The sequence below is a fragment of the Strongylocentrotus purpuratus genome, unplaced genomic scaffold (genome assembly GCF_000002235.5).
Source record: "Strongylocentrotus purpuratus isolate Spur 01 unplaced genomic scaffold, Spur_5.0 spur5_scaffold_1, whole genome shotgun sequence".
Taxonomy (NCBI): Eukaryota; Metazoa; Echinodermata; class Echinoidea; order Camarodonta; family Strongylocentrotidae; genus Strongylocentrotus; species Strongylocentrotus purpuratus.
The window spans coordinates 7293112-7365200 of record NW_022145594.1 but is presented as its reverse complement, the minus strand read 5'-3'; the positions used below and the strand labels follow the sequence as shown (position 1 = coordinate 7365200).

General features: G+C 36.3%; 1 protein-coding gene and 1 long non-coding RNA gene across 2 annotated transcripts; both read left to right on the top strand.

The window, feature by feature from the left end:
* The first annotated feature begins 5466 nt into the window (after positions 1 to 5466).
* On the top strand, positions 5467 to 6905 carry LOC105444014. The gene is made up of 2 exons (XR_004062874.1): positions 5467 to 5702; positions 6791 to 6905. It is a non-coding gene; the product is annotated as an uncharacterized LOC105444014 (long non-coding RNA).
* A 20326-nt stretch (positions 6906 to 27231) lies between these two features.
* On the top strand, positions 27232 to 62133 carry LOC752189 (astrocytic phosphoprotein PEA-15). The gene is made up of 4 exons (XM_011677759.2): positions 27232 to 27421; positions 55211 to 55437; positions 56239 to 56379; positions 61629 to 62133. The coding sequence occupies exons 2-4, from the start codon at positions 55257 to 55259 to the stop codon at positions 61742 to 61744; spliced, it is 438 nt and encodes a 145-aa protein (XP_011676061.1). The 5' UTR covers positions 27232 to 27421; positions 55211 to 55256; the 3' UTR covers positions 61745 to 62133.
* Positions 62134 to 72089: the final 9956 nt, after the last annotated feature.

Genomic DNA, 72089 nt, shown 5'->3' with positions numbered 1-72089 from the left:
GCGGGTAATAATGTAGTATATCTGTTTTCCAGTAGTGTTCAAGAAAAATAAAATGATGAAATTGTCAAATACTGTTGAATTATACAATATACACATGTCAATTCGTAGAAACAACCCCCCCCCCCCCCACACGCATATATATATATATATATATATATATATATTCCAAACAATTCAAATATATATATATATATATATATATGTGTGTGTGTGTGTGTGTGTGTGTGTGTGCTATTAGATACATTATATTGAAAGGGTTCAGGAAATAAAAGCGGGCATGAGTGACAATGACCAGCCCCTCCCAGCCCCACATCCCCGCAAAACCCATTCTGGTATACATGAGATCAAAAGGACTTCTATGTAAGTCTGTGGGATATACATTGGGGTATTGATATCAACATAGAGTTGACTTATCGAAAGTCTTTGTGATTATGTAGTTTTTTTTCTCCTCACTATCATAGATTCCAGCGGACAACAAGGTGAAGGAGGACCTAGTCACCACTCATCATCCCCTGATGGTAAGGTTTTCATATTTAAGGGGTTCATTTTTAGGAAAGAAGCAAAACACATTATTATAATATGAAAATGGGGCAAATTACATTGATATTTATCTTACTTCTATCAGTGCTTCCTCTAACATGATACAAAAACCATCTTTATTTTCAAGGCAAAACTAGAGAAGCTTGGCGGTATACATGTATGAAATTGACTATCCCAGTGTTTATAAACCCTATACATAGCAAGCTTCACTATGAACGTGCATTATCAATCACTAGGTGGTACAATCCTTTAGTTCGGTTGATAACATATAACATTTTTTCCTTTCATGTGAGGGGGGAGGGGGTGGCGTCTTTTCAGATACTAATACCAATGCACCGCAGTGAAAAATTACACACTACAGAATAAAAACATTTGATATCGTAGTTAGAAATAACAGTGCTGTCAAGATTAGTTTGAAATGAATTCAATTACCGCTTCGTTTTGTTTTATTGGAAGATAACAATTTTTGCTATTATAATCCGAGATCAATTTAAAGGTAAAATGCCCTTTAAGTATTTTTCTTGGGGAGGCGGAGGGGGGGGGGGTCTATCGATACCTTCCTGATAGCGAATGCCCTAAATCATCCAACATATTGTTTCTCTGATGAACGTCTATACATCTTCTTTCTGACAAAGTAAGTCCTGGTTCTACGATTATTTTGGCTTTTAGCGCAAAAAACATCCAATATTGCTGTTATTATCATCTATATTGGTAATGCATGCAGTATAATTATTATGATGATGGTATTGATGATGATTATTATCATAATTATTTTTGATGTTCTTATAAGTATTATTATAATTACCATTTTTTGTTATCATCGTCATCATCATCATGACAATCATTTCATCATCAGTATTACGATTTATATTACTGTCATTACACCATTTCCCCCTAGATAAATGGCAGGACCATACTGTGAGGCCAGCTAAGACGGGCCCTAACATATCGGATCGTAAGATGGTATGATTTTATAATATAAAGTATCAAATATCTTAGTAAAACCGCTTGTACGTGTGTTTGCGCGTGTGCGAGAAATCTCGTGGACTGACTGCATTGCTATCATACCACCCTTCCACTCACACAAACACCTCGAAAACACAAACAAACAAACGGCCAAACCGAAAAATATAATCCGATCGAGGTAACAAAATATCCGTCATACCACCAAATAAATCAAAATATAGACTCTAAACCGACAGAGTTTTGGCTCTTATACCCTAGTAACACCTGACTGACAGCAGACCGAAATGTGGGTTGCAGTTCGTTAGGCGGTGACTGGAGTCCATGTGGAGTCGGTTTGGTGATGTGACTTAGTTGGTCTCATGTCTTCCTCGTCGAGCCGGCTGGGGTATGACCCTGCTGGATTCAAATATTAGAAACCAAGCCAGGCCATCAAGTGAAGAAGCAGATAATATTATGTTAAAAGATAAAGACTGGGCCCCTTACAGTATACACTTTCCATGATAAATCACCTTGGCCGTTTTTCAAAATTAGAAATCGAAAACATCACAGCGTTCTTGTGTGTGGTTGTTGCCATTGTAGTTACAGTTGTTTTTGTTATTGTTGTTGTTTTAATGAATGTCTGCTTTAATCAGAATACAGCCCTAAATTTCTCATGAAATCTTGAAAAATCTTCCCAGAGCATAGGCCAAAATAACAAATAACTTCGAGGAAATGAAACGTTTACTCTTATTTATTGGCCAGATTTTTCTCAAGTTTTAACCATAAAATCGCAAATGCCACATTCTCTTCTCATTTTCAATGCCAATTAAGACATAATTCTATCTTTTCTAGGTTAAATTATAATTTATAACGACCTTTCCATTAGGGTTCCCTTGACATCGAGTATTTACATTTGATTATTGTATGTGGAAGTTAAATCGAAATTACAACACCTTCAATGTACTTTCATGGCTTCGGCTACAATTATCGGTGCAAATTGCATGTCAAGGAACACGTCCTGCCATGTACCCTTTTACCATACCTGGGTGGAGAGTGGCAAATGTAGGGCAATGTCTTACCAAAGGGCATTGGCTACATGCCGTAGCTCGAACCCACCATGGTAGTACCCCATCCTTGCCAAGTGGTGTAACCCAGACTCAACGGCTAAGGTACATGTATATTGCAGCAACAATAAATGTATATAATTATTTTCCTAATCAACCGATAAAGTGCATTGAAGTGCACGATCATCCAAAAGAGATAATGACTTTCCGTTGTACATGATGTTTATAGGAGTGTCATAGTGGAATGATTTAAACACTTGGCTGGAAATTGGAAGATCGTGGGTTCGATCCCCGGCACGACGATAATGTCTTTAAGCAAGCCATTGTATCTACATTGCTTATCTCTACCCAGATGTAAAATGGGAACATGGTAAAACAATTACCTCCCGTAAAACTCCCACCGGAAAATACCCCCCTCCCGTGGACGATTACCCCGAGGAAAATTATCCCCCTTTAAAATTACCCCCTAGGACAAATACGCCCAACCTAGGACAACCATCCCCGAGAACATTTACACCCCTAGAAATCCCCCCCCCCCCAACACACACACCTGCTCATTAAAGGGTTAGTCCATCCTGATAATAATATACATTTAAAGAAAGCATTTTTTTTAGGGGGGAATTGTCCTCGGAGGGGGGAGGGGGGAATTGTACTAGGGATACTTTTCCAGGGGGTTATTGTCCTTGAGGGAGTGGTTGTCGTCGAGAGAAAATTCTCCGGGGGGGGGGGGGGCATTGTCCTTTTGGGGTAATTTTCCCCTGGTAATTGGCCGGGAGTTGATTGGCCAGGGGGGTAATAGTCCTAGAACCCCAGTAGAATGCGACCATTCATGGGGTTGTACAGTGTGAGTCAAAACAAGTTTACACCTATAAAACTGCTAATTATCTTAAAAATCATCTATGAACAGTAAATTATGATACATCTCATGAAAGAGCGTTTTATCCCAAATCAATTGGTATCATTTTTGTGTGGTATGTGTACACGCTTGGATGAACAGGAGGTATTGTTGGCAAGAGTGCAAAAATCGACTTGCGCCAAAGTGGCTTATGTGATGCTTGAATAAAACAATTGGGATTTGGGTATTAATTCGGTCTTTGCAGATCCAAATAACATCCCTAACACAATTAATTATGCCACACATATCAAATATTGAATATCAACTATCAACAAACTTTTGCGCGCAAGTCGATTTTGCACTCTCGCAAACAATGCCTCCTGTTTATCCAAGCGTGAACACATACCACACAAAAATGATACCAAATGATTTGGGATAAAATACTCTTTCATAAGATGTATACTAATTTACTGTTCATATATGATTTTTAAATTAATTAGCAATTTTCTAGGTGTAAACTTTTTTTTGACTCACACGGTATTGGCACCTGTATGCTTGAAAATGGCACCTGGCTGGACTACTCCTCGAGAACGGAGCTTGTACACTATCGTGTGCGGATAAGTAATCGAATCCAGTGACCGGAGTATTAATAGTAACATTGTAAAATACTAAGAAAAGTAGTATTAACCGCTATACTTATGTGACTGATGTGTATTAGCAGAAAGAGAATGCGTTTGTGGTACCTCACACCCATTTATTGTTCTATCATTTCATTTTAAGTCTGTTCTATCAAGAGTATACAAGTTTATATTTCGAAATTTCGGTAAATACATTCACTTGAACTTTCACATTGGAAATCTGATCACTCATTTTCTATTTGTGTATGTTTTATACTGACATTAACATAACCGGGCTTTCTTGCGCATTTTATTTTCCTTTCAGCAATACGTTATGTGGGAATCTCCTGTGAAAGGAAACGCGCTCGTCATAGGCAACGCAGTCTTTGAACCACCAGGAAAGCAAAGGCTTTGGGCATATGATGATATCAGTAATATGGAAGGGCTCTTGAGGAAACTCGGATACGGATTTCGAAAAGATCACGATATCCGTAGAAACCTCTCCGAATCGGTATGTCAAAAGTTGTGACTACTCATCAAACAATAAATGAACGGAGTGTAACTATTAAAGTTACACATGCTTCTACCTTATATGGCTAGTTCTTGTATATTTATTTGTACAATATCGTACTACCTTGAACAAGTTTCGTTCCTGATGCACTAGATAAAAAACTATGATAAAATGAAACAACCTTTTAAATCTATTCAAATCTAAAAGTGGGAGATTCAAATACGTACACTTACGCGTACGTGTTTGTACAATTGTGAAGCTTGCGATAAAAGGCAACATTAGTTAAGCATACCCATAACGATGCGGCCAAACATAATATCATTTATTTCAAGATCATGTGCAAATTCGACGTACGACAGCAATTTGCGAGACATTAAATCAAAATTACTTGTATAAAAGCCTATCGCGTTTTAAATATAATACTTCATCCCATTCATCTACATTATGATGATTACTATCGCACATGTGCGCATGTCAAACTTTGCTCGAACCGTTTGGAAACGTACAGCTACAAATATATTAATAAATGTTAACACCTTTATGATTTATTCTGTGAAAAGAACGATTTAGTGAAGGTATAAGTAAATGGGGGAATATCAAAGCATCTATGTTAGGTAAAAAGCAGTGCTCTGAAAATGCCTTCATATTTCAAATTTAACTATAAAAGTTGTAAAGCTGTTGGTTAAATTTCGAAGGTACATGTAGACCTAACTGCAGTTTCATGTAACCCTATCTGTGTGCGGTGCTTTTAATTAGTAATTTTCTGCAGGGATGAGTCGGTCTGATAAAAAAAATACCCATCATTGCAGGATATTATAATATCATTACCCAATCACTCAAACTAACCTCTCGGAGTTTGTTTCACAATGTAATCGCTTAACCATACAGTTCTATACGCAACTCAGCCCTAAATACTTTGTCTAAAATTGGATTTATAAGTTCATCCATGCTTAATCAAATATGGCCTTTATCGCATAAACAGGAAATGAAAGACACTGTTAAAGAGTTCACCGAACAGCTAAAGAAGGACAATCCCCAATCAGCAGTGGTGTATATATCTAGCCATGGCAATGAAAAGGGCGTTCAAGGAAAGGACGGAGGGATACTCCAAATTCGAGATTTGCTGGAAATGTTTTCAGGAGTACTGCTTGGCAAACCAAAGGTTCTCATCATAGATGCATGCTGGGGAGGTATGGTAGAAATCGGTTGTAAGGAGCTATCTCTCGCGATAATTGCTCCTTGTCAATATCATACGCTAACCAAATTTCTAACTTTAATCTATTCTAACCCGACCTAAAACCCAATTCCAACATTAACCGTATTACTATACCTTTGACGAAACACAGCCAGGAGTAACTGTCGCAGAAGTAAATGTTGGATCACCTAAGAAATTATTTCAAGTACATTTAGCTTTGCCAGCTATTAAATATCGGAAGGAGAGACACCTTGCCTTGGCAGGAGGTGGGGGTGTTTCATCAACTTAAATTGATTTAGTTGATGAAACACGATCCAAGACTGCATTTCGACCAAAGCGAGCGTATTAGATGTTTTTTAAACTATTACACAAACCGGGATATAACAATACTTAACAAATGTATACTGACCATGTTTCATCAACTACAATCGATTTTAGTTGATAAAACACCCCATATCACACATTCATTATATATACTTACATTAGCCCTATACGGATGATGGTGATGATGTTTATAATGATCAGGATTATGATTGAAGTATTCATGATTATAATAACATAAATGATACAAATTTTAACAATATTTTGTCGCAGAAATGTAATATATATGGTGATTCTGTAAGACTAAACAAAGACACTAAAGAAGGTCATCCAAATGGACAAGCATGTTATTGAGCATTGATCCAAGACTGCATTTCTCGAACGACCAAAGCAAACGTATTAGATGGTTTTAAAACTTTTATACAAAACCGGGATAGAAAAGTACTGCCCATGTCTCTATAATGAGTTTTTATGAGGACCTAATACACTAGAACAAATGTTGGGTAAACTTATTTCAACATCGGGGTATTTATTTGTTCAACAATCCTTTGGGCAATGACGGGCCTGCCCTAACATTGGCGAGTTTAGCTCAATTTTCAGTGGTTTAATTGTTTACCCAGTCATTTCCACAGTATACCTTGCATTTTTAGCTTATCTCAATTACTTCACAGATATTCTTGACAAATACTTCACTGTACCTCCACCACTCCTCCGAATATAATCGAAATTAATTAAAAATACGGTTTCTTTCTTTTATACAAGATGATGAAACGAATCGCTTACCAATCTCTGCGTCCAGTTCTTCTTCAGCAGCATCAACCACAACTTTCTTACCGGAGAACGCTGATATCTTTATGATACACTCCACTTCATACGGTATTTACTACTGTTTTGGATGGGCCATTTTAGTAATGTAGTCAAATTAATAGTCAACGTCTTTGTTCACGAGCCTTGTTTGTACATAATAAAAGCTAATTTAAAGCACGAATCTTTGTTCAGTGCCCCGATACAAACTAATTCATCCACCTGTTACGAATAATTGTATTTCAATATAGTCAGAATGCGAATTTCGTACGTTACATGTTTGCTACGTCTACTTCTACTTCTACGACGATATTCAGCAGGATCCATAAGTCAGGATGTAGGGCTGAGGAATAAACTATCTAGTTCTTGGTCTAGATGCTTGGTTGAAGCGCTCCCTTGAAGCCCTCCAGTGAAATAGCGTCAAGGGTGACCTTTGAAAGTGCATTCTACGCAGTTACTGTCCGAGGGGGAAATGAGTTCTGATAGAGCTGGGTGCGGGACAAGCCGTAATATTTTTCGTACCGGGCAACAGCAATAGCAAAGTATTTAATTTTCTCTCAGTTAATCGCCTTAAAATAATATATTATGCTATTGAATGGATTAAACATTGTTAGGCTTTTTGTATTTTGTTTTCACACAGGAAAAAAAACATGGAGTTATTTAACTGAAGGATCCTGGTTGGTAGATGAGCTATGCAAAGTGGTCTACAACAACGACCGTGACCTTGAAGATTTGGATACCATCATGCTAAGGGTTAGTTTTCTTCCTAGACACCTGTTACTCCAAAATAACCTACCCGAGACAGGTTCCCTAAAACGCTGGCTCAAAAATAGTACAGATTCTAGACCTTTGGTTACACAGACTTGTCATAGGCTACCCAAGGCAGATTTTTTTATTCTTCTGCTTTCTGCATGCAGTATGTTTGGGCTGTCAACATGAGATAATCAATTGTCATGTGCACGCTAGTATACAGGCATAATATCAGAGACTCCTGTTTGACAATTAAAACAATTATATGAATGATTGAGTCTTGCCTAACTGGTCAATCTCTAACTTTGTCAAATGGCAGGAACAGCTTGTGACAAGAGCGTACTTTTATATACGGGTTGTATTCCATACAGTGAATGGTCTGTGGAAACTACGTGCATCATTCAAACCTGTCTCGGGTAGGTTTGCATAGGTTACACTTTACCCTTTGCTTTGGTATCAACATTTTTAGAGAGAATGGTTTATAACAAACTTTATGATTACTTAAATACCAAAGCATTGTTGAGCATTTACCAATCAGGATTTCGACCCAATGACTGGTTAACTTGGATAGATGACGGGAAAATTGTCCGTGTCGTAATGCTAGTTCTGAAAAAGGGGCTTTTGATACCGTTGATTATGAGTTACTATTGAGAAAATTGTATAATAATGGGTTGGATGAACCATCACAGTTATTGTTTTCAAATTATTTACAAGGTCGAGTGCAGTCTACATCTGTTAACGGTAAAATGTAAGATGTATTGCCAGTTCAATGTGGAATCCCCCAAGGATCCAATTTAAGAACCCTGTTTTTATATTACATTTAAAAGATTTGTCACTTGGCCTCAGTCACTGTTAAGTAAGCATGTATGCTGATGATACGGTAATTTATTGTTCGGCATATGATACCATAGAGTATTAAATGAAGATCTATAATATGTCAAAAACTAGTTGGAACAAAACGAACTAAATTTGAATATAAAGAAAACCGAATTACTCTTATTCGGTACCAAACAATGTTTGGATAAAGTTAAAGATACTGATTTAAACATTACCATAGATAATTTTTTGTTAACTCGATTTAGTAATTGTGTACACCTTTGGGTAATTTAAGATGGAAGATTATCATGGCAGGGACATGTTACTCCTTTTCATAAAATAGCAAATAACGGATTACATATGTTCAAAACTAGAAAAAATACAGTAAATGAATATAAAAAGAAATTGGTTTATAATTCACTAGTATTGTCTCACCTAAATTATTGTGATGTAGTATGGGGCAGATGTAGATTTACAACGAAAAAGAAATTACAACAAAAATCAGAATAGAGCAGCACGAATAATAAAAAGGTCCCCTTGGTATTCCTCATCTGATGTAAAACAGTTTCACAATGTTTATACATCATTTTTAATTATGAGTAAAATATAACATTAATTGATCTGATACCACTGAAGTTTTGGGTTTTATCAAAAATGAGCAATTTTAAAATAAGAGCCATTTTACTGTTTTAATTTACTGGATCGTACCATTAAAGTCGCAGTGTAGAAAGATGCATTTTCCAACCGCGCCTAATTAAATTTACGTACCGACATTCTGCTAAATGAGTTCGTGTTGTTTTACAAGAATCTACTGCTTTTTGATCCACTAACCGTCCATATGCGGAGTCGTTTATCAACTAAATGTATTCAAATTTATGTATACTTCCTTCCAATCCCATGTGTTTGTGGTGTTAAAGCATTCCATTCAGCTGTTATTATTCTTTGTACTCAAATTGCCAGAACGCAAATTGCATTTTGGTTTTATAGTTTGATTCAATAAGTAAGTCAATAAAATACTATGTTCTGCATAACAAAAACAATGTGTGTCCCTATTATACATGTAGGCTAGTGTGCCTCTCTCCAAATTGTACGTGTCATTCTTAATTGACCTATTCACATAATGGAACTACCTGCCCGTTGAAGCCAGTGGCCCGTGACCCCTGACCACTGAACACTGTGTGGTAGTCAGTTTGTGATCAATTTCTTGTATGAGACAAATCCAAGCAAAAGTTTCCATATATGAAAATTGAAGTTTGTTCATTCGATTTATGCTTTATGTTTACTTTGTGACCATGTGAAGGAAAACAAATTATTTGGAAAATAAAACAAAAATGTAATCTAATCTAATCTAATCACAGTATTTATTTTCCTCTTCAGAGGTATTTATGCGGTTATAGAATACATTTAACAACAAAATAATTGAAACAGAAATATACATTCACTTTACTCCTCATCTCTTTAAATCTTTACAATCAGATTAAAATCAGGACTATAATCTAATCACAGTATGTATCAAAAAGACCACGAAACCTTTATCCTTCTTCTTCTTATCATTGTTATATTAATTATTGATATTATTGTTATTTTTACTTTGACTTGTATTTCGGTGTATTTCACATTCCAGGTGACTACGGGAGTGCACGAAATTGATTCCAAGGACGAGGATAGAAAAAAAATTGGTACTCCGAGTACCACTGTTTTCAAACAAGGAGTGGGTCGGAAACTCTTCTTCTATCCTGGTTACCCACCTAACAATGTTTAACACCAAGACGTAATTACTAAGTTTGACATGTCTTTCTTTCAATTCGGTTCATTAAAAAATGCTTTATTAGACAACATGTTTTGCAGCAATAGGCTTAGTTCTACATGTACAAACAAGACTTTTTTAATATTAAAAATTCAAAATCCGTAGGAATAAAATTTCTATATGATGTCATATACTGTATTGTAGAAAATGTATCGATTGTGAATGTATCAATTGTAAATGTCACGTTAATGATCATTGATAATAGAATAACTTGCTTACTTTTATACTCATTATTGTATTACTACTTTTACTACTACTAGTACTATTATTATGTTCGACAAAAAAATGATATACAGACAAAAAAAAGGTAACAGTTGCAAAACATGTTATCAAACTCTTAAAATTTAAATATGAATATTATCAATACATATAAATATCTATCGCGATTGATCAATACATGATTAATGTGATTCAGAGGAAGAACCTTGATATTAATGCAATCGGATATGTAAAAATGAAAAGGAAAAGGCAAATTGCCATGTGGGATGTAAATGAAAATTAAAAAGGAAAAAAAACAAATGGATAGGAACAATTTTTTTTTTTGCAAATTGAAACAACAACAACCATACATAAAGTGATTGTTCAATGAAAAGCAAATATGCTACTACTTAAAGAAATATCAGAAAATGAAAAGTACATGTAAAAAGGAGTTGTTGTAATGTATTTAGATAATATCATTAGAGCCAAATCAGATCAACGTACAAAATCATTGAATTGTTTCATCGAATTGAATTTGATTTGATTTATTTGATATGCTTGAAGGTTTAGACACAAATATAACAAAAGGAAGGATATTACATCTTGAAACAATATTATAAGCATTGCAAGATTGTAGTTACATTATTGACAATTAAACACATTTGACAGTTTGAACATAATTGAAGGTAAGACTATTTTTATGTGGCATGTGAAAATGAGAGGCCTATTGAAAAGCATTGCTTAAAATGGTAAAACTGAAGTAAGTCTTAACATGAGTTAGTTGAGTTCTGATATATATAATCATCAATACATTATGCAGCTGTGAGTGTTTTTTAATGTGTAAGTTAGACAGAGATAAACCAGGATTTGAGAGTCACGATATCACGGAGTAAATCCTCTAGATTGTAGGGGTTAAAGCAATTGGAGTTAAGTTTAGATAAAACGGTGGTTCATGTATACGAAGTTTTTAATTCATTTAATAGAGACAACTTTCGGTGTTTTAATGTGTGAGCTTCGTTACCAAGTTTAATATTATTCCAATAATTTGGTCCAGGTTAGGTAATAGTTTCTGAGCAAAGGCTGTTCTCGTCAAGGGAAGATGATATCGATTGTGCAGTGCTTGTCCTGTAGGATAAGGGTGTATGTCATTATAACTCTTCATAGTACATTGACATGGGCCGTGTTTGTCATCAAGGAGTGTTTGTATTGAATTACTGAACGACATATCATTTGTCTTTTTTATGTTTAGAGACCATTTGTTTGCCCGTATGCAGCTATGAAAAGAATTAAGTTCTTAGTTCTCTTTTGTTAAGTAGGTTTATCGGATCATGATGGGAGCAAAAGATGTAAGATTCATCAGCGAATAGAATGAAAGATAACATGTTAAAAGCTACTTTAAAATTCGTTTGTATATAGTATGAAAAGTAGGGGACCAAGGAGTGATCATTGTTTTACACAACATGTTATTTCTTTCATGCAAGATTCTCAGCCATTAGTAAAAACATATTGTGTCCTATTTGCTAAATGTATTATGTACCTTTCCCAGGCCCCTTTCTCTAATACATAACGAGAAAGTTTGTATAAAAGAATATCATGATGTATAGTGTCAAAGGCCTGGGAGAAGTTCTGGAAAATTCCAATAATGTGGAAGAGTTATCGATGGCTTTTGCGACTTTGTGTATAAGTACAAGCGTAGCATGAGCTGTTGCGTGTCTCTCCTGATAACCGTATCGTGAGTTGCTGAATATGTTGCAGTCGTGTAAGCATTTAATGGTCCGGGTATAAACAATTCTTTCTAATATCTTTTGAAAATAATGTTAGTAGAGGTATGGGTCTATAGTTACTTCGCTCACAGGTATCATTTTTTTTAGTAAGGGTATAACTTTAGCTTTTTTATGTGGGAGGGCACTATGCCACATGTTATCGACAAATTAGATATGTGCGTAATTGGAGTAACAATTTCTGGGATGACGTGTTTTAAATTTGTTCGTGATTCCATTAAAAAAACAGGGCTTTTCTGAGATTTTAGGTTATCTATTATGTCCATTACCTCTGTTACTATAGTACAGGTACGAAATATATCGATTTTGGATTTGGATGTCCGAGAAAAGTGGATAAGTGGTTATTTAAGGGTAGGATACTTTGGGCAAGGTTCGGGCCGATTATTACAAAGTAATCATTCAAGCTTCGAGCAATTTCAGCTGGTTCCGTCAACGTAGGCCTACTGTCTTGTATATGAATTTTCTGTATGTGTGATTTCGTAGGATTTGTATTGAGATCCTTGGTGATGGTTTTAGAAGTACATTTAAGATCATGTTTGTGAGTTCAAAATTGGTTGGAGAGATATTGCTTTCTTGGTATATCGTAAAATGCTGGTTAGGCTGTTTGTAGGCCGATAGCTGTATATTTACGTTAATTGATTTTAGATGGATGTGTTTTTGATCTGTAGAATAATTTTCTTCTTTTTATGCAGCGTAAGAATAATTTTGTTACCCAAGGTTGACGTGGTGTCTTTACGTATTGTATAGTGCGAGGGTTGTGCTGAGTAGGTATGTCGCCGTTGTACAATATCATGAACACTTCGAAGAATAATTTAAATGCTTCATCCGCACCCGTGCATCTCAGTCAAATATAAATACTCTTAGCCTGGGGGTAAGAGGATATATTTTGTTTGGGGGGTCCCGAAATTTGAAAATTTGGCCGATCGACATTTCGTTCCTTTGGGGGGGGGGGGGGTGGGGTCACCATTATTAGGTGACCCATAAATAGCAATTTGTTTTATTAAAAAAAAAAAAAAAAAAAAACAAAGAAAACAAAATGAGAGGGGGAGGTTCCTATAAAACACCCCCAAAAGTAGGGGTTCGACCCTCCCCCCCCCCCCTTGCGTACGCGCCTGCTTGCGGCGCTCTGTCATCTTTAGTTATAGTGTGGACGACGGCTGTGAGAGGTAGCTTATCTAGCGAGAGGTAGCTTATCTATCGCAAGTCGGTAACATGGCATGGTATGCATATCGCATCGCCCATAGAGTCTTTTTATATATCTCTATGCATGCGCTTTAGCTAGCTTTGATTAAAATTTTCTTAATATCTTCAGTAGATCAAGATGGATGTCCACGATGCTGACCCAGACGAACCAAGTCCCACACCTGTAGCTGGTTTCTTATATTTTGTTTTGCATAGTAGAATAGTAACCGTTCATTGTTCATTGTGTACTTCTAGTAAACACTAGATGTACCTTATATAAAATAGTTCTAATTTGAAATGTAATTATTTTTTTCAAAGAAAGGACTTATGATGGTTGTACATTAAACCTATTTGGAAGTGTACAGGTTGATGTTATTGCTTCTCTATTGAAATAAATATTTACATTGTGAATTTTACTTCAGAAGCCCAATTTGATTAATTTTACATTGTCAACAATTTAAAGAGAAGATGGAGTTCTGGAAGAGGTGAAAATAATTTGTGAGCACAATCGTTGTATCAAGCAAGAGTGGCAGAACATCACATAAAAAATGTTACCTGAAAAGCATGGCTCTTCAATTGCTTTAATATTTTAAATATGGCATGTAACATCATAAAAATCGGGAAGGAATTTTATGCCACATGTTCGTGTAATCCCATATGTTGTTGCTGTGGTTATTTTACTGACTGCTAAATGCTTGTAAGTAAGCAACCAGACGGCCGACGGCTTTAGGTCCTGGTAATGAGGATTAATGCCTTACCAAAGTACACTAGCGCATCGACTTGGTTCCGAACCGGTCACCGGATTACGAGACCACTGATCTACCAACTGAGCTATCGCGCCTCCTTCACCCTATACATCTTTCTGTGTACAGTGCTTGTAGCTTTACCAAGACTGGGCCAAATTTCTTATCATTTTGATGATTCCAGAACCCTGCAGTACACACCAATACTTATATGCTAGATCACGGGTGGCCAATCTTTTAAAGTTCGCGGGCCACAGCTAACGATTGGCATAACTTGACGGGCCGTAAAGGTAGTCTTCTCCCCCACACACAAACACACTCATACAATACATGTACACACATGTAGCCTACACACCTGCAATTTTCAATTCAATTTCAATTCAATTCATTTATTTTTCTTCTTTCAATCGTTCATATTTACAATGATGGTACATTTTTACATATTCACATATTTATATACATAGAGATCAATTTGCACAATACAGTACATTAACAAAATGAACATGAAATTGAAAGGGAAGGAGGGCCAACTAATAAGCAGAGCTTGTAGGGTGTAAGCCCCCCTGTAAAAGTTATTATCATGAATTATTATTTTATGAGAAAAAAACAAAAACAACCATAATAACAATAACTGATTCAGTAATACCAAAAAAAAAAATCACTTTTAAACGCAAAACATTGATAAATACATACATGTTTATAAAAAGAAACAATCAAAGTTGCATAAAGTCACACTCTAAATTATATTTGATTGGGGAATGCAATAGCCTAGTAACTATTCAGAAGAAAGCTTTTAAGTCTTCTTTTGAAAATTTGTATCGAATTACACTGTATAATATCATTTGAAAGAGGATTCCACAGTTTTGGACGTGTAAAAACAAATGTCTTTCGTGCAAAAGATGTTCTATTTAATGGTAGATGAAAAGAGCTCGCCTGGCGAGTGAGGTAACTATGAATCGAATCATTTCTTACGAACATATCATTAAAAGGCAAAGGTAATTGTTTAGTGTTGAGCTTGTACATTAACTGTCCAAGCTAAAAAATATACAAGTCTTTAATTTTCAAAATGTTATTATTCAGAAAAAGATTATTTGTGTGTGCCCGGAAATCTGCATTATTAATAATACGAATCGCTCTTTTTTGTAATATAAAGAGTTTATTAATTTGGGAAGTTGCTGCACTGCCCCAGGCAATAAGTCCGTAATTCAAGTAAGGAAGAATAAGCGTAGAATACAAGGATAACATAATATAATGGGGTAAGAAGTGTCTTAATTTGCTAAAGATACCAGTGTTGCGAGCAATGATTTTGCAAATACTGTCAGTGTGCGCTTTCCACGATAGTTTTTCATCAATAACTAGCCCCCAAAATTTTGCAAAAACAAACAAGCAAACAAGAAAATCAGTGGAAAAAAATCAGGCTTACTGGTGACAAATGAGGCAAAGTGGTTTACCTTTCTCTACTATGAAGAAATAATTCAGAGACCAATCTGATTTAAAATTTTCCTTTTCCTTTTCTTCGCAAGCCTCGGAGTCGATGCCATGTTGGTTGTTGTTTTAAATAAAATCAAGGACACAGCAGAAAGAATATTCTAACTTCATTAGTTACACACTGTACATCTCATTGACCGCGGTGAAGGGAAGGGGACTATCCAGTTTACGATTGAAGGTAATACAAAAAAAAAAAAAAAAAAAAAAAAAAAAAAATAGCCCCTAAAACACTTCTGCTTTCGGGCAAAATTGAATATAAACATTTACCGGTGCTCCTGGTAATTTTTGATGAATTTAAAATAGCGCCTTTGGCCGTACGTACAATGGTAGCTATGACCATGAAAATCTCAGAATATGTAGTTGTGAGATATAATTTCCAAACGGGAAAAGCTAATCGGTAGATTTTAGTCAAGAAACATTATTTCATAGCTAATTACTATCTTGACCTTGAGTGGGAGCTATACAACTTAAAGAGTTTATTACTTACAATTTCATAAATTTTGACTAGATTTCAACCGCGACAATGATCACTGAATTTTATAGGATCGCATATTATGCTTCCAATATGTTCGTTTGAACCAAATTCATGACCTCATACCAAAACTTTGTAATCGCTTTAAGATTTATGAGAAAATTCAACGGCGTGAGAAAAGGATTGTCAGTTTCAAGACAAGTATAGCATTTCAACCATGTTTCTCGATTCACAACATTTGTATATTTACAAATGTTAACACTACGTGGGGAAATTACAAACTGAAATTGAAACGGCTAGTGATGTAAATGTCGTTAATTAATGTAATGTAATGAGAGGAAATTTGAGGAATTTTATATCAACCAAGTAGGCTAACGAGTTAATATGTTGTGAATGATGAAAACAAATAATGGAAATAGAGATAGCTGTGTGTAAATGTTTTACCCTATTTCATCGCTGCTATGTGGGCAGCATTCTATTAATGAGCTATTTTTTATAATTACTTTTTCAATGCCCCGCGGGCCGCACCAGTAGAACTCGCGGACCGCGGGTTGGCCACCCGTGTGCTAAATGATCAACCTTCTCTGATCGATTCCACAACGTTTCTTTCACATGCAATCGCATGACCAGAACTCAACTTTATCTTTAAATGGTAATCCCTATCGCACTTCAAAGTGCACAAACGTACATTTTTTAGAAAGACCCGTTTAGGGTGTGAATTTTGGGGGAAAACACGCGAAATCCTCATATAACGGTATTTTGGCTTCAGAAGAAATCCTCGTTTTGGGGGTTTCTGAAAACCTGTAGTCGCGCACATTAAAAAATTAACCAAAAATTGAATAAAAAATAAAACCTTAAATCAATCACATGAAAATTATATTCCATTTTAAAAAAAGGAGAGTAATAAAACAGGAATTAAATTTTCGTCATGCCCCTATATTTATTAAAAGAGGATTTTATAATAACGAAACGCGCATATCGTGGAAATATTGTGAGAGGATTGGAAAGCGAGTGTGCTTTCTATTATAGAGGTGAAAAGACATGAGCCCCTGAATACTGGCGTACTGATGGGGTTAGCGGGGCTCGGGGGTGGGGGGGTGTGGGGGAACCGCGCGAAATCCTCATTTAGGGTGTATTTTGGCTTCAGAAGAAATCCTCGTTTAGGGGGTATCTAAAAAAAACTGTAGTCACGCACATAGGTGCCGGAAGTGGGGGGGGGGGGGGGGAGGACATGAGGCGGTCGCAGTCGGCCCCCACAAAAGTAAATGTGTGGGGAGAGACGCATTTTCACCCCTACCCCCCCCCCCAAAAAAAAATATATATATATATATATATGTATATATATATATATATATATATATATAACAAAAATCAGCAGTTAAGGACTCTAATCAAAAATAAAATAAAAAGTACAAAACCTTAAAAAAATAACATATAACTTATTTTCCATTAAAAAAAAGAAGAGTAAACATGAATTAAATTTCCTAAACATTCTGCATGCCCCTATATATTATTAATGGGTGATTTTATGATAGCGATACGCGCATATCGTGAAAATATTGTGAGAGGATGGGAAACCGTGTGTGTTTTTTTATTATAAGGGTGAGAAGACATGAGCCCCCGAACACTGGCGTACTCATGGCGTGGGAGGCAGTTTCCCCCAAAATAAAATTCAAACGTGGATTATTTCTTATTTGATATCAGCTAGTGATTTCAAAGGTTGCTGAAATGACATGATTTTCTGGGATTTTTTCTCAGTTATCTTTGTAACTTATACTTTTGTATGCGTTAGTTGAAAATTGAATATTCAGTATACAGTCAGGTCAATCAGAATGCTTTAATAGTTAGAAGCCTTCAAGTCACGGCCTGCAAAACGGCGGGAATCGGGTCTCAAGCCCCCCTCCCTTTATTGAAAAAATATCTTAAAGAGAAAAAGAAAGAAAGAGAGAAAGAAAGAAGGAGTGACCTGCCATTGTCACATGTGAGGTATTGAAATATACTAATCTGACCGTATTTAAATACCTAAAACACCTGATCTTACGAGGGCTCCGCCCCCTGGACCCCACGCCATTTAGTAACCTGCCAGTGTCACAAATAAGGTAGGGTAGGTGTAGGAAATTGGAGACCGTAGGGAATTGGAGACCACCAAGCTTGAACCCATCACTGTCTGTCCGTGTTGGCTCCAATATTGATATGGCACCATTATGTGGCCTTTAACAGCACTACTTCATATATCCAATTCATTTCGAAGACTACAATGCGTTCTCTCTCCGAGAAAATTGGCAAATTTGTCTAAAAAAAGCAATTTTGATATAAAAACACCATTTTCATTGAATGTTGTGGTGTATGCAGATATTTAGGGGTGGCTCTTAAAAAGAAGTTTTAAAAGGAAGTTTACGAAATGTGCCAACCATCACAGAAAACTTATGGCCATTGTGTGTTGTGAATGGGGGATACCAGGTCCAAGATGGGGGCCTACTTTCCCCAGTTGTTCATTTCATGTTGAAAGGCACTATCATGAAACACATGTGGTTGTTCGTGTCACCATTCTAATTTGAGTGCATTTCACTTTTATAAGTTGTTTCTATAGCTGTGAGTTTGATCAATGTAAAAGTCACATTGCCAGAAAATTATTCTGAAAGTATTTAAACATAATTTAAACTAGCACCTTTATTGCTGTGAACGAAAAAACTACAAAAATATTTTGGGCCACATTGTTTTAAAATCGTTCCAAAATTACAGTACGTTCATAGGCTGTATGTATCTCTTTCAAAAAGTGTTTGAACTAACTATAACAATCCCATTTTCATTCAAATTGTATTCAAAATGTCTTGATTTATAACTATACCTTATTACCTAAACATGTAGGTAATAAGAGACCTTTGGTGATGACGTCATTAATCATTGTTATCTTATTAATCAGTTACATCATTGCCACAATTTTGTTACCAAATAAAGAGAAGAAGTTACTGAAGAGAATATAAAACTTTCTGTATGTGTAACATTTTTCATGTTTATGTAAATTATGCAAATGTGCTTAAGGGTCTCCAATTCCTCACACCTACACAGTTAAAATTTTAGTGAACATGTTGTTTAAAAGTTTAAACAACTTTGGATTAACGGGTGACCTGATCTAAGAGTTGTTTAAAATGTTAAGCAACTCGAGTTGTTTAAAGACACTTAGTTGATCAACATTTTGAACAACTTGTTTAAAATCACAATTTAAACAACCGGTGTTGTTTAAAGATGGTTATTTAAAACGGAGCTGTTGTTCAGTGGGGGTTGTTTACACCAACTGGGTTGTTGAAAGAAAGTTGTTTAAAACGGAGCTGTTGTTCAGTGGGGCTTGTTTACACCAACTGGGTTGTTTAAAGAAAGTTGTTTAAAAAGGAGCTGTTGTTAAATAATAATAATAATACTATTGGATTCTTATATAGCGCACGTACCGACCTTGCAAGGTCCTCAAGGCGCTCCAACATTACCCGGCTATATAATAATAATAATAATAGTACATTTATAAAGCGCAGAAACTATCCAACATTAGGTATATATTCTACTGCGCTACAAGAGCTCCTGATATGCTTAGATTTACGGTACAGTTAATTAAAAAGAAGTGTTTTCAGTTTTGACTTAAAGACTATGCTAGGCTGCCAAAGGACATTAGTGCCGCGGCGGGACGCGAACCGTGGACCTTGTGATCGACAGTCCGGCGACGTTTCCACTCATCCACGACACCTCTACAGCTTGGTCGGCCATGATGTGAAACAAAGGTTTTAGCCAACGCGCACTTTACTGGCACGTGACACATGACGTCATATGTAAACAACACTGTCTAAAAGCTCTCGTGTAGTAAATATAGCAGTCATTAAATTTTAAACAGCGAATGTTTAACAAAATTAATTTCGTTTCGAGCAACATTGTTTACAATTTGTTCAACTGTTGTTTAAGATAGTGTACAACTGTAAGTGAACATCACTTTTTTAAGCAGCGTTTTTACTGTGTACCCTATTTACATATGCTTACCTGACCGTCATTTAATGACTAAAACCCCTGAGATTCCAGGGGCTCCGCCCCTTGACCCCACGCTAATTTAGCCACACGCTAAGCCTTACCTGATCTTTGATACTTTGAACAACTTTGGAATACATTTCACGGAGTCTGCATTTAACAAAAAGTGATCCCCTGGAATTTTTGCCCCCCCCCCCCATACATGTCTGAGACCCCCAGGCATCCGCATTTTGAGTACCTAATACATTCGACCAATCTACAAGTTTTAAACTATCTGTTCATCTGTTCATATTTATTTCTGCTAAATGTCAAGATCCTGGCGCGTGAGGATGGGAGTTTTTTAATAAGAATGTGTAAAAACACTGGGCAGTTATTACTGATGTGGGACAAAAGTATTCCCGGTGTGCCTTGAGATTCGTAGTTCTAAAGAAAATAATATTGATGAGTGTAGCGGAGCTGTTTGTTATATTTGTGTGGGTTTTTTTGATGAGAGGAATGAAAGAGTGTGAGTACATAGAGTCCATACAATCTTGAGAATTTGTATCTGCGTTGAGCAGGTTATTATTGAAGTCCCCCATTATAAAGCAAGGTTTGCTTCCCAAATTATTTGGGGATAACAACTTGTTTGTAGCGATGTAATAAAATATGAATAGGGTAAGCTCATTGGACAGTACACGGTTCCGATAATAATATTATTTCTTGCTGATACTGTGATCTCTACAAAAAGGCTTTCAATCGAATGCGACATAACAATAAGTTCAGGTATTGGCAAAGCATTATAAAGCTCCTTGAAATTTGCATTGCTACGTACGCCACCACCGGTCTTTTCTTTTCTATTGTTATTTACGAGTTTGTATCCCCTCAGATTTAGAATTTGATGTGGTTCTCTGCGCAGCCGAATTTCACTGACTCCTAGTACAGAAAGATTTAATTTAGCGTTTTCTACCGTGTTTTGGAGTTGATATAAATCTTTGTTTAAGCTTCTAATATTAATATGAAGAATGGAAAGTGTTTTATTTTGGTTATTTGGGCAATTTCCAAAAATTTATTTATAGTACAATATTTGGATGTTGGTGGTATAATGAGAGTGTCATTTGGATCAATGTGATAATGGTATTCGGGTGTAGGTTTTTAAAGCTATTAGATGTATCTGTTTCGTATTGGTCAGCATTTGCCAGGTGTTTATCGTGGCCGACATCAGACCTGGGCTGCAATAAAGAGGATTGATTAGTCATAAAATCGTCATATGCTGTAAAAAAAAATTAAATGTATGTGTTCATCATAGGAACATTTCACGTTGAGAACAGGGTTGCTTGCTTATGATACGAGACTCTCGAGGAGAGAAATCATCGCACTGTTGAAATGAAAGACAAATAGAAAATGACGGACTCACCCAAAAAGATATTCATAACAAGACATAAGTACAAGGGAAAAGGGTGTAATACTATGCCAGTGTGGATTAATGCATTGAAAACATCCTTAGAAAGTATATTATGTCTACTTTATGTAAAGCTAGAAATTATTCTTATACAAGATCATAGTTTTATCACAATTACTATTTATTTTGGGGTTTCGTTTTTTTTTCTGGGACTCACTTTTTCCTCTGTCACTGTTCAGATCTCGCATGCACCTGAGAAAGGAATTTTCAATCTCTACGATATACGATTTAATTTTACAAAGTATAGGGTTCCCTCTACGACTCCATTTCTTTTGCTGGTATTTTCTGAAGTCTTTCACTGCATGGATTCTTTGAGTTTGACTTTATTGTACATGCAGATTCTAAACAGATAACAAAATATACACAAAAGACATATTGTTTCATAATTTTACAAACTGATTATAGTTATTGACAAATTAATCAGACCACAAAATCATGGGGCACCAAAGATGTTTGAAGACTAACATCATGATAGAGAAAATCCAGACAAAAAAAGTACAAAACTGTAAAATGTGCAGAAACCTTTTGAAAAGCATAGCTTGTAAAAGATAGGTTCCTTGGAGTCGTGTAAAAAAATGACCAGGACAGAATATGTTTACTTTAGAGAGACACACAAAATCAAACTTAATAGGGCAGTGATTTGACACATAATTGTATACGAGTTCAATATAATTTGAGACTAATAAAGATATACACTAAAAGGAATAGGGGTAACGAGCCAATAAATAACAGATTATCCACTTATTTCAACCACATGGGCCCACCACTTGAACGTTTATAAAACCGTACACGAGAAATCATGAATTATTAAATTCCTTCCCTGATAAAGTTCACTTGTGTTACAGAAGCACACCTACAATTGAAATGAAATGTTGATGGTACACGTTATAAGGAAAAAGAACATTATATACCAAATGTCTAATCAACATGATTATTGTATGCATTCAAAAACAGTTAACTCGACTTTATTTTAGATTGATGAGTTTGTTATTTATTAGTCACTCAAAAAAAGAGACTTGAGAATAATTCATTCACATACAAAAATCTTCTTTTTCAATTATTACCTTTAAATGTGTTTAATATATTTCTCTGTAATCCTGGTGTTTTCACGTATCAACATAAGATAAATGAATTGCCTGATTTAATTGCTTTCCTTTTCACAAAAAACTTGGATATTCATACATACCCTAAGACGAAAAAGAATGACTTTCATACCCCCGTGTATGAACTACAGTTGTTCAAAAAGTGTATACTGGTCCATCTTTCTGGAACAATCTTCATCCTGATTTACTTCATCCATCTTCTGTTCATCAATTATTCTCAGGGTTCTTTTTTGAGTGACTAATAAACTATAAGTTGAGTCTTGGAGCAGTTGCCCCAAGCTTGTATACCGTAACTTAAATATAGATTTACCAGGACATCACTAGGGAAAGAAGTGTTTAAGTCTAAGACACCTATATTTCGTGATAAAAGTTTACATAAATTGCTAACATGTATTTTCCAACTAAGTTTACAGTCTGTATAAAGACAACGAAATTGTGTGTGTTCAACGAATAAAATGTTTGTGTCATTAATGTAAATATTCCAAATGGAGACAATATTTACAAACGACTACCGCCTGTTTAAACCCAATTAGAGTGCTCTTACAAGAGTCAGCAGGCATTTGGTGCACATCCATTTGGGTTTTCTGTGGATGCATCTGAACGGTAAATATATTGGACCGAGCCTTCCCAGATTGTTATTATTATTTTTTATTTTTTTATTTGGCATTTCAAACATACAATAGAAGGTACAATAGTATGGCAGCATAGGATACAAAGTATGGAAGAATAAAATTGGCTTCCCCTGCTGCACCTCCCGAAGTTGCCTGGAAGAAAAAAAGGGGAATGTGAAATTCTTATAACCCGTTAGTCTTTTCTTCCGACTCGAGGAAATGCAGCAAATGAGGATAAGACAAGCCAATCTTGACGATAAGATACTTCTTAAATACTTTTCGAATACTTCTTGATACCTCTTGATCTCAGAACTTGAAATGTTGTTATCTTTCATGACATTATTCAATCTTGTTTACAGACATGTATGAGAATAGCGCCATCTCATGTCTCATGTCATTTTTTTTTTAATCGACTTTCCTTTTTAGTCGACTCAGTATTACTGAAATCTTGCGCCATTCAAATACTAAGGAGGAATTTCCCTCACTTGAGCTCATCAGCATATAAGGTTTAACCTTTTCATAACTCTTCAATAAAAGTTAAACAGACGGCTCAGTGTTAGAGCAGTTGACTCGTAACAGGGAGGCCCTGGGTTCGAAACCAAATGAATTCCCTATAAGAGCTTTTTGGTAAGGCATTAATCCTCATTATCAATTCTCTAGTAGCTATGATATAATATATGGGTAAAACGAGAATGCCCGTGTCTCTAATTTTGAAAGATACTTTAATTAGATTTGAAGAGCCGATGTGATATTTTCCCCCCGTCATTATTTTGTTAATAGCTTCAACCTAGGGAGAAAAAAAAGAAGGAAAAATTGTGCCGTTGCGAATTGTAGGTATATTGCTACTTTTTACAAGGAATAAGAACAAAGTATGTGAAAGAAATTAAAAAAAAATAATAATAATAAAATCAAAAAAAATAATGGCCCCTTTTGAGGGGCAAAACTTAACTTATATTGTACACGGAATCGAAAGGGTATGTCATTTAACACACACTAATCTGCAAGGATTTTCAAAACAAATGTGTTTGAAGACGAATAGTGATGACAGAATGCCATATTTGTGTTTGCTGTTGTATGCCCCCAAAACTCACTTTTGTATTCTTTCACCAGTATTCGTCTTCAAACACATTTGTTTTGAAAATCCTTGCAGAAATGCGTGTTATATGGCATTCTCTTTCACACTATTATACAATTTAGGTGAAATTTTGCCATCAAGTTTTCAGAGAGGCTTTAATTAAGCTGCACAGACATTTTAGATATTGATAGATTCTCAATCAATCTGCAATAAAATATTCTGGCCTTTAAATATAATAAATGTAACACAATGTATTAATCATAGAGGCATAATTGTGTCTATCATTTTAGTGGTGGCATTGGATTATGTGCAAGATAGGATCCAGGATGTGTGTTTAGAAGTGTGCGTGAGGGTGAACGTGTGTGCATGCGCGCGTGTGCGTGTGTGTGTAAATGTGTAGGGGTGTGTGTTAGTGTGTGTACGTATGAGCACGCACGAGTTCATGTGCTTAGTTCGCTTCGTTATATCGTAGACGTATTATAAATTAATACAAAAAGAAGAAATAGAGAGTACAAATATCTCAATCAGCACGTTAAAAAAACAAATTCAATGTAATCTATCGATCCAAGTCACTTCAAAGTGCCAACATATGCCTTATACATATTGCATGATCTGCTTTTGTTAGCACTTTTTTACCTTTCCTCTTTCTTTAGTCGTTATTAATTGTAAGAAAGAAAAAAAATCCAATTATGTTTGTCAATTTGGCACAATATCATGATTGTGTCCTTAAACATTTTGATTTCGAAATCATGTAAATGGTACGAACTTAGCTTGGGCGTTGCAATGACCTATTATCTTTTGAATTAAAGTTGTCATGCTTTCATTATTTTACGAAATGAAATATAAGAGTGATATGTCACACAATAATAAAATATTTTGTATGCTGGAAGGTCCAACTGTTGAGAGTTTTCACTGTTCATCTCTCCCGTTTCACACCATCTCACATCAGTATCACTACCCAGTATGTGGCTGGTTTAGTTCATCTTTCTTTCAGTCATGAACTAGCTCTGAAATGATTTATTATCAATAAACGATGCATTCCAAATCATATGAATAGAGTCTCCCTTCAACCAATACTTTTTACATAGGGAGATATCTGCCGTATGCGATCATTCGGAGGACTTCCGATTTGTAGCCTGGCTCCCAGGTTTAAGACATTTTGTATATTCTCCTTGGCAATATGAATGGTTGAGTTTAGATGTTATGCTTCTTCCAATAAGATGTTCGTTGACATCAGTAAGGCAGTTAGGTATGTAATTAGTCTATTCACAGAATCAGTTTGACTTGATTTTATTGACGTGATGGAGGAAAATCAATTTTGCCTTGAAGCAGGCTACTCGATTACGTGGATGTTGTGAAAAAGAAGCATGTGGAAGCAACACATAATCACAGTACGCGATATATATGTACCTATAGCCTCCTTTCAAGTTTGTGTATTATGCTTTAAATATATAGGACAAATGAAATGCCATGGTGAGTACAACAAAAGGAGTGTTTTGCAAAACGCTTAGGAATAAAAAATGTATTTAATGTATGCGAATGTGCAATTTTTTTGCTAGTTAAGTGCCTAACGAATATATAATATTAAGTTTGAATATGTACATTCACTTGAATTTAATGATATTGCCGGAAATAGAAGTATGATAGTCTCCTTTACGCCACATTATATCAGTTATTAATGGGGTAGTCCTTTTCGATATGAAGTTGGTTTGAATGGAAGCAGATTAATTAGAGAAACAGGTCAGAAAAACTTTGAGCAAAAAACGATTAAAATAGGACGGTTGTGAATTTGTGAAGATGCTATTGATCATACGCAAATTGGCATCTATGTGACATATATGATGAGGTCTCGTCTTATTTGCACCGTACTAAAAAAAAAATAATAGAATGACATTTTCCCTTAAGAAAATGTAAAGCCGTACATATACCCTAAATATAATTATTGCAAATATGCTCTTTTTTGTATACAACCCCTGTATGTATGAAAGAAATCTATTCCGTCATCAATAACAAAAGTTTGTAAAATTTTCTGTACAGAGAGAATTGGAGAGGAGCTCGCTAGATATGTCACAGTGTTGCCAATTTGTGTTTCACTGATAGTTATGACTGATGACAACTTAAGCTTTCTATTTTCTTCAATCGGATATTGTTTAAACTTTCAACAATTTCTTTTCTCTCATTCTTCTGGTTTTAATTTCACTTCAATGATTTTACCTTAATTGAAGTATGATAGTTTCGAGAAATGAAAAGGATAGTTTCGAGAAACAAAAAAAAATATCCACGCTCATGCGATTAGTTGATTAACCACTCAGTGGCTAGATGGTCGGTCGTAGATGAAATATTCATGGAAAGTGAATAATCACAAGTCTCACATTTTGATCACAACCATTGATGTCATTCTTGGAATTGTACCTGAGGTAATAAAACAAGCACATCAATTGCCCCCCCCCCCCCCTCTCCTTCTCCAGTGGCAGTGAGAAGGTTTATTTAACGAAATTGTGATTTTAAAGGTGAATAATATGCTTTCAGAATTAAGTATCCACAAACATCACTTACAAACTAGATGAAATCAATTAATTACCAAACTGGTGTTAAAAACCTTTGTATATTTTATATATTTTACGGTGGTCTATTTTTTATTCGTTCAAGATGATAATACGATATGTTAAAAGAGAAAATATATCGTTTATATTGTGCAAATAATATTTACTTCATTTTTACTGAACATGAGCCGTCTCGCTGTCTAACATACACACACAAACACCAACGCACACACGCACACGCGTGCGCGCGCGCACACACACACACACACACTCACCATCCATATACCCCAACTCACACTTGAACACTTGATTTACTCCGCCAAATGCGAGAACACAACCTCGTCGTGTTGTCGTTGCAGAAAAAAATAATTATAGTGCCTGTATTGAGACTATGAGGACGGTCGCATAGAATACTGTGTTTTCACTAACGCCCACCCATCCAGTGTATATAGCCTACGTGTTTATGGGGAAACAGACACAGGGCGAGCACTAACGGCTAGGACTGGGACAAATACTCGAGTGGCGTGAATTAATGATCAGCTGTGCTTTGTGATCGTGCTTGTGATTTGAAACGGTAAGCAATATTGTTGCTCTTTTATCTGTCATAGTTATTGAGCTTTCAATAAATGGTGCATATTTTATAGCAATGTGCTGCACTTATACGAACAACATGGATCATATATTTAATTAATGTCCTAACTCCTCTGTCTCTCCTCTCATGATCTTTTTGTTTACCTTACGCCATCCGCGACGCACCCCGTCCCTCTCTCTTTCTCTTCTTTCCCTTCATTTATCTCTTTCTGTATCTTTATATCCCTTTATATCCCTTTATATCCCACATAACTTCCCCCACACACACACACATTGACTTTCCGTTTATTCTCTAAGCTCTACTTTCTCAACCACAATTTCACAATCACACATTTCCCCTCCTCTTATCTCGATCCCTCTCTCTCTCTATTTCTCCCGTTATCTCCAAATTCCCAATCTCACTCCCCTATTCATACTTCTCTCACCTACGATGTTTCTTTATAGGCCCTTCGTTACATAATTAATTCCTCTGAATTAACGAATGTCCAGTAACAGCCTCCCTATCTGCATTTATCAATGTTTTGTTTTTATTTTGAGCGCGATGTGTAAACAAGGCTAACGGGTTAGGAGTACTCTAAATAACTATTGTTACAATAAAAAGTGTATCTGTGTGTGAGATAGATGCAGAACCCCTGGTGGAGACCTGGGAGGTGTTTGGAGCGTTAATTCTATGACAAGTGCGAGCAAACGATTTTTATCTAAATGATTAGACGGATCAAGTTTTATGTAATATGCAATTGATGTGTTTTCAGGGCTATTTTGTCTATACTATTCAATACGCCTTCAGTATTGAATATTATATACATATATTTGTAATATTTCCAAGATTCTATTCAGTATTCTATCATTTTCTATCCGTCGATTCTACCCCAAATCTACACTATTCTCTATTTGCATCAATATTCCATGAAATCTTGTCGATTTGTTTTACATTCCTTTGACATCTTTCACTGTCCCTCAAAAACACGCCCTCGTTTATTATGTCTCTCTCTCTCTCTCTCTCTCTCTTAAATTGCATCTGCCTTTATTTTTTAAATACACTGCATCTCTCTTTCTTTCTTTCTTTCTCTCTTTCTCGTGTTTTAATATTAATCTATCATCGGCTTCGCTCATGGCTCCTAAATATACAAACATGTCCCCGTCTCTCCTTTCTTTCCCTTTTCCTCTCTCTCTCTCTCTCTCTCTTTCTCTCCCCTCTCCTTTCCTGCCCTAAATAATAATCAATACCCTCTATTCCCGCGCAATTAATGACGAATCTCATTTTAATTTTCTCAGCACTCTTTCACTGGTTACATATTAACAACAGTCAATCTCAGTTACCAACCTGGTACCTGGATAGCAAACTATGGGGCACCATGTGACGCATGTGGAATTTCGTCATAAAATCACTCCACACACTTGATGTTGTCACAAAAACAATCAAGCAATGTGATTTTGTTCATAAAATCAAACCCGTTTGATTCCGTAGACAAAATCACTCTGTTAGAATGATTTCGTGACAAAATTATTCTGTGAGAGTGATTTCGTGTTGAAATGAAATTGTGAGATTGCTTTTGTGACAAAATCATTTATTTGAAGTAAACAACTTTGTGATGGAATCAGACGTGTAACACATGGTGCCCCATAGTAAACACTACCATTTCTTGTCTTGCAGTGGAGTAATCAATAGATGTGTCTTTGGTCTTTGATATAGGCCAGTGTTTGGGGTTTCACGCTAACCTTCTACATATTGAAATATCAGCTTTACATTATCCTTTTGTAATGAGATATTGTTAGTTTGGATACCAAAATTGCATTCCAAAAAAATATGGGCAATTTAACTGTCCCATAGAAGTTAATGTTGGGATTACATAATACGTCAAAGTAATGTTCGCAAATTTCAAAATGAGACGCTCAAGCCCATTAAAATCCCTGAGATGATTTGTTGAAATGGTTACAATCATGTAAAAGGGTCAATGTTGGGAGATTAAATTTATTCATGAATGAATAGTACGATTTTTATGTAACGCACCAACAAATATAATAATTTTTGTTTTAAATTATAAATATCTATCATTTTGTGCTCGTAATGATTTTGTTCTTACTTTCTGAATCTATATTCCATATTCTATATTTAAGCGATTACTAAATATTTGAATGGGTAAGAAAAAATGAGTATCACAAGGAGTAAGAAAAAGCTGATTATTAATATGATTAACAAAATGAACTGTTACATATGCAAAGCTTGAAAGTGTGACAGTCCCTCTCAGAACTATTTTTAGAAATGAGAGCGCGAGAAACATGAGAACGAAAGATGAGAAGAGTGAAAGATAGCTTGTTAGCGATATATATATATATATATATATAGAGAGAGAGAGAGAGAGAGAGAGAGAGAGAGAGAGAGAGAGAGAGAGATTGACATAGTTCTCAATTTCTCTTTATTTAATACTATGCAAGTCATTAAATTACATGAAAATTGGTAGTGTGGGAAGGGGAATAGGAGCGTACCTAACAACCTAATAAGGACAGAAGTTAAAAAGAAAAATTAGCTAGATTTGCAATGGCTGAATGTGTTTGGTAATCTTCTCAGTCTATTTCCCAGGGAACCTAAAATGTTGTCGGGACGTAAGTAAGTTACGGGAACGTTAGGTGTTTGCGGGGTTCGAGGTCAGTCTCTTACTTTGCGTTAGGAAAGAACTCATATTTAGCCTTATAATATATAACGAACTTAGTAAGCGAAGCATATTTCACACATAATACCATATCGCTTGCAATATCGTAATCAGGTTAAAAAATAACCTGACCTGACCTATTTATGCTGTTATATTATTTATAAAAAATAGACGCTATGTGCTAGGACAACATTTAAATAATATCATGAAACTATATTTCCATGGTTGTGCCATATAATTCCCATGCACGGAGTATAATGGAATTTACCGTTCTATATGAAATTATATTTCTGTATCAGTAAGGCAAAAAACCCAGGACCAACACGAGAACCAGAAATATTCATGTTGTTTACTTTGATTCGCATGATTATGCACGTTTCCGGAAAAGTCATGTTTAAGTTAGATCTTCAGACTAAAATCTCAACTTAGCGGATGATTAATGTCATATAAGTATGGTATAAACAAACATTTGGAATATTATTTCGGTTTAGGCCTTATAATTATCATAATGGAGAGTCATGATATCAAAAAATAGACATGCGGTATCATAATTATAAAAGGTTGATTATGAACCTACAGGCTTATCTTTCATTTTTATTTTGTCGATAGGGAATATACAGCAATAAATTTCCTCAAATCTTTAATATTAAGGATGCCTTAAGCAAAACAATTGTAAACTTTTGCATTGACATTGCTATGATTATCGTTCATTAAACAAGCAGAACTATTCGTCATGTAATGTAATTGCTACTGTAATTGATGTAGGTTGAATACATATTACATGTATTTCGTCATTTATATATACAGTCAAAACCTTCCTTTGTGGACACCTGTCTATAGCGGTCACACATATTGCATCCCCTAGAAGAGAATGTGTGTTGTGGAAGCTTAAAAATGTCCCCTGTCTACAGTGGCCACTAAGTAGATTTCCCTTTGGTAGCTTATGTAGAAATGTTTGACTGTATTTTGTGTTTTCTTATCGCACACGTTAACAGGAATGGTCATATTTTAGAATGAAATATTGTCAAAAGGAATGATTGCATAGGTTTTATTGCAGATGAGTATTTAACCTCATTAATTAATACTCATTGAGGTTTGATAACGATTGTTGGTGCTGTTATTATAATAATTATTATTTTATTTGGCAATAAAGAAAATCCATAACTATTCAGCATAAACACAATTATACAAGTTACTATAGGTTTATAGGAACACCAGGGACAAAATATAATTACCTTGATAACTGTGGCATAGAGCCTTCTGTACCTATTCCAGTGTATGTAAACATTAAACACTTTAAATTGGATGTCTTCACTTCTTACAAGAATATCTAATATAAACATTGCATTTTCATATCACTGTACCACATTGTTGGCTGGCAATAGCAAACTGAACACAGCGGAATTCAACAGCTGCTATCATTTGAGTACGATTGTATGTCGAAAGAAAGGGCACACAATACACGTTCGTTGCCTCCACCACTGAATAAACAATTTGTGAAATTAAGGATGCAACATAAACAACGAATAAAACTCTTGCAAAAAATCACCAATGGCTTTCATTGTTTTGTCCTTCATGATTCATAATTAGTGTTCATGTCCATGCGGAAATGATGACTCAATAAATATGGATGACGAAATCGAATAATTCCCAGGATATGTAAGGGCGGCGCTCGTAAATTTAATGATTCAAATCAATTAAATTCAGTTCAATTCGGTTTATTACAAAAATACAAAGTAATATTCCAAGGACTACTAGAGTGTTTACAATCACACTTTAAGAAAATGAAAGCACTTTGAGGTTGAAAGCATGGACAAATTAATATTCAAAGTAAAGTAGAAATAAGATCATTCAAAAACTATGTGACATTCTTTAGAATGAAAGACTAATAATTTGCTCATATTTTTTCCTAGATACATGTGTGTGAAAATGAGCGAAATATTGGGTGTAGGTGGAATAAAACATCATATATTTTGTAAAATTATAGCAGAAAACTCTAATGTTAAATTGCGCGATATATATTCTGAATTGAAATCAATTGCATTTGAAGGACCTCAATAAAATTATGAAGAAAACAATGACAAACAAATATAAAAGTGTGTATAAATGTTATGGTACTATATTAAGGCACGAAACCTGTTTAGTTGAATTAATTAATACCGACAAATCAAGCACAAAAGAGGTGCTATAACATATGCCTTGAGGACACAACGATCCGGGCCTTATATTTCTAAAGAGATATATTTAGAGTCAGTGTTGCATTTGGATATTTCGTTAGGTCTGGGTTTGAGTTTAGGTCAAGTATTTGGGTCAGTCTTTAAATCAATAATACCTTTATTGGGAAATATTGGAAACGAAGATATAGAACTGTTTCGTAATAGATTATTGATGCATACATTCGTAAACAAGTATTTCTCTTGACAACTTAAATGTTTGCCAGAGGCTTCCTCGACATAACAACACCTCATGTAAGTGGAGTGGATTCTATCCATGGTGATTCTCCGGGGAAGCGGCCTAAAAGGTCGCTGCGTATAGGGGGAAGATGTCCTGGATTCGTTATCGCTCACTTAATTACTGAGGCAATATTAAAGAGCAGAATATTTCAGAACAGAGGGAAACCAAAATGGTCGAGGAACATACCATACGCCAATTCCCGATCGCACATTAAAATACCAGCAACTTATTCAAAGCTAGACGTGAATGTGTGATGACTCACAGACACGTGAGTCAATATGCCCTTTGTGCATCATACTGTGAATTCCCCAAGGAGAGCTTGAAAATCAATTCTATTCCTACTCTGCTCCTTTGTCATTCTTTGTTATTTTAAAGCCCAAATGAAGTTCTGAAAGCCCACACTCTCAACGTGCCTTGTTATCTAAATGTAGGTCTAAAATAAGTCAGTATTTCATTTTATTTTGAGCATGTTAACCCTTTATCTAAACAATGCGGCTCGTAATTTTACCATAAGGTGGCAGCCGTTTGTATGCAACCCATCATAACCAATGCCAAAACCTTCCACGTCACATATTTCACGTGGCAGCATATTTAATAATGAGTTAAAATTGTTAAAACGGATTGCTCAAGAAAATGCTAAATTATTTGGAGAAGTATCTTATCACATTTAGAGGTTGGTGGAAATTATTGCATGGGACAAGGTGATTAATGAGAATTTAAAAATTAAGACAAATTGTTCCAGACTCGAAGAAAAAGTGATCATATCACAAATTGATACATATACAATTACCCTGCAGTTTGTATTATGTTGAACACTCTTTTTAATTAATACACGTACATATGTCTACATTATTTATCTCTATCGTAAGATCTGCTTTGTATCGTTCATATCGTGTATTAATTTTTATTTGATATAGAAAATCATTAAGAGAATATAATTATCTGCAATCTAAAGTCCACTCGTCTAATGAAAACGGAGTCAATGAGTCAATACGATACAGCACAAATGGATAGATTGTTGCACGGTAAAAGACTGTTCATTTTCGTTTTCATAGACACACACTGTAAATGGATAGGTTACGTATTTGCCTTTCGTCTCGGGACATATTTAATGCAGTTTTTTTCCTTCTCATGTATTCTTCGTCTGCTTGGCAACAGAAACACATTCATCATTACTCTGTCCCGACCTGCAGTGTGCAGTGTTCCTCAGTTTGCAGGAATTCAATTTATGTTTCGCTCGTTAAAGGGAATGGCTGAATGATATCTTTGATCATTTCATCGTTATGCATATTGACTTTATTACTCAATTTATGTGCAAATAACTGTCTTTTAGATGTTAAGCAAACAATAATTGGAGGAATGTGATGACAGATTTGCCCTTCATTCAAAGCACATTATTGAAATGTATTTGGACTAATGTTTCGACTAAAGTTTGAATATAGCAAGTATGTATTACTGTTGTGATTGTGCGGTATGACTTCAGCCGGGACTTCAGGTGCAGCCTTGTTCCGTCATGGACATACTAAGAAGGTCTGGCGGTATTACTGAAGGAGGAGAAAAACTCAGTTAAATAGGAGCTACGCGACCTGATAACTCTTTGATAATATCACGTAATTTACTGTAGAAAATAAGAACTCCGAACACCTAAAATTAATGTAGACAGATATTGTGTAAAAAAAACATTGAAACGTTACAGCTCTGAATTCAAGGACCATTCGGAAGTATCTCTTTTCTTACATCTATATTTATTATCTGCAGATTTTCTCAAAGTTTTCGTTCTTTCTTCCACGATTTGTATCTTCCACCCAATTCCTTCCTTTGGTATGCCCTTCATCTGTCTCACTTATAATCCTATTCTTACAATTCATTTGCTATAAAATCGTCTCTCGTTCTTTCCTAGTTCTTTTAAATTTTCCATTGCCCTATTTTCTGTCGCTCTTTAATGGTGCGAGAGCGCTGACACCCGATTTCTTCCACTTCCAGTTCACACATCAATGCTTCACCTCCGTCCTCCTCTAGCTTCCCATCTTCCACCCCCTCTCTCTGGTATTGCCTGCATATGATCTTCTACTCTCTATATCATTGTAAATGTAATCCCGCTCTCTCTTTCTTCTTTCCTCTCTGTCTTTCTTCTACTGTTTTTTTCATTCACTTTTCCCATTTCTCTCATTCTTTCTTTCACTCTCTCCCTCTCTTTCTTTCTCCACTTTGTCTCCCTCGCTCTCCTTTTCTCCACCCATCTATTTCTTTGCCTTTCTTTCTCCTGCCCCGCCTGGCGCCTGTTTCTCCGATTTCATTTCGCATCAATCGGCGTTGAAATCGATCTCAATCAACGCACCGGAAACATTTTGTTGACATATTCTTTAGTGATCGTCTGGCGAGAGAGCCCAGGTGCTAGACGTGTGTTTCTGTCTGGCACATGCTTGTTCAAAAGGACATTAGACCAGGTTTACACGGCGGAATCTTAACTTTAAGTTTCGGTCGTGGTTTTAAATTTCGCTGTTGTCTTCTTCTCAGAAAACTCCCGCTTACTGAACTTAAAGTTAACTCGACGTTGTAAACCATGAAAGATCTTGGGGTTAGCGAGAAAAACGACTCGCTGGGGTAATGTGCTGTTCGGACTAAAATGGTTACGCCAGCTTGTAGATTAACCACGGCAGAAGAGTTTAACTTAATCTGAATGCCTGCTCGGCTTGGAGTTTAAAACTTTGAATACTCGTTGTTGCGGTCCCGTGTGAACTCTCGCCATCATAAGTGGATCGTTGTTTATAATTTCGAGGTTTCGCAAACATTCAAGTTTAAAACTACGAGTCGCGTATAGACATAGCATCTGTACCATTACCCTGCACTGTGTCACTATATCTACAATCGTTATTAGATTATTGAAGAACGCATTCGTCTGTGGGCCCAGCTAACCATAGTCTTATTTTGTGTTTGCCTATGACTAGACGTGCAATTACGGGATTGAGGAAACAGATGCACAGGAATAGCAATCATTTCTCTTAAATTTGAATCTTAATATAAAAGACTAGTATATGTTTTACATATTTGGACTTTATAAGAAAAATTAACATTATTTGATATTTTAGTATATGAAAACACGATGTCGAACTTGGGTAAAATAGATAAAATTCTTCACACTTAATTTGGAAAGGGGGAGAGGGGAGGGGTCGTTAAGACTTAAGCTCATTATAAAAATAATCATCGGAGCATGCTTTCTTTCGTCAAGATATTATGATAGTAACGTGACACTCGATTTCTCGAGGGCCTGTGCGATCGTGCTAATACAACAGTCTTGTACTGCTGATTATTAAATGAAATAATTTCGTAAGCTTTATTGATTCATTTCATTTTCTGAAGAGGGGCTTACCATTATGAAGACTGCCTTTTTCAAAAAGCTCCTCATATACAGTAATACAATTTAGAATCTTTAAAACATATCACTTCAATTCTCAATTCTGTTCAGGTTTTAATGAATCAATGACACAAGTAGATGTGAATGCAATGATTGTAAGGCTTCTTTATGTTGCCATTGCTTTGTTTGAATGTATAAATGCAGATGTAAATGATTATAAATTAAATTTAGAAGCTTATAAATAATATGTTTGGAAGACGAATCCGTTGTGCCAGGGAGTATCGTACCGGGTATGGTCGTAGAATACATCAACTCTATACTACAGTACTATCACATTAACGTTCCTTATTCAGAGTTAATATGAATTTCATTCTTTTGTGAAACGACTGTAGACGTTGTATTACTTTGAGATACACCTCTCATTATTCGTGTTCAATTAAACTATATTTTTTGTTAATCCTTTTTTATCTTAAGTTCACTGAATTCAATGCATTAAAATGAAATTAAAGATATATGAATTATGTTTGAAATACCAGAATACTATCTATATGTGTGTTTGCTCCATCGCTAAAAGGATTTGCCATTATTCAATTTTTTTTTAAATCTTAAGTTCACTGAATTCAATGCATTAAAATGAAATTAAAGATATATGAATTATGTTTGAAATACTAGAATACTATCTATAATTGTTTGCTCCATCGCTAAAAGGATTTGCCATTATTCAATTTTTTTTGTGGAAGAATTTAGTACCAGTGTTTCAAGGAAAAATTGGTGAATTTAGAAAAAGAAGTATCTTTTTACAGTGGAAGAAATTACGGGATTATTAGTCTGGGTGCCCTTATATACACCTCATGACGCTCAAACTGTGCTCCTCGGTGCAATATTTCATGCCTTATGAGTCAGTCCGGGCAGACATGGTTCGGTGATCTTGTGCAAGAGCAAAGGCGATGTTACTTTAAAGAAAACATAAATTTAATATTCCAATATAATAATCATCACACTTTAAATGGAGCAGAAATTAAAATGTTGTATATACACATGCAGGAGTAAGATTTCGTTTAGTCAGGAATACGTCATTTCGTTTCATACATCAAATTAAATCTCTCTATTTCTCATGATATACTGATGCAATATAATTATAGTTAGTGTGTCTGTCTGTCTAAATACATTTTATTTGGATTTTCTTCCGTGATGACTGAATCTAACGTTAACTCTATGTCAGAGATCTTGGAGTTGTAACATTTAGCGTAGAACTTTATTTATGAGTATGTTTTTGCCACAATATAGGTGTTACAACTTCAGATATCAATTCGAGACGCTCGTTTGTATCAAGAAGGTATAAATGTCTTAATCTGGATAAGCTTAGTTAAAGATACTCAGTTCTTAAATATCGTGCCATCTGCAGCACGAATGAGGCGTTTAGTTCCTAGCTTAATGTGGCCTCTGTGCTTGTCGATCTGACGATTTTCAACCAGTATTCCAGTATAATTATGAAATTATCTAAATTGAATGTTGAAATTGGAAATTATTATCACGTACAGAAGGGTTGTATTTCTTAATGTAAATATCACATTCGTGCGTCAGATGAGGCTCTAGTTACTAGCCTCCGAAAGTGAAGTTTCGCTTGGAATGGTGCTCATTTGCCCGGAGAGAGAGGGGGACAGAGGGAGAGAGTGCGTTTTGGAGGCAGATGAAATAAGATCTATTTATGATGTCTGTCAGCTACTTGTGTTACATAGCGCGGTGGTTATGAATTGAAACATGATCCGTTTATTTCTCTCTCAAAAAAGACGTTATGACAGGCAGGATGATGAGGACATCCTTGTCCCCTCCTGTTGCCAGAACTGGAGCAGAGAGAGCCGTCATTACCCCTCCCCCCCCCCCCCCCCCGCCCCCACTCACCCCCGCCGGGACAGTATCTCTTACACCTCCTGCCACCGATTATCTCCCCTCTTTCTACCCCTCTCCCTCTCTTCATCTCTTTCTCTCTCTGTCTGTGCGTGTGTGTTTGTCTTTTTTTCTCCCTCTCATCCCTTTTCACCAGGTGCTTCTTTTTGTAAATGTTAGTTATTCCCCCCCCCCCCCAAACCCTTCTCCAGCTCTCCCACTTTCTGTTCCTCTTCCCTTCCCCTCTCTCTGCTCATAATCACTTCATGTCTCATCCCTTAAACCTTAATTTTGTTCCTCTGTTCTACCACCTCTCTCTATCTCTCTTGTATCCATTTCCAACCCCAACACACACATACACAAACACACACACATACACACAACCACACACGCACACACACACACACACACACACACACACCAGGGCACTATCTCTTACATTTGTATTTGCAATAGAAAGATTTGTGTTTATTTATTCTTTCTCTCTCTCTTTCTTTGAATTTATCATGTACTTACTGTCCTTCTTTCCCCCTCTCCATTTTACTAGTATAAAAACAATGAATTTAAAAGTGTCACATAATTTCACAATTCTCCCCTCACTAATGTGATTCATAGTATAAAATTTGCTAGGAGTATAACATCACCGTAATCTAATGTCCTGTATAAATTATAAACACGTTGTGGTTAGGTAATAAATTGTATTTTTCCATATTGAAGAAAAGATTATTGAAATACAAAGTCTTCTGAATTAAATGTTGAAACTCAGTCTACCTCCTCTTTAGTCAATGCAAAGACTCAAAAAAGCAAAGGCCTGCGCTTTCGAAAATTTCTCAAATAGTCGAATTTCCCCAAAGTATCCTTTTTGCAAAATATTTTCCTTTTTAAGTTTCTGAACAATAAAGGAAATGATGCGACCTGTCCAGCTCCCTTCCCCATTTGCCGTTTCAGACTCTTCTTTCCTCAATATTCGTAAATAATACTTTCAGTTTCAGTTTCAGTTTCAGTTTATTTTCATATTTCACATCTTGTAAAATACATCATTACATTTGGCATGTTACATTTTTGTAATCATTTTTGGATGCATTTATACAAACAAAAAGAATAATACATTAAGACTAAGTTAAATAAAGGAAGAAATATGATAGAGCCTAAAGAGAAAGAAAGGCTTGTAGGTCATAGGCTTCGGAAGTTATAACAATGATATAGTCTTGTGTTAAATAACGTAATTGAATTAAATTGAAACTTATTATGAAGAAAAAAATAAACAATGTTCATATACTTAGCAATATACTTGACTTTGAATGCGCTATAAAAGTAAACGTAATATGGCATTGCCATATCCGTACATTTTAATAGATGACGCACAAGGCTTTTCTAAATATTTTTAAATTAAATTATAATTCTGGTTATTCGACTGCAGTGTGAGAATAAAATATGCTGAAGCGATTGGAAAAGTTATATCATCTAAAACTTAAGTATTTGTAGATACAGTGAGGTTTCGGAATCGTCAAAAGGAAGAGACACGTACAGTTTACAAAGAACCACAAATAACGGGGAATTCTTACGAGGTACTTGTCAGATTTTGAGTATTGAAAAGGTTATCTTTTCAGGGTATATTTTCTCTTTTGAATATTCTTCTAAACTAACTAGAGAAAAAGAAAAACTCACATATGATTTTTTTTTTACCCTTTCCAAAAGCCAGCATTCTCTTTAAGCTGCATGAGGTTTATAATCATGTCTAAAACACTCGCTTTATTACATCTTTCTACAGATTTCAGCTGATTCTGCCCTCATTATATGAAGCGAAAGCGATTTATTTGAAAATTACAGTTAGGTGAGGCACAAACATAATTATATAACTGTATCTATCTGTAGGACGCATTCGGTCCAATGCAGAATGACCATCACAACGGTTGTTAGATAACCGGGTCGCAGATGCACAATGATCTTTTTTTGCCCATCGTACATGTATTTGTCGTCGCGAGCATTTTTCACATATTGTGTATTGCCTCAGAGAAATTGAATTAATGGCTTTCAAACAATAATGCACCTTAATTAGACCTTGTGGCGGAAAATTGCAAAGAAATTGAGGCAAACTAGAATCGCTGAAACAGACTTTGTACTCAAACCTGATACACAGTAGACTATGTGGATACAGAATAACACGTGAATGTATTTTACTTTATGCCTATCGAAAGGATAAAAGTCAATGGCGAATTTGAAAGGAGAGGGGGGGGGAGCAGTTTTCCCCTGACAGATTTTCAACTCAGAACGAATCACGAGTGATTTTTCTGTTTAGGTGAGGGATTTATTGCAAGGTTGAAAATCATGACATTCATTAAAATTTGCTTGAAAGGAACGTTTGGAATTGGACCCAAATACATGTAACATATAGGATCCCCCCCCCCCCCCCCTCCATGACAAGATCAGATTTACCACTTTGTAATTTTTTTTTTGTTCATCTCTATTAATTACGGGATATTTGTCCTAGTACTTTCATATCTAAGTACGAAAGCGGAAATTGGAGATTGATTGATTGCCATAGGTTCATTGTTTGTGCAAGACATTGGCTATTGGATAAAATGAAAATAAATAAAAAACGAGAAAAGAGAGAAAAGGAAAGGGGATAGGACGAAAACAAAAGATGCCTGAACCATTTAGTAAGATCCCCCATCTTCCCAGTAGCCCCCTCAATGGATGAACCAACGCTACGCCACTGTTACTAACTCTCATCATCTTTACTATAACATTTTGGACCATTTATAAATTGATTGTTAATCGAAATATGACTGGGATTGACAAGAGAAAAGTTGCTTCTAAACAAATTTTCCACAGAGAAATAATAAAAAGATTGGAAAGTATAGTCAAACATAAATATGACCAGAAAGCTTTTACCAAAAGATCTGTTTTTGTTGCATCTTCCTTTTATGATCGTGTTATACTTTAAATAATTCGTCGCTGTTTTCACGAAGTGACGGTAGTGAAAAAAAATTGCATTCACTTTGCGTTACGATTTTCCTCACTACCGTCACTTCGTGAAAACAAGGACGAATTATGTATATTGTGAAATTGTAAAGCGCATTGAAATGTCAACAGACGTGAAATGCGCTATAAAAGAACAAATTATTATTGTCATTATTATTATTATTAGATGTTATTTAAGAAAGAAAAAAAAAGGAAAGGGAAACAAAACTATCAGTATAATTTTTATGTAAATAATGATTCAATTGCTTTGCAAAACAAACTTAATTTCAATTCTTTGTTATGCCAATAATGATGCTTTTGTGATTATGTAAATTTGATTTGTAGTATTGTATCTTTGAATGTAACCATGTATACTTAATAAATCCTCTGATGAGGCAAAGAAAAAAGGAAAATTATCTTAACATCGTAACCAATCAGTCCAATGGTTGGATCCCTGTATTGGGTATGCTGCCCCACTCTGCTTTTTTCCAGTCAATATCACATTTTTTTGCTCTCTTTTTTCATAATGATCACGATCGCAAAGACGTTCGAAAAATAATCACAAGGCAATTTCAGTAACCGTCATTTTCAATCGTATTGACGTATTATTTAATCAGAACGTGGTTTCCATAGGACATTTAGATTGCATTCGACCTGGTTTCTCGACAACCTTTAAGATCCCATTCAACATGCTTCGTCAAGCAACTTTCTGACAAAAGGATCCCCGACCCCTTAATCTATTTTTTGAATAACCGGATACTATACACATACGTTTCATATTTAGTATCATAACAGCATACACTTTACCGTATAATAAATATCGATTCTTCTTTTCCTCTAGTGAACTGATCCAAACATGCTCACGAAAAACCAACATTAACGAACTTTTTTCAAAATTGTTTTCAAAGTAAAACATCAGATTTTCAAAGAATGAGAAGATGTTGTCTATATTTACACGACTATGTAGAAAGCAATAATCTTGATAGGCATGAAGATTACTTTAATTTCCGGTCTCTTTCAATGAAAAATGAAGGTTCATCTGAAAGCGAATTCTCTTTTTTTCCCTTTTCTTTGAAGTCATTTGAAGTCATTTTACAATCTGGTTGATAAACATATTACAGGGGATATGACTCTTGATTGCACGATGAATAATATATACAATAAAAACCCTGAGCGTAATCTGTTTTCCAAAGTACCTTAAGGGAAAAGTTCTGTAGATTAGATAGCAGTCAGAAGACTGATTAACACGACCCTGCTCCGTACGTCTGCTTATTTGTACCAGGTTTATTTGCATAATACTAATGAATTTATTAATACAAGATTTAGTAAAATTAATTAAAACTTCATGTTATTGTCTCGATTTTCTCCCTTTTCTTGACACTTGTCTATTACATTACGTCGTATAAAAATTGTATCAGATTTATTTTTTACATTATGTCCTGAATCTGTTGTTACTTTCAGAAATCGACGATACTCCCACTTTAATACATATACTATAAATGTATGATTAGATTATTTTGCATTACAAACAAAAATCTGAATTTAAAAAGGAGTGAATGAAATGGAAATGTCTTCATCCTCTGACACCATTGAGACAGGCTTGAACTATAATTATAAATATTTATTTGGTTTGGCACAACCCTTTGCGAAAGTATTTGCTGTGTTTTCATTAAAAAACAGGCCAAACAGAGTTACGTATTCATGGCGGTTTGCGAAAGCGTTATAAAGATTTCGTGTTTGGTGGAGTTGACCTATAACTAATCGGTAGCTTTCCAGTCGGATTAAAATCAGATCGCATATATTATTAAAAGGAAAAGAAAAGAAAACCCTTTTTTTTAAAAGAATCTAAGCACCAGGTCCTATCCATCAGCAGATTTGTAAAGGAAGCGTCTTTTAGTCTACACCTTGTTCTCATGCGTCATGTTATAGCATTATAGAAGAGAAAGAAAAAACCTTTTTGTAGTCCCACATATGCATGGTCATGGAGGGTAAAGACCAGTGTTTTATTGCTCCTCCGTCCTATTCGTATGCATGATTAAAGCTCAAAACCCATGCGAATAGACATGATTGATTGCAGGCGTGGATTTAATGAGATTCATTAAACCATCAGTTCAGATGGCTAACTCATTTTCCCTTTTCCGTGCTTTAACATCCTTCCCGAGCGATTCGTATGAACACGTTCAGTGTGTAGTACAGCCAGAGAGCCAAAAGGGTGTTAGCTCTTTGTAAAGGCATATGAGTTAATAATAATAATAATAATAATAATAATAATAATAATAATAAGAATAATAATAATAATAATAATAATCATAATAATAATAATAATAATTTGTAATCTTTAATTTTTATATAGCGCTTAATACAAATGTCTCTAAGCGCTTTGAAAATATACTATTACTCCGGTCATTGGATTCAGTGCTTGCTCGCACACAATGTGTGCACAATCTCCACTCCCTGGGGAGCATTCCAGTTAAGGTTAACTGCCTTTTGAATCTCGACAGACCATATGTGAACCTCTTCTAAACATTGATTACTCTGTATAATTATGATATACATGTTACATGTTGTGTCCTCATGTGATGTAAGGAAGATCAATACATTAGTTACACCTTGCTATTTTACATCAGGGCAAACAGTATTATGTGACTTTATGTTGCTCTGGTAACTCATTTTAACATGAATGGTATAAATCGTGTATATACAACTGCATGTTTTAGACCTGATATTATCTTAACACCATGTAATCTTACCCTTCTCTCTCTCTCTCTCTCTCTCTCTCTCTTACACGCAAATGCACGCACACATGCGCGCGCACAAACACCCACATACCCACCCTCTTCCTTTCTCTCTCTCTCTCATTCTCCCTTCGTTCTCTCACTCTCTCTCTCTCTCATTCTCTCCCCCTCTTTCTTTCTCTCCCATTCTCTTTTTCTCTCCCCTTCTTTCTTAAAGTAATCATGTTCTAACGTCGTAATATATTCTTGTCTAAACTCACTGTAGGTATAGTAATGTTTATAATCCGTAGAGACGAGAATTATGTGACAACGTCTCGCAACCATTCTACAGATTACCGTCACGTTATGGATTTGCATTGGCAGTGTAGGAATTAACCTAGTTAACTGGTTGATCTAAAATAGAGCATTAATATTCGAAGCATAAAGTTATAGCTGTCACCGCCTCATCAGGAGACGTGGTATAGTGGACCAATCACTTGACTCTCAATCCTAGTGTTGAGGGTTCGAATCTCAGCCCCGCACTTACGTCCCTTGGCAAGATATGAGTCCACATTTTCCACTCTAATCCCTTTTATGTCGTCTTTATCTTGACAAAATATAGACTCTCCTTCTGTTCATATTCCTCGTCTACTTCATAAAGCTATTTCAAAAACATTTTTATTTTCAACGTACAATATCTTAGGCCTATAATTCATTTTTTGTCACCATTTCACAAAGGCTAAGTTCACAGCCATGTAATTGATGATTATTGTCTGAAAAGATGCATGATTTTTGAAGGCCCATTCTAATTAGGTAATCACTTGAAAGACAATGAATGAATCTGTAAGAAAATCTTTTAAAAAACATATTGAAAATTCATGAAGAATATATATGATATAATTTCACAAAGAGGTAAAAGATAAATATCGATTTAGATTTTAATTATTTGTACATTCAAATGTGATAATGCATAATTTATTTTTCAAATCTTTTTATTATTAAAATATTTGTTTAATAATATTGTTTTGTCAGATAATCAATTGGTCTACAATGTGTTCATGAAAAAAATCTGCAATAAGTAAATGAGGCTACCGACTCTATGCCCCCGTTTCTAGATCGGTCTTATAAATCACTTCTCTTCTCTCGCTTTTTTCCCGTCTCTCTCTTTCTCGTTCTGTCATCCAATTACTGTTTACATCTTATCCAGTCTTTAGCGGGCTCTCTTTCTCTCTCTCTCTCTCTCTCTCTCCCTCTTCCTTTTCCCTTCCCTCTCACTATCTCCATTTTGTTATGTATCCATTTCTCTGTTCTTCTCTCTCTCTCGCCCTGTATATCTCATTTTCGTTGTTTCTTTTTTCTCTTAAACAAATATATTGAAGGACTATAACAATAGGATTATCATTTGCCCGGTCTTTTCCAAGAAACCGGGAAATGGATATTGTATTTCTTCTAAAACTAGGAAAGGAGTTATCCTAAAACCAAAAACAAATTGTCTAATTATAATAGATTTTTTACTTCCATGAAAACAATAAAAGATGTCAAAGTAAAATATTGGATTTTTTTCTTCCCTTTTCACAATACACACTGTACAAGCAAAATATAGAAAAGGGGGGAATGGAAGGTCAGCATTGAGAAAGAGCATCGACTAATGAACGATTTAATGAGGCTTTTGATGACTTGTCTAGACTACTTGCAATTTTCCTTGAAAATTGTGAAGGCCATATTGGAGATGCATAAACCACATGTATCTTTCTCTATTCGAATAAGGAAAAAACATAGCCATTTGGGAAAGCAGTCATAAAAATGAAGCATTGTATTCGGTATACATTAGGATAGTGGTCCATTATTGCCAAAGCACGTCACAAAATGACTATTTTATTTTAGGAATATGTTCCGATTCTTTATTTCTATTTCTGTTGATAAAGATAAAAACGATGTGAATTGGATGCTTCAAAAACGTTTCATTCGACATTTTCTTTAAGAAAGATATTAGATAAATCTTTATTCTTCGATTTAAATAAGATCTATTGAGAGTCAGAAAAAACACTTCAATATAATTTTTAACATTTTCATAGAGTAAATTCCCTTCTTGTCCTGTATCAAACTATTTTACCCTTTAAGTACTGTTTCCTGTAGATCAAGTGTTTATTTGTATTATTCACAAGTGATATTCGCTTACCAATGTTTACCTTATACACGATAGATCCAGGTGTTTGTTTGTTTGTTTTTATATGCATTTGTTTACAAGATTTTGTAGCTCGAAGCCGAGATGGTTAGGTGATGATCTCTGTCAGATGTGAACGTCGTGTACCCGGAAGTAGTTCAGGATACTGGGTCATATGCTTTTCTTCAGAAAAATAGATGTTATACAAAAGAGGTTTCGAAAAAAGGAAGGAACACGTTTTCAAAATAAATTTGAAATATTAACATGGCATCTGTACCCCCAAGTCTCTTTGGAAATTATGGAGAGAGGAGCAAAATCTGTCTCGGATTCTTTCTTCTTCTCTTTTTCTTTTTATCTTTTTATTTGCACAGCAGCTTCTACAGATAATCTAAGACCGACATAGGCGCCATAAGGCATGATAAATGCTCTGTATTATCATCACCATGTTTAACAGTGTTTCACACTCCCTTTAAGTAGCACCTTGAGCATGTATTTCCCAGGGCCTTCAGCTTTCCTTGTAACGGAAACCGCGCGAATAACATTATCATCGCAATATACCTGGGCGTTTCCTGCAATGGATAATAAATGAAGTACAATGAGCCGTATACAGGCATATTGTAAAATACAACGGAGAACTCTGTTTTTATTCAAACCTTTAAATTATTCATACGGTATCCGACAGGCTCACATAGAGGATTTCCTAGATTTCGCATCCGTCCGACAAACTTGGAAACGATAAAATGATTTCCGCTAGCGAATAAAATATGAACAGTGAGATCGATTTCATGTAAGCAATGTAAAGAGATAGGTACCGAGATATTGTGTTTAATAGAAGCTTTTAATAAGATATGGAAGACAGAACTGTTCACTATATATTCTTGAATCTATCATGATGATGATAATAATGATAATAATAATACAAATAATAGTATTACTAGTTGAATTCAAATGCTCCACGCGAATTTGTTTAGAAAGAAAACAAATGAAAGAAATCACACAAAAGCATCTGCACTATCAACAAAAGAACAGGAATAAGATGGATCATACGAAAATGAAAAAGTAAATCAAATAAGTAATGGTTAATCACTAATCATCATCAATCAATACTGGAGACAGATTTAGTCGAGATTTGTGTTCTAATTATAGGCATATTGAAGTTGCTCTTGACCCTAAAGCTTGCCATAGCCTTGCCCGATATAGCAGCAGATAGTGTATGCAAGTGAACTCCAACCATAGAGATGCCATTATGCAAGGAGGTGAATAATACCAAAGGTTTGGGAAGGAAACGTTCATGAATTTAAATATATTAGTGGACAGGTCTATTCCAATCGGTTTTACCCACCTACTTTACATGTTAACGCCCTTCTGGCTCTCAGCACATGAACCAATGCTTTGTTTATATATTGCATGTAACACCAAATGAAAAAAAAAATGTGTATCATTATTTGTATATAAACGGTTGAACTCGGATCTTGAAGGGAAAGCGAATTCTCATTCCTCTTACGTACCTACACACGTAATGAAATGTGTGGATATTACATCATATCGCAAAGCATATAAAGTCATTTCTAGTACTGTAACTAAATAACTCGCTAACATGTAATTTATCGTTATTTCAATCAAAACGTATTTATGTGCAGAAAAAATAGAACACGTTAGTGTAATAGGCATGCGGATACATCTTGCCATAGAACTAGTCCCTTGACCGAACTTCAACTTTGCGGTTTTTTAAGTCGCCAAAAAGAGCGAGCGAAGCGAGCGAGCGTAAGATGAGACTTTAAAGTTTTGAAGTTGTTGGCGGTGGCCTTGGTACAGGAATTTTATTATTGAAACGCATTATTAAAGTGAGATATAATTATTACCAAAAGACCGGCTCGCTACCCGAATATGAGATGATGCTTGCTCGAATATTTACTATTAGTTAGCTTCAAACTATTCCTTGAGCGTTGGAGACGCCTACCACCACCACCCCTCCCCTACACTCCTATAATTATTAAGGAGTCTATTCCACGACGCTGATGGCAGACCCAATTCTTCATCTAATTATTATCTCAAGGATCGCACGTGCCACAGAGTATCTGGTGGATTTATGTTGGTCATTATTCATTAGGCTTTTCGTTATAGACTTTAATCAAATTATTTCATGTTTCATTTGATCATTTAATTAGACACTGCCAGAATGTGTACATGACTGTGTATTAATCCATGGCAAGGAATTAGTTCCAGTCCTGTTAATATCCATCTACTGATAATAATATCATATAACCCGGCATCATTTTTATCCTTTCTTTGTATTTCATGCCGTCACGTTTCGAAGCCAGGTGCATAATTTCATGTAGTCATGCAGGGACTAGTGAGATTACAGCGGGAAAAAGAACCATGTCTGATGATCATGTCTGCCCTATGCGACAGTGCTAGAACATGATTCATGTTAAGCATGACCCCTTTAACATTGCCTCTATTCTCAAATTGCTCCAAGGTCACATCTTACCTTACGTCTAGCAATGTCTTATACTTTGAGTGTTGGCAGAATGTTAAGCTACATTAACTAGAAAGTGTGAAGTGTCCAGGAGTAAGGATGCCGGGAGGGAAGGGGTGGAGGGGGGGGGGGGGATGGGCGACCGTCCACCTCTACCCCTCAGTGACCGGTATCCTTGATAGGAGAAGCCTTTTATCCTGAATTGTGCATTGATTATATTAATGACATGATCAGTATTAAAGATAATTGTTTATTGTTTGTTCCCCTGAGACCTGAGATTCTTTACTTCCTTATGGAATTCATTTTGTAGTTATCCATATTCCTTTGAAATAGCTATGAATGTTTAACAAAGATATTTCTTAATGAATTCCCTGGACCCACTGAAACCATCTTGAAGATTGATAGCTGTCAAGGGTAAAAGCTTCAGAACATCTTCAAAAAGAAAGGAGCAATTTTGAAATTTGTTAGTTGTAATCATGCATTTAGTATGGGAGGGCTGAAATCATGTTGAATCGGAAGAATGTGAAGCTACATTGAAAAGAGAGTGCGCAGAAAGTGTCCAGATACCTTGGGGTATTAAGGAGCGACCAGGTGCCTCGGAGGAGGGCAACTTTGCACCTCTAGCGCGATCATTGGAATCCTGGGTAGAGGACGGCTATTATTGAGAAGTTTGCATAATCATGTTTAATGATGTGCTCAGTGAGGGCCCTTTTGAATTGTAAGAGTATCGAATTTATATTGGAAGATACAGGATAATCAAAATAGGGACGAGGCGAATTTATTTTAAAAAGCACGAAATTGTAACATTACTGGGAAGCGTAGCCGGGGTATCGACTAGCTTTCATGAAGTCTCCTCCTTCTAAAAAAAGCCGATATGTTCTCTTCCCGATCCGCCTATACATGCCTCATCTATATCACACCCCTCATACCCGAGGATGCAGGTCTCTGTCACCCGCTGGAATCTCCTTCTGAAGAACACGTCTCTGCAGTAATCACCTAATTGGTCTTATGTGAAGCACATAAAACAAACAAACTCCGTTGAGAACATAAGAATGACTTTACCATCTTTTTAGAATTACGGGGTAAATCCCAACGGACTTGGACAGCTGAGAGAGTGACTGGTAATTATGCGCTTGAACCTAGACGTGATAAACAACTGGGGCATGCTGGACACATTATCCATTAGAAACTGAGCTTGAGAGGAGCATGATTATGACGTCATCATTTGCTACCTTTCTGTCATCGTTCTGTATATGTAACTCTGTCTACACTGTTGGTCATAATGGTGAAATAATTATTTTTTACCCCAATTAATTGAATGATTTTGACAATGATTTATTCCTAATAGATCTAGATGATAGTATACATTCTCATATCTTATTGAATGACAATTGGGTAGTGTATTTGTTTTGTGTGACTGCTAAAGCATGTGTGTGCTTCAATGCTAATCAACTAGGGGACCTACGTCCTTAAGTCATAACTGCAGTAATGGGGATTTAAAACCTTATAAAAGGGCACTAATATAGCAAATCGACACGGTTTTGATCCTGAGGGCTCACAGTAACGAGGCCATTGCTGAGCCAATGAATCATGACTGTACGCAGCGGGCGCTAGGGTACGTCGACGCCCCCACAAAAACAAAAAAACAAAGAAAATGCAATAATTTTTCAGTAATTAATTGCATTTTGCCCTGACCCCCAACATAACAAAAATCTTCTATGTGGGCTTGCCTTGAACCATAATGCATGGCCCTACATAGGAATTTTTCCTGTAGGGGACTGGGGGAAGATGCAATGAATTATTGAAAAATTATTGCATTTTCTTTGTTTTTTGTTTTTGTGGGGGCGTCAACGTACCCTAGCAACCGCTGCGTACAGTCATGATTCATTGGCTCAGCAATGTCCTCGTTACTGTGAGCCCCCAGCATCAAAACCGTGTCGATGTGCTATATTAGTGCCCTTTTATGAGGTATTAATCCCCATTACTGTCAGTTATGACTTATGGACGTAGGTTCCCTAGTTGATTAGCATAGTAGCACACACATGCTTTAGCAGTCACGCAAAACAAACACTCCCCAATTGTCATTCAATAAAATCTGAGAATGTATACTATTACTTAGATCTATTAGGAATAAATCATTGTCAAAATCATTCAATAAATTGGGGTAAAAAAAAATATTCCACCATTATGACCAACAGTGTATGTGTGAGTGTGCCAAAGTCTCTTTATCTCTTCTATCATCTCCCCCTCTCTCTCTCTCTTCCTTTCTCTCCTTACTAATACCTTCCACCTCACTCCTCAATTCTACCTATAACCTTGATCATCCCAATCACTCATTGCCCATATACAAGGTGATACTATTTATACTGTATTGTTCTGCAGCCCTCTAGCCCCCTCCCGACTTTCATTTTGAATTTTGTTTAGCGGGTTAAGCAGTTTTATGTTCACTTCTTCTTCACATAATTATGGTGCAAAGTTAATGACCTCTCATGGGAATAGTCAAGGAATTTAGCAAGGTATCCGAAAGATGAACCTTTGCAAGTGCCATTTTTGCCATTTTATACACTCAAGTATATTGAGGGCCCAATATCCCCCCATAATAATAATAGGAAACAAAGCAACGAGAAGTACAGATATTGATTCCTTATCATAAACTATATCCTCTTGTGGGCAGCAAATAATCCAAAGCCTCTATTTCTCATGCATTTTCTCTTGCGTATAAGGATGATTACGGATCATAATATTGCCTAAACTCTTTCTTCCATTTACTCTGTTTACGCCCTCTTTCTTTTCAAGTGTTGTGCAGCTATACTGTTTATGTTTTGCCGCCCAGGGCACATGTCCCTCTGCCCCTGTAGGCACACTAGAACCCCCCCCCCCCTCTCTCTCTCTCTCTCTCTCTCTCTCTCTCTATATATATATATCTACTTGAATAGATCTGAGTCTGTCTCTGTCTCTGGCTCTCCTGATCAGGTTTGTCTCTCTCCTCTCTTTTCTCGCTGTCTCCCAACTATTTCCCTGTCACTTTATCTTTTTCTTGTGTAAACGTTGTTTATAAGATGTTCGGACAGAATGATACGAAGTCGCGATCTATACTCTCATCTATGTCTGTCTCTCCCCTCTCTCCCCTCTATGTCTCTCTTTATGTGTCCGTTTATCCGGTTCATCTTTCCTATTCATCTCCTCTTCTCTCCCCCTCGCTTTCTCATTCTCTCTCTCTGTATTGTTATTTGTTAATGTTGTTTTCATCTGATCTCATCCTTGGTATGTTTGACATTTCTGCCAAACCAAAATCCTTACTAATCCTCGTAATCTGAAGTGTTTATGCCAGAAATCGTCGATCGTATTACATATTTCATATATAGTCATCATCTCGCCTCTAACATCCACCCCAGTAAACAGAAATCATTTCTCCTCTCCTCAATTACCTTCTTTCTCGTATTATCATTTATTAAATAGATATTATTGTATTATTCTTTTTGTTTAATTCTGAACCAATAAATACTTGTAAAACAAAGTGACCGATGATAAAGCCTGCTCTGTCATATTTTATGAATAGACCTACCACTGAATGAGTTTGAAAGAGAACTTGCAAATTGCTAACCTTCACCCTTGTACATTTCTTCTAAAATTTCTATCCTTACCAAAGTTGTGACACTAGAACAATCAAGTTCCAGGTCCTAACTCCCCCTCCCTCTTTCTTTCTTTCTTTCATTTGTCATCACTCTCTTCATTTATTCAATTGATTAATTATGTCTTCATTCCTCTCTTTTTGTATTTCTCTCTTTCCTTTCCATTTGTTTTTTTCTCTATCTCCTTACATATGCGATCTTTGTGTTATTATAAAAATATGTGATAGATTACCATTCTGTAATCTAACAATTTAACCACACCATTACGTGCCATGTGCCATGTGCAGGTAATGTAATTGTTCGTTCAGCTTAATGACACATGCATGGCATTAATCTCTTTATTCTCGCATAATCCCCATGTTTTCACATGCACAAGATTATAATTTTTTTCGGAAATCCGTATGCAGTACAATATGTGTTATGGCAATGGCTGCGTTTGATAATTATATGCGTTGATATAGTTGTCCCGAGAGAAAGAAAAGCAATAACAACACTTATTTCTTAACGATAATACGTCTACATCTAATGCTGACAGCCATCCTTTCTGCTTTCGAGGCAAAAGACGGTCATTTCGCCCGGGGCGCCGTAAGTCTTTTTTTGTTTTGTTAAAGAGACGTTAATACATGAGGCACACGATGGAGTGTATGTGAGGGAAGACGCAGTGGTTTATTTTAGGCAAAAATTGATCGAGATATCGACCAGTGAGAAGAGAAAACGAGGGGGAGTAAAAGGAGAGGAACAGTCAATAGTGGAAGGAGGGGAGAGTGACAGGGTTGTTGTTTTTGTTTGTTATGCCTTTGGGTTTCATACAGGTTCATCGAAAGTTTATCTCCCTAAACTCATCAATTAATGAGTGGCGTAGAGGGTGGGTATTTGTCAATTATAATGTACATATAATTATGCAGCATGTAGTAACCAGAGACAGTCTGTAAGCAACGAGAAGGAATTTGATTTAAAGGGTATAAGGAAACTCAGTAGACGGATAGAATATCGCTTTGTATAGTTTCAATACTATATCATTTGTTCATCGTAATAACTCATTGCTGTACAAATGAACCGTTTTTGGGGGTAGAAATATTATTGGTAGAAGTAGTAGTAAAGGTAGTAATGGTGGTAGTAGAAGAAGAAGAAGTAGTAGTAGTAGTAGTAGTAGTAGTAGTAGTAGTAGTAGTAGTAGTAGTAGTAGTAGTAGTAGTAGTATAGTGGCACTAATAGTAGTTTACATTGCTGATGATGTCTTTGTTGTGGTGGCTTTTTTATATATATTTTTTTAATAGTTACAGCTTATAACAGATCCGCAAATTTTAAGTCTTATTTTTCTATCATGAAGTTGTATGTATATTGTCCAACCAATATGGAAATAAATTTAGCTGGAAAATAGGATTATATAGTTTCCGGTATGGAATAACAGGTGTGCAGACAATGTAAACATCCATTAATAGGAGGGCACTGTATGCCCCCTCTCTCACTCTTTCATTACCTCCAGCTCCACTGCTGGTAGTATCAGTACCAGTAGAACATACTGAAAAAGAGAAAATTGTATGTCTATGTGGTAATGGGGGAGGGGTCTAGATATTTAAAATTGACGGTGAAAATATGAAAATAATACTGAAAAATACGTTTAAAAACATACCTGCACAATTATCTTTCTTCTTTTTGTGTGAATGCTTTTACTATATCAGATGAAATTAAAATGATGATTTTGTTTTCTGTTTTTGAAACAAAACAATAGTTTGGGCATTAAAAAAGACGTAGAATATAGCTCACAATGGATAATGAGGTCTTATCCCAAGGACGGACCACAACATAAGATCGTCTTTTATTTTTCAGCTTTCCTCGTCTGGACGACACTTTCGACATAACCCAATTTACAAAGGCTAAACTTTATTAGCGAAAATAATTTGTTCTAAATATACCCCCAGCAAGGTTTGGGGTGCATCCCTATCTACATCTTACAAGCATTGCTGATGGTAGCTCAGGAGAGGTCTTAATTTAATCGGATTCTAATTTATGCATGAGAGCGTCCTCGGGCTTTCCTTATCATGCCCACTGCTCATCTTGTATTCTCCAGACCTGCCTATTACATGTAACCCCTTCACTCCGGCCGAGTCTCTCGTGTTAGATCAATATAATTATATTCACCCCCACTCCCTCTTCTCTCTCTCTCTCTCTCTCTCTCTCTCTCTCTCTCTCTCTCTCTCTCTCTCTTTCTAACTCTTTCGCTCTCTATCCCTCACATTCCATATTCTTTGTCTCTCTTTCTCGCTCTCTCTTTTTGCCCTCTATCCCTCACCTTCCATATTCTGTCTCTGTCTATCTGTCTCTTCCTCTCTATGTCTGTCTCTGATCTTTCTCTCTATCTCTCTTTAAGCCTCTTTCTCCCTTTAGCTCTGTCTGTCTGTCTACCTTTCTTCTATCTCTGTATGTTTGGCGGTCTCGGTTAGTTTGTCTGTCTCTCCCGCACTGATTCCCTCTCACTCTCCGACAATCCATGTCTCATTCGCACTCTCTGCCATCGTCCCTTCTCTTTTTTTCTCTTTCATTCATGTCTCTCTCTCTCTCTCTCTCTCTCTCTCTCTCTCTCTCTCTCTCTAATCTTACTCTCTTTTAAGACTGTTATGCTCCATCAATCTATCTGTTTATATTTCCTTCTGTCACAATTTTTGACGTCTGTCGAAACTAAAGTGAAACATACTTTGCTGCTTTCTCGATGTTTATTTTCTTGGTCATCTCCTCTCTCTCCCCTCATCTCAAACATAAACATGTTAAAAGCAAAGTGACATTCATTTTGCTAATTTTCAAAGACTTCGGATATTTTTGTAAATCATGAATGATCCGCGCGATAGATGATCAGATTTCATGACAATGTTTTAAATATTAAACAGAGGGATGGGAACGCCCTATAATGATCAATTGACTCTGTGTCGTATTTAAGCAACCGGAAACGAATAGAAGCATTCAGCACATGTCTCACTTAAAAAAGGGAGAGCGTCGGTAAATAATTACGTGCTGGCATTATCTTATCAGTTTAACGGATTTGAGCTGCGTGAAAATCTTGAACTCATAAAACTTTAGAATGAGTTCCACATGTAGCAGTTACAATACGATACATAAAACATGTCACACCAAGAAGTTACGACCAGGACGTAAAGGACCATATCCCATTCATTTTAATATATTTGAGTATTTGAAGTGTACACACTGCTCCTTAAAAACTATGATTAGGAGCATTTAACTATAATCTAAGTTGCAAATCAGTGATTCAAAGGTGAATTTCAATCTAACATAGTAGTTTTCATTGCATCGGACAGCTTATAAACTTCAGGTAGGTCAATGCAGTAATTCCAACGGGAGAGCACGATTGTAGCACGATTTGAAGTATGTGGCAGGAACGCAGGGGCAAATGTGACATCATTATGATTATTTTGCCATTTAACTGTCAGAGCACATTTTTGGTTTCTAATTTATACAGACAGATCCTAACCTTTCATCTTATTACATGATCCCGTGCTCTCGACATGACCATTGAAGAGGATTTCGATAATTTCATGAAACAACTCGGAGAGAGCATCTCAGAAGAAGAATTGAAAGCTCTCACGGCAGCTTGCCAAGACGTCATCCCAAATGAAGCGAGGGAGAAGATCAAGAAACAGAGGGATCTCTTCAGCTACCTTCAAAAGATTGATCAGCTCAGTCAAGGTAGGGCTCTGAAGGTGCTTCCTGATCTAATGGAGAAGAAGGAGAAGAAGAAGACGAAGAGGAGGAAGAAGTAAAAGAAGAAGAAGAAGAAAAAAGGGAAAGGAGAAAGGGAAGTAGAAGGAAGGGAAGAAGAAGAAAGGGAAGAAGAAAAGGACGACGACGAAGAAGAAGTAGTATTATAGTAGTATTAGTAGTAGTAGTAGTAGTAGTAGTAGTAGAAGTAGTAGTAGTAGTAGTAGTAAAAGAACTGAGGAGAAGAAGAAGAAAGAAAGCTCCTATTGCAATTATATTTCAACCTAATTGGCCTGCAATGAAATATAACATCACCCGGGAAGTTCCGAATTTGTCGTTTTATATAATTATTTTGAAAGCTGGAGCATGCAATATCTGTATAATATATAGTACCCTGTGATGCAACTTGTAAAAGTAACCGTGAAAACAAAATCGAATCAAATCATATCCAAAAGCTGGAAGCCATATTCTGATCGAATTTTTATTATGTCCTTCATTTTATGTCAATCTTTTGATGAAGCGCATACAATAGATCAACAAACACTCATAGTTTCCTTATCAAACCTTTCTATCTCCCCTCCCCCTTCTCTCTCTCTCCTCTCTCTCTCTCTCTCTCTCTCTCCCTTTCTTTCTCTTCTCTCCCTCATTATCTCTCTCTCTCTCTCTCTCTCTCTCTCTCTCTCTCTCTCTCTCTCCACGATCTCTCTTTCTCTTTTCCCCTGCACTCCCCTCTCTCTTTCTCTCTCCATCCCTATCCCCCTCCCTCTTGCATTTCTTCGTCTCATATAGATAACTTATATTATCTAGAGCACGCTCTGGAGAAGATTTGTCGACCGGACCTGGTAACCATGGTGATGGATTTTCGAGACAGCGCTCCCTCCAGCCAAGATCTAAGCAATGTCATCTCCGGACCGGCAAGAAAATACAAAGGTATTTGGCGCGAAAATTCACAGTATCAACCATGCTAGGTTGAACATGTGTTGCTCTTATGTATTATGTATGATGACACTAATGGTTTCTCCCCTATCGGTTGCCATGGTAACATTTTGCTTGTCTTATCGGGGATGAGGGAACTTTTTTATATGGATGATGTATTGTGATGGCTCTACTTAGGATTTTGATGAGGATGCAGAAACTAGGATGATGAATATGTGTGTGTGCGTTTTTATACTCCATTACTTTCTTGATGGCAGGACTGGCACTGTCATAATAGTCCAGGGGAAATATTTGTCCAGCTGTATGCAACATCAGGCCCTAACTGCTTTATCCATAAAAATAGTTAGCGAGATACAGCATGAACATTTTGAAAACAGTCGCTCGTTGCCGTCGCTCGTTGCCGCCTTTCAGTGTTCATAATTATGAACCTTAATTTTTGATCGAAAATAACACTCTATGTAGGAGCTCATCTATTTTTGTATCGGATGAATCATTATTGATCATTTTCTCTCCTAAAAGAACCCAGACAAAACGATCAGCCACTGACGGTGTGATTTCCAGTTGGATGCCGATTTTAAAAACAGATGTTCGAAATTCAGCAGTCTGGGATTCCATCGATTTTTAAACCCAACTTCGCCCATGGAATAGGATCAAATAAAGCATAAATTCAACTCTAGGCTATTAAACACAATATTAATTTGTCATAGCAGGGAGATGAGACCTCCCTTGTCATAATGAAGTTCATGGTTCAAGGTAAACATTTATTTGCCTTCATTCCATTTTTCATACCAACAAATATTCAAGTAAAACATTTGTAAAAACATAATTACACAGGAGAATTCGAGTGAGCATAATAACAGTTTTAACAAAAGGAAGAAGGCGTAAATCGTAAACGCATAGGTTTGTGTCGTATACATTTTAGAACAATACACTATAGTAGTATGTCATTTGTTTTTGATATATTATTTAGAACTTTTAAATCCTGGGAATAGATTCCTGACGTTCACTTTGTTTAGTTTGTTTGAAATAAATAGCGACGCACTTTGTATTTATCATTATTATTATTGTTTTCGTGTTTTACGCGCTATTTTACAGACGTTCAAAATGCTAAGCGAGTTGCAATGGCCTTCGCATTCCAACGGGAACCCATTTACTGTAACACCCTGGTAGAGAGAAGCAATTTAGATAAAATGTCTTGCTGAACGACATGGTGTGCCGGGAATCGAACCCACGACTTTCTCATCTCCAACCAATTGTTAAAAACCACTCGACTATGACACCTCTATCTTTGTGGAGGCACCTCGATATAATGATCTTCCAAAATTGTTTTTGCTTGCCTTTACATTCCATCAATCATGCCCCCTGGTGCCCAGATTTCTCCCATGAGAAAACCCAGGTCTTCGTATGTATATAGAGGCTTTCATCAGACGTAAAACGTGCATGCTGGTCTGGTCTGAATGAGGTTGATGAATAATTGATTGACCGGGTATAGATGGAAGAAGAAGAAGAAGAAGAAGAAGAAGAAGAAGAAGAAGAAGAGTCGGAGGAAGAAGTTACACTTCTTCAAATATATCTTTCATGCGCCCACCTACTCAACTAGATTTTCAAAGTGATAGTCTTCTAATACTAAACTAGATAGCCTTCAAGATTAAGTTGTACTTGAGAAGAAATCATGTTGTGAAAAAAAAAACAGTCTGGAAGCAGTTGGTTAGTATTATAGTCCCTAAGAATCAATGTATATTGTCAGTTCTTGGAATGACCAAAATGAAAAGAATCAGTCTTACTGAAAATGACATGCACTGCACACACAAATGGGTATAGGGACTTCACACACATTGTATAAATTTTTCACCATGAAATTTCTCGTCATAATATATTGAGGGCATTTGGAGAGCACTCCTTTTTTCAGGAGACAATATCTGCCATGATAGTCTTCCAAAATGGCATACAAAGAATGGGGAAGCTCACACATTATTCATAGGCTTTTAAAACCAGAACTCAACCTTCTCTTTAACGGAGACGAGGGGCGTAGGCTTAAGGTGTCAGAGTAGTGCCAAACAGTATTACCTTCGCGAAGTAATATTATTACCAATATGACAGATTATTTCCTGCGATCTCAAGTACAGGGAAACAAGCTACATGCTGATTGAGACGAGCGACTGAAAATGGGATGCAGGGATTTCTTGAAGAGAGAGAGAGAGAGAGAGAGAGAGAGAGAGAGAGAGAAAGATTTTTTTTTTTTTTTTTGGGGGGGGGAGAGGTGGTTGATTTTACTCGACAAGTATAACTACTAATGAAAGGTTGAGGGAAGGGAGAAAGGGCGAGGAGCGGACAGGGGACTTATAATTCAAATCGGTTTAATTATTTATCTCCTTGTAGTAGACTAGCCTCTATCTCTCTCTCTCTCTCTCTCTCAGCCTCTCTCTCTCTCTCTCTCTCTCTCTCTGTCACCCACACACACATGTGAATCAGAATTCAGAATATAGTAAATAGTTTGTGGGACGTAGGCAAATCAAAGGGATAGAAGATATCATGAGATTGTTCTTGAAATATTCAAGAAATTATATAATGTTATTATGGTTGTAGATGTAGAATCGATAGAATGAGAGAGTTCGAGAGTGATCCCGATGTGGCAAACACCGTGCAGTTGATGCGGCCTTGGCTGAGGGGGGGGGGGGGGACTACACTCATGGAGAGACATAGAGAGAGAGAGAGAGAGAGAGAGAGAGAGAGAGAGAGAGAGAGAAGGGCAAACAGGACCTCATTGTGTAAGCTCGAAGATTCAAAATGTGTGCTAATGGCATCCAGAGATCGGCAGTTAGGCAGTTAAAGAGAGAAAAGACATAATACAATGGAAGGATGAAGTGGAATTAAGGCATCATCCAGGCACGCCTGAGGATAGGGAGACAGATGGGAGAAGAAGAAGATCGAATGAAAAGTGGAAGTGGCTATCGGGGATGAGAAAGAGAGAAATAAAGGGGTGGAAAGAGCCAGATGAGGGAGATACACAGGGAGAGAGAGAGAGAGAGAGAAAGAGAGAGAGATAGAGGGAGAGAGCGAGAGATAGGGAGGGAGAGGGTGGGGCAGAGAGATAAGGAAGGAGGGAGAGAGAGAGAGAGAGAGAGAGACTAGCTAAAATAAAAGGACAGAGAGGGAATGGAGTCGGGAGAAAGGGAGAGGGAGGGGAGACGGAGGATGATCAAGTTAAAAGGAGTTAGAAAATGACAGAAAGAGACTAAAAGCTGGGGTGAGAGAGAGAGAGAGAGAGAGAGAGAGAGAGAGAGAGAGAGAGAGAGAGAGAGGATAACGAGGGATATTAGGGCAAACAGCGCATATCTAGGGACCTCAATGAAGGCTCGAAGATTCTGCTGATGGCATCCAGGGACCTCATCAAGTATTCAATGCATAAAACACGTACCTCGATCAGGGCTGTTGTGACACTAGCTATGCCGCACTCCATTTCACATCGGAACAACTAAATAACACGCAACATCAATCAAATTATTTAATTAAGTTCCAATACGCCTGTGGCTGCTATGACTGCATGCTACCACAATTTTCATAATTTTCATTTACTATTTTAAATGGTCATGACCTAATAAATATAAATTGAAACTTGTGATTACTTGCATTCCATTGCCGTTCGTCATTTCATTTACATGAGTAATGATAATGACCAGCTTGGATTAGGTACCTCGCCATATGTTATCACCCATTACACCCTCGAGCTGATCTATGATAATCTAACTGGGTGTTTTCCTTGTAAACTGTATCATCATAACATGTAATAATTATGTGCGTCAAAACCTTGCACAGTATTTGTTTTGATGAGTCAGTACACTATACAGGCATTGATTTTTCGAAAGTAGCTGCTATCGTGTTGCATTTCTGAAACAATTCCCCGGAACAATTCAGCCGGATATTGAAAAGCCTTGAATTTGAAATAGGATTCACACCTAATGTAATAATTTAATCTTTCAGGTAAAACACCCACATTATGTTGGAAGAAACTGGATGGGCTTGCTTATGTAACTCCAATATTACTTTAAATGGTTTCAAAGTACATTTCACCCAAAAACTGAGCATTAATCAAACCCCGGCCCCCCCCCCCCCCCCACTCAGGGTTCAAAATGACCGCATGCGTGTTGCCAAAATGTCCGGTAAAGGGGTACTTTTCGTGCGACAAAGTCCGGCCCGAGAATTGTAAAAAAAGGGTGTATTTGACTTTTCACCCGGAGATTTCTTTAAAAAGGGGTGTTTTTTTCTTTTTCTCTCTCATCTCTTTGCACTCCTAAGAAATTATTCTGAATTAAGGGGGGTACAATGACCATTTTTCATGATTTAGGGGGGTCTCCAAGGCAGGAAAAGCCCGCGAAAAGCCCGCGAAAGGGGGGTTCGGAAATGTTGGCAGTCCTCAGATAGGGGGTGCTTTCAAAAAGAGGGAACGAGCATATGCGTACCCTAAATAACACTGAGTGGAGGGGCCGGGAATCAAACACATTCCTGACCCCGATTAAAACTGAAGTCATGATTAGTATAGGATTCCCTTGGGGGGGGGGGGGCTGATGACGGCTTTGTGTTAATTCCTGCACTTTACTCTGCAAAGTGAGGGCAAGATAAAACCCTATAGCCTTCATTTTTGTTGCTATTTTTCGTTTTTGGAGGGCCAATTATCTCCTTACCCAAGTATAAAACAATATGGAAACATTAATGTCTAAAAGTTTTCTTACAAAACAGATCTAATATCAATATTTGAAAGTACGGTATGCGATGAAGCATATTGACTGGGTAATGAGATTTCATATTTCTTGTTGTTTTGTGCTGGGAGGGGGAGGGGGGGGGGGTCATACTTGGCAATCTAAAGCAGTTGAGCAGTTGAGCCTAGATGTTGCGTTGTAGCCTTGTCTTGCCATTTTGCTACAAAAAATGCATTTTCTGTTCATATTATTTATATTAGACTTAAAAAGTGATAACATATTCAAAACCTGCAATAATTCATCTCTATTCGATGGTTCAACTGATGTAAAAATAAACCCCACTCCCATTTGTTATTCATGCGACCTTTTATGAAATAAAATTCACCTTTATTAAACAAAAATAAAGGGAAACATACATAAGTCTAGGTCAAATGTTTTTATTAACAAAACAATACACGGAAAATAAATGACACATCTTGTTGTTGTATGTAATTTTGTCACTCTAATGTATTCATGAATATTATCAACTCCAATTATTGCTTTCAGAAATGAACAAGGAAACGGGAGAAGTTCCGGAGGAGGTGCTTACAGGGTTAGCTAAGATTGAACTAGCCCCACCCCCTTTGAATGCAGACCGACGGAAAGGGAGAGATACGAGATAAATGGACCACGATACCAAAAAACGTCAAACAGAAGAACAAAATGTTAATATAACTGTACAATTATGATTATTGGAAATCTTTTTTTATATTGATATTATATCGAGAGTGTTTTATTATTGTAAGTAGTATATTAATGTTTGTAATTGAATATTTATAGGATCTTGCCCTTGTACTACACTGGAATCGAACCAAAACTAGCCGCACCAGGGTCCCAGGGTCCAGTGCCGCACCTGGATACTTATTTGCAACGCTGCACCATGTATACAGCATGTGCACTCTATATGTGAACTTGTTGCTGCCTGATTTGCATTAAAAAATAAAAAAAACGTGTACCCTTTGTTTCCAGAGGTACTATATATTTATTATCTTTTCATTTACAAGATGATCCTGGTTATATTGTGTATAAAACTATCTGAGTCTGCTTGCACAAAGTAGATTTGAAATTATCGTACTAATGTCGCTATGTTTATGTTTTGACAAATGGTTCAACCGATGTTTGTTTCATAAGAGTATGTACCTCGAATATCCCCAAATTCTTGGGATTGGCAAATTCGTTATAGAACCCAAAATGTTCCCAAGGACGTTATTTATATGTTTTTTTCAACATAATTTCCAATTGAAAGTAGGTTGCATATATTGTGTCGACAATTTACTGTGTTCGGTCTCGTGGACAGGTATTTGGAATAATTGGAATAATACCAAAATCTAAATGTATGTGCATATTCAAGTTAATATTTTTGTTTGTTTGCTTGTTTCGGAATCCCGAACCCCCCCCCCCCCTCCCATGTGGATTTCAACCTACAGTTGAGAGAGAAGTATTTTGTAATTTTTCAGTTGTATCATGACGTTAACTGTTCATACTTTTCATATACAGTAACTGATGTTGACTTTGATATTATATGATAAAATGTAGATACAAGGCCTAATGAATATTTAACCTCTGTTGTACACTATCCATGTACTGTATTATAATGTACCGGTACTAAAAACTGAATGACAATACACCGGTACTAAAATGTATAGCTTAGATAAAAGGCCTAATGATTATTGACACATTTTCTCGTACAATGTACATGTACTGAATTATAATTTACCGGTACTAAATATTGATCATGATACATTAATGATGATATCATATTCAAATACATGAAATAGGCATAGGCTACTATAATGTCTGCTACCAACCAAATATTTTGCTCAGTTAATTTCTTCTTAATTTTTCTCAAATTTTCAAATTGTTTAATCAGTTAAGTTATTGTACTAAGAATGACTGATAATCATGTTATAATTAAATCGTTATATATGTCATACAGTGATATACATGAACAAAGATAGTGTGACGCAAACAGTTTTAGAATTTTGTGAACAGAAGAAAGAAGAACAATAAAGAAAGGAAGAAAGAAAAGACGTTTCTCACATTTCGACCCCCCCCCCCCCCACACACAGCAATACCGCCCCTGTTTGCCATTCTACCATGATTGTGATTACTGTAGGAGACTGGCATTTTTAAGCAGTCTCACGAAGTGAAACCTTGGAACCTACAAGACACAGTAACTACTACCGTACTATTCTGGGAATCAAAAGTTAATTGGATTTGATGAATTAGACCGCATGTATTTTGAACTGTCATCTTGAAAGCGCACTTATTTCATTTGAAGCCTTATGTTGCTCATGGTTATTCATGGTTATTCTACTTTTGCTCACATATTTAATTGTTTTTCATTAAATTTGCCTATTCTATTATCTATATTAACTTGAGTGTAATATGCTAAATGAAATGTACATAACTAAAAAGGCTAAGAAAAGAAAAAATCATGCATGTATGAAACACTTCCAAATAAAGTAAAATTCACTATGTTTTACCGTAGATGGGGCTAGTGAGATTTCTTTGTATGTGTGGTGTTAATCAAACAAAATGAGATGAAAATGAAAGAAAAGAAGATTTTTATTTTTTATAGACCTGACAAAAGAAAAACTTTTGATTAATAATTTTGTTGATAAAAGGTAGGACTAGGAAAAAAAAAAACCAATATTTAAAGAAAATGCAATTTGGGTATGTAAAAATAGTCTCTGAAAACTAATTAACCCATTAGGACCTATACACAAGAGGTTGGTCGTTTTGTTAGGGGATAATTTGAGTGAGTGGCTTGCTGTCTGGAGAAAATGTTCTCGGAACATATTTCTCAGTTCAGTGGTATAGTTGCTTGGGCTAAAAAAAGGCCCCCCTCCCCCCCCCCCCCAAAAAAAAAAAGGAGAAGAAAGAAATAAATGAGCCTTTTTTTTTTGGGGGGGGCGCATTATCATCTTTTTTCGGGTTACAATCAGAAAGAGAAACTTTTCTATTTTGTTAAATATATAGGAGCTGACAAAAAGAGCTTTTGTTGATCAATTTTGTTGATGCTAATAATGAGGATGATTTAGAATGATGCCGGTGATGATGATGATGATGATGATGAACAGGAGGAGAAGATATCACCTTATTTTGGTGTTAATAAGACAGTAATGTCTTGGTAAATTTAATAAGTGTAATGCACTTGGAGAGTATATAACTATTATGTTTGTATTTTAAAATGTAAAGCGCCTTGAGCATGTTCATGTAAAGGCGCTCAATAAATACCAATATGTATGTATGTATGTATGTATTATATCATGACTGGCCATCATGCCGTTTTTGTTTTCTCAATACGATGATCTAAATGCTTTATATACATTCGTGCTATCGACCTAATGATTTTTTAGCCTTGCTTTTTCATGTTTTCTTTTGCTCGTTTATTCTCTCTTTCTTTCTTTAATCACCTATTCTTTCTTTCCGTCTTACTAATTCCTTCTCCCCCTTCACCTCCACCTCCCCCTCCGAATCAACTTCTACCTCAATTCTACTCCTTCTTCTTGTAAATAAGGAAATTAAACGAAATCCTCAATGGATATGATTTACTTAAGTTGGAACATGCAGGCGCGGATCCAGGATTTTCCAATAGGGGGGGGGGCCGGAAATTTGAAAATTGCGCAGACCGTTTTCAACTCAACGTACCAATACTGACGAGGTCATATTAGACGCACCATACCGGTAATTTTTTTGACATTTTCATCGGGGGGGGGGGGGGGCTGAAGCCTCTTGCCCGAAAAAGTAATTTCTGGTTTCACAATTCGGCTAGTGAGCGAAGCGAGCGAGCAAAAATTTGAGGATAATATGTATTTTGTGAAAGTGTTATTTATCACCAAAATATACGAGAAAAGATATAACAAATTCATATTCGGGCAGCTCGCTGTTCCCCTTCCCCCCCCCCCCCCCCCATTACGCGCGAAGCGCAGAAGCTTTAATGTTTCATGAAATTATTAGAGAAAGAAGAGGATTCGTTGTACCATTCTCAACTCCTACCCTTAATTGTCTGAATTCCCCCCCCCCCATTACGCGCGAAGCGCGGAAGTTTTGACGTTTCATTAAATCATTAGAGAAAGAGTACCGTTCTCGACTCCTAATCCTTGTCTGAATTCAGTTTTTCCTCTCCCGCGCGAAGCGCTGAAGCATTGACCTTTCATAGTTTAATGAAATTATTAGAGAAAGAAGATAATTCGTTGTTCCATTCTCGACCCTCGATCCTTCTCTGAATTCAGATTCCCCCCTCCAGCGCAAAGCGCAGAAGCTTAACGTTTCATTAAATTATTAGAGAAAGAAGACGATTCGCTGTACCGTTCACGATTCTTAATCATTGTCTGAATTTAGTTTCCATACCCCTCTCGCGCGAAGCGCGGAAGCTTTTACGTTTCATTAAATCATTAGAGAAAGAGTACCGTTCTCGACTCTTAATCCTTGTCTGAATTGAATCCCCCCCCCCCCCCCCCCCCCCCCTCTCCCGCGCGAAGCGCGGAAGCTTTGACGTTTCATTAAATTATTAGAGAAAGAAGATTCGTTGTACCGTTCTCGATTCTTAATCATTGTCCGAATTCAGTTTCCATACCCCCTCCCGCGCGAAGCGCGGAAGCTTTGACGTTTCATTAAATCATTAGAGAAAGAGTACCGTTCTCGACTCTTAATCCTTGTCTGAATTGAGTTCCCCCCCCCCCTCTCTCGCGCGAAGTGCGGAAGCTTTGACGTTTCATTAAATTATTAGAGAAAGAAGACGATTCGTTGTACCGTTCTCGATTCTTAATCATTGTCTGAATTCAGTTTCCATACCCCCTCCCGCGCGAAGCGAGGAAGCTTTGACGTTTCATTAAATCATTAGAGAAAGATTACCGTTCTCGACTCTTAATCCTTGTCTGAATTGAGTCCCCCCTTTCCCTCTCCCGCGCGAAGCGCGGAAGCTTTGACGTTTCATTAAATTATTAGAGAAAGAAGACGATTCGTTGTTCCGTTCTCTGTTCTTAATCATTGTCTGAATTCAGTTTCCCCCCTCCGCGCGAAGCGCAGAAGCTTAACGTTTCATTAAATTATTAGAGAAAGAAGACGATTCGTTGTACCGTTCTCGGTTCTTAATCATTGTCTGAATTCAGTTTCCCCCCTCCGCGCAAAGCGCGGAAGCTTTGACGTTTCATTGAATTATTAGAGAAAGAAGATGATTTGTTGTTCCATTCTCGACTCTTATTCCTTGTCTGAATTCAGTTTCCCCCTCCCGCGCGAAGCGCGGAAGCTTTGACCTTTCATAGTTTATTGAAATTATTAGAGAAAGAAGATAATTCGTTGTTCCATTCTCGACCCTCAATCCTTCTCTGAATTCAGATTACCCCCTCCAGCGCAAAGCGCAGAAGCTTAACGTTTCATTAAATTATTAGAGAAAGAAGACGATTCGTTGTACCGTTCTCGGTTCTTAATCATTGTCTGAATTCAGTTTCCCCCCTCCGCGCAAAGCGCGGAAGCTTTGACGTTTCATTGAATTATTAGAGAAAGAAGATGATTTGTTGTTCCATTCTCGACTCTTATTCCTTGTCTGAATTCAGTTTCCCCCTCCCGCGCGAAGCGCGGAAGCTTTGACCTTTCATAGTTTAATGAAATTATTAGAGAAAGAATATAATTCGTTGTTCTATTCCCGACTCTTAATCCTTCTCTGAATTCAGTTTCCCCCTCCAGCGCAAAGCGCAGAAGCTTAACGTTTCATTAAGTTAATAGAGAAAGAAGATGATTTGTTGTACCGTTTTAGACTTGTCAAAAATGTTTCTTTGTCTGCTCCTTTTTTCGTCCTATGTCCCTTTACTGCCCCTACCGCCCCTAGCTAAGCATGCTTTAAAGGGAAAATGAAACAATCATCATTGTGATAGCATACAATTAGGTCAGTAGAAATGATAGGGGAAAAAAAATCTTTTTATATACTAACCATGAAATAATCGCGACCGGGAGCGTCATATCTTAGTTTTGTGTTATCGGGCGAGGGCCGGGGCGTAGCGACCAAGCGAGATTTTGCAATGTAGAATGCTGAAATTATGCATTCTAGAAAATCCTTTAGTCCAATATGTACGTTCTTTCCGCTACATGTATATTTCTTTCTAGCTATATATCTAAATTTTCGGGGGGACGTGTCCCTCTATCGGGCCCTGGATCGCCGCCGCTGTCCATTATCACTACCAACATGAGTTCAAATATAAGCACAAGCGAGTTGGTATGAGCTGAATCCAAATGAAGGGCAAAATAAGAGTTGTGAAGTGGCCCTACCGTTAATTTAAAATTTGGCTGCTTAGTATATAGCTTCTATTTGAAAGACATCCAAAATATTGTGCCCTTTTCAATTTTTTTCAAAAAGCAGGGGCTGTTTTCATTTCATTTCATTTCATTTATTTATTTAAACACGGAGGCCTACTTCAGCCCGCAGACTGTTCTTCTGTAGGGCCGTGTATATACATAAAAACATACAATATCAAAATAACATATATACAACATAATTCAACATAATAATGATAACATAAATATATACAAAACAAAAATAACATAAACTAAAAATACATATGAAATATTAATAGGGGATGGGGACTACTCCTTAAGGGCTCTTGGTTCCATATACTTATTTAGATTACGCTTGAAATTTATAACAGATAATTCACGTTTAAGTTCTGGTGAGATTGAGTTCCAGCATTTCGCACCGAAATAGCTGAAACTCTTTTTTTTTAAACATGTTTTTAATTTAGGTAGTACAAAATTATTAATTGAATTTCTCATATTATAATTACATTTTTTTAGTTCAAATAAATCTAGCAAGTAATTAGGACAATTATGATTAGCAATTTTATACATCATGTAAAGGGCATGTTTATCTCTTCTTTTTTCTAAAAAATCAAGCTTTAACTGCTGAAACAGGGAAATTGTAGAATATCTGGCATCAACTTTTAATATAATTCGGAGGGCTCTATTCTGGAGGACTTGAAGCTTCTTAACAGATTTTTTCATAATATTTCGCCAGACCACATCACAATAGTCAAGTTTACTTTGTAATATTGTTTTATAAAACATAAGTGCAATATTCTGAGATATATAGTTCCTTATTCTTTTAAATAGGTACAGCTTTTTAATAATATCTTTTCTCAGGAAATTAACATATTCATCCCAATCGAGATTGTGATCTATATATATACCTAAGTATTTGCAATGATCTATTTGATTGAGTTTTACATCATTAATATAAATATTAATCGTTCGATTTTTAACTTTGGTTCTAGATCCAATTAACATGACCTCACATTTTGTAGTATTGAGAAATAATTTGTTTGAATTCAACCATTTTGAAAGACGTATAAGATCAGCATTAATGACATTTTCAATAGTTTCTGTTGTTTTACCAGGGTAATATATGCATGTGTCATCAGCGTACAACGATATACTACATCTTTTAATACAATTTGATAAATCATTAACATATATGGTAAAAAGTAGGGGGCCTAAATTGGCCCCCTGTGGAATTCCACAAATTACATTCAGTTCGTCTGATTTTACACCATTTACAACCGTGTACTGTCTTCTATCAGTCAGGTAGTTAAGGAACCATTCACAAGCCCTTTTGTCAAGTCCAATCAATTTCAGCTTATCAAGGAGGATAGCATGGTCAACCGTGTCGAAAGCCTTTTTAAGGTCGATTGTGACCATTCCAACAATGTCCCCTTTATCCAAACTATCCAACCAGTCTTCTGTGACATTCAGAAGGGCAGTCGCCGTTGAGTGCTGAGGCCTAAATCCGGATTGCTTCACGTCAATAATACTATTAGACGATAAATAACTATATAATTGATTAAAAATAAGCTTCTCGAGTATTTTTGCTATTACTGATAGTATTGAGATTGGCCTATAGTTTCCCATTTCTGACCTCCGCCCATTTTTGTGGACAGGTATAACTCTAGAGCATTTTAGCTGGGTTGGTATTTTTCCCGTTTGTATTGTTAAATTGAAAATATATGCTAAGGGTTTTGAGATGATATTAGCTACTGGTTTCAATAGAAGAGAAGGAATATTGTCACTTCCTGACGTTTTCTTAGGGGGTAAATTTTTAAGCACTTCAACTATCTGCTCTTCTGTGATATCTTCGAAGGTACATGTACAATCGTATCTTCTGATATACTCTTCAAATTGCTTATCGACAAAAGATGATTTTTCTTGCAAGGAAGGGCCAATTTCAACAAAGAATGAGTTAAAAGCATTTGCTATGTCTTTTTTGTTACGCAATTCCTTTGAATCCTTTTCAATACACTTAATTTCATCTGTAGACTTGACAGGCATTAGACGCTTTAGGGATTTCCAAACCTTTCCTGAATTTCCAGTACTTTCAACAACACTTTTAGTAATGAATGCTGCTTTTGCCTTTCTTATCTTCATTGTAATCTGGTTCCTAAGCCGTCTAAATACATTCCAATCATCTTCATTCTTGGAGACAATAGCCCTTGCCTTTTGACAGTTTCTGGAACGAATTAATACAATGATTTCCTCTGTCATCCAAGGAGATTCGAGTTTCCGAATTCTTTTTTTTCTCAGTGGAGCGTGTTTTTCTATAACCTTTAACAACTTATTTTCAAAGTAATTATATGCGGATTCTACATTCTCAAACGTCTCAACATCTTCCCATGATATCTGATCTACATCATGCACGTAATCATCCACATCCACTTTTCCAATGTTGCGTGAAATATTATATCTATGGCAGTTCTCGTTACATGCATTATGCTTTGATCCTAAAGTACAATAAACCATATAATGATCACTAAGTGATATTGGAATAACTCCAGAATTTGTTATTTTTTCGGGTCTGTTTGTTATAATAACATCAGTCTATTGTTGATGAGGTACGTGGTGTCACCCTAGTGGGTGAATTTATGATTTGTTCCATATTATAACTCTCAATAATGTCAAACAGGTGTTTTGTCTGCCATGACCTTGTATATGATGCTACATCACAGTTCAAGTCACCAAGTATCAATAAATCAGATTCATGATCATCAACTGATTGTATGACCCGTTCAAACTGTTGAAATACGTCTACATTTGCATTAGGTGGCCGATACCATACAAGTACCACAATTGGTTTCCTGTGTGATACTTTGAGCTCAATAGCTATTAATTCAAGTTCATCACTCATTATATCTGTTCGAATATTATATTTCAAATTCGATCTGATATAGGCCGCTACACCACCTCCTCTCCTATTCCTATCCTTTCTCACGATATCATACCCATCAATTTTCAATTCTGAATCATCTATCAAATCATCAATATGAGTTTCACTTAATGTCAGAAAATCTATGCTCAGTCTTTCTTGAATGGTACAAAGTTCATCGAAATTCCTAAGTAAGGATAAGCAATTCAGATGAGCAAATTTAAGACCTTTTAACCTAGTTACCTTTTCTAATTGTTCGTCTAATCTGTCATCTGTTTCTCTTGTCATTCTTTCTTCATCAGAAGCAAAGCTGATTTCTTCTTCTTCATTAATAAAGTTAATGCTGTCATTCATTGTACTGTAATCATTTGCAAATGGCATTTCTTTTAATGTACATAAATCGCATGTCCAGTCTAAATTTGAATTAAATATGGAATCAGAAGTATGGGTACAACTAAGATGACACCAATGCGAACATTGGAAACATAGTAATGCATTATGATTACTTTTCACAAACTCTCCCTGGATAATCAAGGGAGATTTTACCTCAGTCTCCCTGGTTTTTCCTTCTCCAGTGCGTCTATTGGTCATTAGTTGCTGGAATTTCCCAGGATAATCAAGGGAGGCTGGCAATCGTATTCTTCGAATACACAAGGCTGCTCCCACGATATACCATTGAAGAGATGGTTCTGCGAACTGCTTTCAATTAAAGGACGCAAGAAGATGCGAGCGAAATGTGGATTATTTTGATCTTTTTAAAATAGTATTTTACATCTGGCAGGGAGCCTGATTGAAAATCAATCTGTTTGTAGTAATTTTGTTTAAACCTGCTCGAGTGCATTTTCCCTAATTTTGTATAGGCCTATTTTGATTTAATGCAGATATACTGTAGCTTAATTCAATAAATGTATTAAAACTGATGGATGCATATCATCTGCAATACCGTCGATGCTATATGGATCAGGGGCGGCTCCAGCCGGCGGCGAGGGGCCCAATTTGTGAGAAAATATTTGGCGGCGAATAAGAAGGGGGGGGGTAATGAGCTATAACTTTTTTTTTTTACAGAACACCCCCCCTTCTTTTTTTGCCAGGGGTGGGGGCCTGTGCCCCCAAGCCCCCACCATGAATCCGCCACTGCTATGGTTACAGATCTGTGTAGGGAATGGCTCGCTAGGGTTGCTGTTTCATAAAAGTTACCCATTGATAGTTGGTACTATAAGTTAATTCTTTCTTTCAGCATATCTATACGATATCGGTTATGATGATAGATGAATGCCATTTTATATTGCAACATATAACAGGTTGTATGTGAACCCCCCCCCCCTCCCATGGCTCGTATTTAATGAATGTCGATAATGACCATAATGAAAGGAGTGGTAATTTAAGAATTGTTGGTGAATAAGAGGGGTGGGGGGTAATGAGCTATAACTTTTTTTTTTACTGAACACCCCCCCCCCTCCTTTTTTTTTGCCAGGGGTGGGGCCTGTGCCCCCAAGCCCCCACCACGAATCCGCCACTGCTATGGTTACAGATCGGTGTAGGGAATGGCTCGTTAGGGTTGCTGTTTCATAAAAGTTACCCATTGATAGTTGGTACTATAAGTTAATTCTTTCTTTCAGCATATCTATACGATATCGGTTATGATGATAGATGAATGCCATTTTATATTGCAACATATAACAGGTTGTATGTACACCAAATAAAGAAATAATTTGTGCTGTACCCGTGAATCCTAAATATAAAAAGAATGATTTACACCATAACTTTAACCAGCACGT

What these genes read in the sequence shown, in the direction of transcription:
- LOC752189 (XM_011677759.2), top strand. Translation starts at nt 55,257, where the DNA reads ATGACCATTGAAGAGGATTTCGATAATTTCATGAAACAACTCGGAGAG. An exon ending in GATTGATCAGCTCAGTCAAG is followed by an intron (nt 55,438 to 56,238) that starts GTAGGGCTCTGA and finishes CGTCTCATATAG; the next exon opens with ATAACTTATATTATCTAGAG. An exon ending in ACCGGCAAGAAAATACAAAG is followed by an intron (nt 56,380 to 61,628) that starts GTATTTGGCGCG and finishes TATTGCTTTCAG; the next exon opens with AAATGAACAAGGAAACGGGA.